The sequence below is a fragment of the Camellia sinensis genome, chromosome 1 (assembly GCF_055761805.1).
Source record: "Camellia sinensis isolate YWXY chromosome 1, ASM5576180v1, whole genome shotgun sequence".
In the NCBI taxonomy this organism is placed as follows: domain Eukaryota; kingdom Viridiplantae; phylum Streptophyta; class Magnoliopsida; order Ericales; family Theaceae; genus Camellia; species Camellia sinensis.
The window spans coordinates 180445364-180517452 of record NC_138961.1 but is presented as its reverse complement, the minus strand read 5'-3'; positions in this window follow the sequence as shown (position 1 = coordinate 180517452).

Here is a 72089-nt window from a genome sequence, read left to right as displayed (position 1 = left end):
TATATATATATATCTAATGCCTACAGTTAATGGTAAGAAGACCTAACCAAAATAAATAAATTGTGAAACACGCAGTTTGGATTGCCAAGCAAGGATTTTCTCTTGCACTCCACTATTTGCAATCAGCTAGCCTAACTTTGTGGAATCAACACTAACACCCGCTATATAACACGTTTGTGAGGCAGTTCAACCAAACAATCAACTCAACAGTGATTCAAACTCACTTGGCAAGCATTCTTTCTTTACCAACTGAATTAACTAAAGTTCAAGCTTGAAATTTTGCTATGATTTTATCATATCAAAATCTATAGATATGGTTGAATAAATCAAAGTGTGGCTCATAAGTCACTACAAAAAGGCAATGACATTTTGTCTGATTTTTATTATTTGTGGAGCATAGGTTTTATGCGTTGAGCTTGGAGATATTATTAGCAATTATTATATTGGATTTTTTATTTGCCGAGCATGAATTTTATGCACATGAAAGTATTATTATCAGTTATTATGTCAGATTTTATTATCTACGGAGCATAGATTTTGTGCATTGTGTTAGATTTTTATTATTTGTGGAACATGAGTGTTTTTTTGATCAACAAAGAAAATGAACTTTATTGATGAAGCAGAAAACTATAACGTTAATGAAGGAAAAAGTGGATGAGTGCAAAAACTATCATAGCGAGCCAAATCAATCCCAACTAGGTTGGCACCAATAAGACCGCCCAATTATATGCTAGCACACCATCAAGTTAGTGAGGAACCAACCACAAGCACCCAAATCAACCTCACCCAAGTAAAAGCTAACCAACCTAATACATACTAGACAACCCAAAACTACCAAACAACAATAAAACAGGACAACAACAAAATATTAGCTATAATAGCCCAATTAAAAAATGAATGCCCACACAAACTAGCAGCAAACCCTATCAGCAAAAAATGGACATCAAAGCAAGAACCTCAGCAACAACAGCCAATTGAAAGGGATGACTGCCTACACAGATCATCCACCACAGAGTATAAACTCCTTTTCACCTAGTAGAACCAGCATCATTACCAAATACAACATCAGTAGCCCATCTTCACCAACACCAACCCAAACCAGCAAGCTACTAACCACAGCAACTACACTTCTGTACTGTACAACAGCAAACATAACTTGTAGCTTTACCACTAGCTCCCAAGCCACACATTAGAGCCCCTGCTGCCCTGAACTCCATCCATTTAGCCAGAAATAGAGCCAAGAATTGCATTTAGTAGCCAATCTGATAAATAATTCTAAATCCAAAAACATCTCTGAACAACACATAACTTAGCAACCTTGACAAGGATCAAGTGGTAGCATCAACTATAAAAGACAGATAGAGCTGTGCAACAGAACAGAATCAATACTGCAGACAAGATATACACTCTATCCCTGCTGCCATAACCAAAATAAAACCAGAAGCAAACTAGACTTTGCACTCTATCCCCTGCTGCCATATGTACTATATCCAAGGAGCCACACAGTAAAATGCCCCCTCCATACCCTTCTAGCCACTTCACCATCAGCTGCCCAAAGTTGCACTTAGTAACAAATCTTCCATAAGTTTGAAATAACATCATGCATAGAGTAATGAAAATTCTTCATAGTAGACTTTGTCCATAATGCCACTCTGACTTTCACCAAATCTTCCGGATTCACAAAATCTGGCTGAGCTTTATTAAACAAGCATTCATTTCTTAATTTCCAAACTGACCACAACACAGCCATAGGACCAATTTTCCAAATCTTCAACACCCACTTTCTAACCTTAAAACCATCCCACCAACTTAGCGAGGATTGCACAGACCCAGGTATAGCCCAACACAAACCCCACCAGCCCACAATCCCAGACCACACTTTCCACATACAACTACAATGCAGTATCAAATGAGTCTGTGTCTCCACCCCAGACTTACAAAATACACAGAGAATGTTTGCATTAGGCTTCAGCACCCCAATCTATTACAGCAGACTTCATCCTCCCTTTCCATGCTAACCATGTCATGAATTGAACTTTTGGGGGAGCAATATTATTCCAAATATTCCTAACCATTCTGATATTAGGCCTTTTACTTGAAGCCATCCAACTCCATAAAGAAGTTACAAAAAAGACTCCAGATGGATTAGCTAGCCATGTACAATAGTCCTCAACTTGATTTCTTAAACTGCGTGCACATGAAGATACACCATCAAGTTAGATAGTTCTCTCAAGCAAAAAGCTGTCTTTTGAACTGGAAATTCCAATCATCACCCCCCTATTTCCTTTGATAAAAATCAAACACTGAATCATTCTTATTAACTGATAAGGAAAAAAAGTCTAGGAAAACCAAAGGATAGACTCTGATTATTACACCACATATCCACCCAAAATTTAGTCCTAAAACTATTCCTAATCACAATCTTAAAATTAGATAAGAAAAACTCCCTCAGGGATGGATTACTTGATGCTAAAGACAGAATATCCTTCCACAAGATAGAAACCCCCTGACTCCACTATCAATGGACCCCACTTACCACCAATCTGACCATACTTACTACACACCACTTGTTTCCACAATGCTTTATCTTCCGAGCCATACTTCCACCACCATTTAATTAACAAGCATTCATTGACCTCACTGAGCTTCCTCACACCAAGCCCACCTTGGCTTTTATTTTTGCACACCTCCTTCCACTTGACAAGGTGCACTTTTCGCTTCACCGCATCACCACCCCGCAGAGAGTTAGATTGAATTCTAACTAGAAGGTTAGCAATACCCACTGGCATCTTAAATATAGACAGAAAATACACTGGCAGTCCTAATAATATAGACTTAATCAAAGTTAATTGACCTGTAAATGATAAACATTTCCTCTTCCATAAAGCTAATTTATTCTTAAACTTATTAACAACTGGTTGCCACATTCTCGTACTCCGTGGATTTGCACCTAAAGGCATACCCAGATAATTCAAAGGCAGTTTTTAAGTTAAGCAATTCAACTTTTTGGCAAATGCCTTCACCAGATTATCCTGCACACCAATTCCACAAACTTTGCTTTTATGAAAATTAATCTTTAACCCAGACATTATTTCAAAACATCGCAAAATTCTTTTACTGCAATGATTTCCTCCCAATTTGCTTTGCAAAATATAATAGTCATCAGCGAACTGAAAGTGAGATAACTTCAATTCCTTATGACCCACAACAGCTCCTTTGATCAGCCCTACTTCTTTTGCTTTCTCCATTAGAAGGTTCAGCCCCTCTGCCACTAAGTTGAAAAGGAAAGGTGATAAAGGATCACCTCGCCTCAGCCCTTTATGAGGAGAGAACTCTGCAGTTGGGGATCCATTAACTAACACAGAAATTCTAGCTGATGATATGCATGTCTTTATCCATCCCACCCACTTGTCACCAAAACCAAAATTAGACATCATGGACCAGAGGAACCCCCGATTTAGGAATAATTTTGCTCCTCTTTGTCTTCTTCCGCCAATCCACTACTTTATTAGCTATTAAAATCCCATAAAATATACATCGTTCACTCAAAAATCCTGATTGAACTTCACTAATAATCATAGGAAGAACCTGCAACAGTCTTCTTGATAAAACTTTTGCAAGAACCTTATACATTGAACTTACCAAGCTTATTGGCCTAAAATCAGTCAACCCAACGGGACAATCCTTTTTCGGATTGAGTGTTATAAATGAACTATTAACACCTTTAGCCAGCTTCCCATTTAAGTGAAATTCCTTCATCACCTGCACCACCTCAGTTTTCATAATAGTTCAACACCTTTGGTAACAAGCTAAGTTGAAGCCATCAGGCCCAGGGGCCTTATTCCCATCACAGTCTTTCACAGCATCCCAAATCTCTTATTTTGAAAAAGTTGCCTCCAACATACTTGCTGATTGTGGGCTAATTTTAGGACACACACCTACTAATTTATGCATGTTCACCCAATCTTTTGAAACAACTTATTGAAAAAATTCACCACTGCTTGTTTGATCAAATCTGGCCGATCCACCAACGTTCCATTCACTTTCACAAAGTCTAGCATATTCTTCCTTTGTCTTCTACTTGCCATAATGTGAAAGAACCTTGTATTCTTATCACCATTTTCAGCCCACAACAATCTGGATTTTTGATGCCACAAACTCTCTTTTTTCCTCTTTAGGTTCCATACTAAACTTTGAACCTCTCTTCTGTGACTTTTTTCAAACTCCTGCAAATCACTAACTTCAGCCTTTAAATCCCATTCATGTAATTCATCCTCAGCTTCTTTCAATTTTTCATCCACTTTTCCAAACACTTCACTATTCCACCTTCTTAGTTGACCTCACAAATGCCCCAACTTCTTCATAATCCTATAACTAGCCCATCCACTTACCTGATAATTATCCCAAGCATTCTTGACTTCAACAACAAAATTAGGATGAGTGCTTCATGCATTGATACACCTAAATGGTTTACGCCCCTAGTCCCTCTCATTAGTCATGATGATCACTGGGCAATGATCAGAGATACTTCTACTCAATCCCCACTGTTTGAAGGAGAACTTCTCAAGCCATCCAGTATCCAAAAGAAATCTATCTAATCTGCTCCACCTCCCTTCCCCCACATCATTACACCAAGTAAATAACCTTCCTAGCATTGGTAAGTCATGTAACTCCATAAGATCAATGAAATCGTTAAAGTCCTTCATTCCTTTATCCCTTCTAATACACCCTTTCCTTTCATTCAAAAACCTGATCTCATTAAAATCACCTCCAATACACCATGGTCTTGTGAAAGCTCCTTTTAGTTTTGACAATGAGTCCCATAAAAGCCTTTGACCAATGACATCTTTTGGCGCATACACATTAACAATAACACACTCAAAACTATGATTAAGTATACCTGCCATTAAAATGAAGCCTCTGTTACTGCAGCACTCCTTAAGCTCAAATACCTCAGGATTCCATAAGCAAAGAAGTCCACCTGCACTTTCTTGAGCACCCACCTCCAGAAAACCCACATCCTCCGTTGGCCATAAAGACTTTATAAACCCATCATCAATATTGCTTCTCTTCATTTCCTGAATTAATACTACCTCAATTTTCCTATCTCTAACAAACTTCTTAATACTCCTCATCTTCCCTGGTCTTCGCAAACCCCTTACACCTGACCCCCTGAGACTACCCATGAACTTAGGCAACCACCTCAGTGTCCTCCACCCTTTCCTTGTCTTTAACTTCAAGTTGAATAATTCTGTTAACAACCTCTTGCTCCTTACCTTGACAATCCAAACTAAGAAGCTTCCCAACTTGAAGAGTAGCTTGAGCTTCATTGCGTAGCTTCCTCCTCCTTTGTGAATTATTACTTTGCGAAAGTGATGCTGCAATTGCCGCCGTAGCAGCTCTAAAAATAGCTCCATTTCGGAAGCTATTACTAGGCAAAACCCCTTTTTGAATCAAATGGCTTCGAGTCTTCTTTATTCTTCTTCTCATATCAGGATCAATCTTCTTGCCCTAATTAACAATCGCATCTCTTCTTGAAATTGGTACAATATCTTTTTCCTTTCCTTGAACCTGGTTTGGTTTTAGTTGAAGTAATAGAGCGCTTTGGGAGTGGGCTGCAGAGTCACTTAAATTCGATCCTTCCCCAATGGGCCCAGTTACTATTACTCCAGACTGAATCCCATTTAACACTACATGGAGATTGATATTAGGCCCAACACGATCTGGCCCACTAATGCTTCTCACAAAGCCATGGCCCTCCACATTTTGAATTTCAACTGTCGCCTCATTTCTTAAGCTAGCCAACACAGTCAGACCTTCCATATTTCCATCTTCATTACCTTGTAGATTTCCCACACCACACTCTGTTTTGTTAACCACTGAATCTTCCAGCCCCTCATTAAATCCACCTATTTGCACTTCCTCACTGTCCACCATGTCCTCTTCATTGATTGCCACCACATCATTCTTTGCCACATCCACATCTTTGTTTGCTACCTCCTTATTACTTGCATTCCTACCATCCTTATCTTCCTTACTTCCATTACCACTTGGTGACTATTATTAACAACCAACACTCTGTGAATTAAATACAATAATCTCATCACTCACCTCCTTTCTGTAATGTTTAGACATATGAAACAACGGACACTCTTCACATACTTGAACTGGATACGTTGTTCCACCACAATCCAATAATACCACAGTATTAATAAGCTCCATTTTGGATGTAAGAACCCTAACCCTACCATATTCAAAGGTACATAGATTGAGAGTGTCATCTTCTATCTGCACCACTCCACCTTATAAACTGCCAATGTCTTTAAATGTATTAGTACTCCACAAATTAAGTGGAACACCCATACAATTAATCCATGCACATCTTTCAGTTGCAATGAACTTCCCGTTTCCCCATTCAGTTATGGAATCACTCTACTGAGTAATCAACTCATCCATACGTGCCCTTTCCTCATACATCTATTGCTTTGAATTAAATGATAATACAACTAACCTACCACCCCCACTTCTGACTCTAGCTCCTTTCATCCTTTCTTGTACCTCAGTTTTAAACTCATTAAAAGACAAAAAGGCTTTAAGACTAAAAGGCTTCAGTTTCTCTGGCTTTAACTACCAACTTCTCATTCCCAAGATCAGTGCCATTTCGCATAGCTTCTGCATAAGATCGCCTCACCCTGAAACTGAACTTCTGTGTTAGGAAATACCCTTTGATTCTTTCTGACCAGCCGATCCTCCCCTCTGTTAAATTCCTTATCCACCTTTCGTTCCCTTTTTTGATAATCTACTTGCTTCACCTTTAATGCCTAATTATCACACCATAGTCCATACGCCTTCTGAATCGCTATATCTTTAAATTCCAATCGTACCTCATAAATCCAAATCGTGTGACAATCGTACCTCACAAATCCAAATCGTGTTCCCATATCTTTTCTTCTCTTTACCGGAATGAAGACGTCCTAAACTACTTCAAACTTACCAAACATGGAAAACAAACTCTTTGGATCCATGGAGTTTGGTAAATCATCCACAAAAATTGTAGACAATCCCTCTGCCAATGATCGATTACCTTGCAAAGCTACTCTTCTTCTTCTTAGCACTGGGTTCCACCCTCTTTTCTCTATATTGATTATCTAATTGATCTGATAAAGTGTGGAACATGAGTGCTATGCATTATTATTTTAGACATGAAGGTACTATTATCAATTATTATGCTACGGAGTATAGGTTTTATGCATTGTGTCAGATTTTTATTATATGTGGAGCATTAACTTTATGCATTATTATTTCGCATTAGAAGGAGATTGTTATTTGGTCAAATATGCTGAAATGAAGTCCGTGCCTTATGGATCACCACTACAACAAAATGGTTCTTTAATGACAATATCATTTTGTCTCCAATAGTGAAATTTTCTTCACAAATTGATCTGCGACGAAATAAATTCATCACCACGTTCGTCGTCTATTGGTCATCGCTAAAAGTACCTGGTGACAAAATTTTATTTTGTCGCCTATTATTGGTATTTGATGATGAAACATTTCGTCTCTAAATGTAAAATATTTTGTCACCTATAATGTCCATTTCGTCACCAGAATTAAATAAAATTTTATTCTATTTTTTTGGGTGACGAAATATTTCATCATTAAAAATAATGATAGAATTTTTAGTGACGAAAATATTCATTACCAAAAGGTGCAAAAAAAGACCCTTCAGTGACAAAATTTTTTTGTCAAGAAATATTTCAATTTAGTGATGAAATACTGAACATGTGTGACGAAATTATTTGTTGGGATTAGAAAGTTTTAGCAACAAATTTTTTTTGTTACCAATAATAAATAAATTTTAAAAATTGTGTAGAGGGCGGGGGGATATTTGCAATTTATATATATATTTCAATACACAATCCATGTGCATTTTAATAATCTATTCAATAAAATATCTAATACAAATCAATATAAAATTAAACTATTCATTTTCATAAAACAACACATGCAAAACACGTCTCATAATATCAAGAAATTAATATATAACATCCAAACTATAACATCTATTCTAGTAAAATTAAAAACTACGACAACACGATCAAAATAACTTGTGCATTTTAATAACCTGTTCAATATAATATGCATTACAGATCATTACAAAAACCTGTTTATTTGCATAAAGCAACAATGTAATCAAAATATCTGTTTGATAGTATCAACAAAAAGATAAGATCCATCAGAATATAATCATAACCCACACAACATAGTCAAAATACGTGTTTGGTAATATCAACAAAAAGTAAAACTACACTGTGATGGATACGTGTCTAGTAATGTCAACAAAAAGCTCTTGCTATGTAGGCTACCAAATTCGTCCATCTCCAATCTGCCAATAAAAAAAAATAAAAAAAAACCAACAACAACAACAACAATAACAACCAAAAGGTTAAGGTAACCATTCACTAAATATGTTAACATGTAACCTAGAAGAGAAAAAATGAAAATTTTGAAGTAAATTTCAAACTAAAATTTACCGTACTTGTTCTGTGAATTTTTACAACTCACATTAGTTCCTCCCAAGGTGTTCATGATGTTTGATGACTATTTCAAGATTTTACTCCCTAATGGCCTATTTTCAAGCCTAAATGTTTTCCAACCAAGAGTCCTATGATTGTTCTGTAAGTTTTCACAACTTATGTTAATCCCTCACAAGGTGTTCATGATAATTTCTAGACTTTTTTGTGCCTATTTAACGATTTTACCCCTCAATGGCTTATTTTCATGCCCAAGTGTTGGAAATTCACAAATTTCAAAGTAGTTTTTAAATTGGGAGTCTCGTGCTTGCTCCATAAGTTTTCACAATTTACATTAGTTCCTCTCGAGGTGTTTATGATGTTTCTTGGGCCTTGTTGTTCATATTTACTATTTTGTCCCTCAATGGTCCATTTTCAAGCTTCAGTGTTGGGAAAATGTATAATTCAAAGTAGTTTTCAAACTAAGAGTCACATGCTAATTCCAAAGTGTCCACAATTTATGTTGGTTCCTCTCAAGGTGTTTGTGATGTTTCTCGAGTCTTTTCGTGCCTATTTCAAGCTTCCCTCCCCTCCCCAAGACCTATTTTCGTGCCTAAGTGTTGGAATAGTGCAAATTTCAAAGTAGTTTTAAAAATGGGAGCCACATGCTTGTTCTGTAAGTTTGCGCGACTTATGTTGCTTCGTCTCAAGGTGGTTGTGATGTTTCTTGGGCCTTTACATGCATATTTCACTATTTTTCTTGGGACCTTTCATACCTAAATGTCAAAGTAGTTTTTTATTCTACCCTAGTTGAAGAAGAAATTTTCTACTAAATTAACATATAAACATAATATAATAACCAAGAAGCTTGTCCATCAAAATCTGAACTTTCTCCACTCTCAAAGTTTGCCATGATATCTTTTTGCCTCAAACACTCTATGACACCTTGTACATTCTTACTTCGTTTCTTCTCTGACTTCTGAAACCTTGTAATTTGTTTATTTTGTTGTGCTATTTGTATCTCAAGGCGTTGAACATATTCATTATTTTCAGCAGGTGCAACAGTAGTCTTCACAGAAGAAAAAGGCCTCATGCTGAGTCAATTCATATAACCTGACCTTGGCTTAAGCACCTTGACCAACAACTCCTTTAGGGTCAAGGGGATCGCACTAGTCTACGAGAGGTGTTCTGCTTGCGTCTATATCATGTTGTCTTGTTAATTTAAAATAAATCGAACAATTATTAGTTATTCTACCCTATAAAGCAAAATAAATAATTTTATCAAAATTAATATGCATTGCCTTGTACATACATAATTAGCTTGGCTCTCCGATGAAATCGATTCATGCGTGTCCGAATTATCGTTGATGGACTTGTAAAATTTGCCAAATTGGGCACTTTTCCATTTGCAATTATTTGATTCATTTGTTTTTGAATGTTATTTCAAATATTTAAATAACAAAGCCTATTAATCCAATAAAATAAAATAGTAGAACGCACCGAGCTATGCACCCTGACTGGGATTAATTTTGATCCACATCTATGTTTTGTTTTCATTTGCATCCTATTATTTACATTAGTTAGCGATTGTTCCTACACGATTGAAGCACTAATAAAAACAAGAAAACTTAACATTAGTAAGAAGAAACTTAATTTTTGACAATTAACATAAAACATTTTACCATGAATTCTTTGCTATTCCACTTCTTGTCAATTAGAGATGCCCACTGATTAAGAGTAACACTTGCAAGTGGGTGGCTTCTCGCGTACTCCTCCCCCCTTGCATCCTTAAGTTGATTGCATTGTTTGTAACTTATAGGTGAGGCCACTCAGTCACCGACCAAACTATGTGTTTAAAGCCCTTGCTGCATCACTCGGATTGCCTTGTAGCTCAAACTGATCCTGTAAAATCAAATCATTTTTTCATAAGTTAAATAACCTAAATTTTGTTCACATACACAATTAGACGTAGTAGCAACCAACTGTGAAACACAATAGCTAGGTTATAGGAGTAACTCCACAATCCTTGTCCACATAACACACATGAAGCACAACACATACACACACACACACACTAACTAGGGCCTGTATGTCGCGTGTTGGGCCACAACCATGTCTGTCATGTGATGCTGTAAGGACAAAGTATTAATTAAGTTAGTAAGCAAAGAAACGCAAGTTAGACCTTAAATTGAATATAAACAACTTTGGAAACTTACCAATGCTACTAGATGCAGTCCACCTCATGCTCAAGTTGCACATTATGAGGTGGTAAGGGTTGGATACTAACCTCCTAACATGGAGCATCCATCCCTTCCTTTGGGGTGAGAGTTAATAGTCCCAAATGAGACTGTAAACGGAGTCCCGGTGGCATCTCTTGTTCCTGAAATAACATAATCAAATAGTAAAGAAGATATTTAACGCAATTAAAATATATTTTAAAAAAGTTATGATGTTTAAGATATGTGAAAAAGATATTTAAATAGGAAAATACATGTTCACACACAAATATAAAATAATGTATATAATACCTCACGCTCAAAGGAACCCAATGACTCATCATCACTGTCATTATCACTCTTTGACAGTTTATACTCATCATCAACATCTACTTCAACCCTAATTCTTTTTTCCTTTGCATTTGCACATTTCGGCTGAACCGCACTCACCAAAGAATTTGTAATATTCTTCACTCTAAGATTGTTCATTATCTCACATTTCTTCTTGATTCGCTTATTTCTTTGTTTCTCATATTCTGTTAGCATCTTAGTTCTCAAATCACCTGGTTTCAACCATTGTTTTTTTGCTTTTGACCATTTTCTACAACTAGATAATATAATTCAACTTTAATTGAAAAATATAGACAATATAATTATGCTCCATTAAATAAAAAGAAGAAGAAAAAAAAGTAACATAAATATATAAAGTAAAAATTACATTAATTAATAACATCTGCTCAAAAACAAAATATAAAATAAAAATTACACATCATAATCCATATCAGGATCCATATCAACATCAAGAATGTCATGCTCTTCATCTCCTTCGTTATCTCTATTCTCTGCCATTATCTCATCTAATGACCCTACTACTGAAATAACACTGAATTCAATATGATCTCTACAATATCAAACAATTGGGTCAATGTCAATGGGAACAACATCAGTAATGGTTTTTTGTTGGAACAAATCATTATTTTTTGAAGGATCTGATAATTCTCCATCACTAGCTTCTGGAACATCAAAGACACCCCTATGTTGCACCATTTACATGACATTCCAAGGTTCACCCAATTTGGTGTCATTTAGATAGAAGACTTGCTTAGCTTGACTAGGGAGGATAAATGGGTCAGATTGGTACCACCGACCTTTCGCGTCAATGCTTGTGCAATATGTATCAAATCATATTGTTCTGTTTCTACCAGTGTTACTAGTGTTGTACCATTTACACTGGAACAAAACAACCTTTTTATCACATATGTAGTCAAATTCCAAAACTGTAACAACCCAGGCATCTATTTGATTAAATAATCATCTAATTACATTGTTATGTGCTAATTAATTATGTATTTGATGAGAAATTGCATGTGAATTAGAAGGATTTGAATTTATATCAGTTGATTGTAGGAAAACCTGTTGAAATTACAACTTTAAACTGAAAATTAAAGGCCTTAGAGGCACCAGAAACCAAAATCAATTAAATATTTGTGATCGACATGATTTTTAGAGCCTAATATGAAGTTTTGTAAAAATCTAATTCAGAATGAATTAATTGGATTTAATTATATATATATATATATATGAGCCTTAGTGGTCGCTTTAGTTTCAAGTGTTTTTCATACGCATTTACATGACATGAACACAAAAGAAATGAAAGGAAGCATATGAATAACCGAATGAATGAATAACAAACGAAATGAATAAGGTTAAAACTGACTAAATGAATGGCACGTAATTTTGAGATGTTGTGCGTGATTATGTGTCTGCAAGTTGACCTATTAAAGTGTATCATCTGACCAAGAACTATGAGTAAAATTACTGTAAAGATATGTTCATATGAAATATATTTGAAATGTTATTTGATATGTCATGTTTCCGAAACGTTATTTGCTCAAGCGAACGAACATTTGATTTTGAATCTACTATGGCATCCAAGGAATGGTCCCAAGTTATGGAGGACAACATATTAATGCGGGTCCATGACATATATGTGATTACGAGATCTTGTTAGCCACCTGACAAAGTGGTACATGTTTAATCGGTATCCGGAATCGATTACTCTAGTCAGAAGACGATATGTTCTGTTCTATTGGATGTACCATTATTATGCTCAGATATGAAAATGATTATAATATGATTTGTTTTACGGATATGATATACTTGGCATTCGTTCACTAACCTCTTTACTTTAATGTTATTTACTGGACTTTAGCTCACTGTGTGTGTGTATATATATATATATAGGTGGCATGAAGAGCAAGCCCAAAAGGAAACCTTTAGCTGAGCCACCTGTAGACCGCCCGAACTCACTCCGCGCGCGAGGATGCGAATTGGGTTCTTAGTTACTACAGTTCGAACTCCTGTCACGATTCTGGATCTAATCTCATAGAGTGCAATATAAGACTGATAAATCATCAAAGAGTCCAAATCCGGCAAAGCGTTTTGGAAAATCGATTTTAATCAAAAAGCGTCAAACATAGACTGCTTTGCCAGATTTCAGAGTCGTCACCTAAATATTTTGTTTTGGGAAATTTAGGAAACCCTGGCTCGTGCCAAAGGCCACGTGTCCGTTATCACCAAAGTTGCCTCAGCTCGGGAACTTGGGTACGAGGGGGGAAGGTCATGAAATGAGCACCCCCGCTCGCCTGATCAAAGATTGACCTCTGCTAACATGATATGTTGTTTTTGAAAATACATGCGTTCTTATTCCGGTTTATTAGCTAGCTTACTATGTGATGCGCACAACACACAAGTATAGACTAATTTGCTCGATTTGGAACAAAACATCTCATGTTTGTTTTTTTGAAAATGGTTTGAAGATGCTACTCGTGAGTAGGCTAAGACGTGGATTTGCCACCCTCAAGTGGGCTTAAAACATGATGATTTTGCCACCCTCAAGTGGGCTTAAAACTTACATTCGATGAATTGTTCCAATTCAAGCAATAAAGCCTTCACCCACCGGCCCACCGGCATTCATGCAGTTATAGCAATTAAGAAAATAGCCTCACGGTAAGCATGCTATCATGGCAGTCACTTACACACATGTAAGGATGCTAAAGCATAAACACTTACAGTGTACTCCGAGCCAAAACCGAAGCTAGTTAGTAATCATGCATGATCCTAGCTATGTTAAGATGCCTAATGCAACACATGCAAAAATGTAACTAAAATAGGCTCGGCTATCTAAGATGGCATATGAATGCAATACTTGATAACATGCTGTGAAACACGTATTCAAGTAAGTATTGAAATACAATGTAGTTTGTATGATGCGTCGAGCCCGGTGCATGCAAGACAAATGAATGATGCACGCATGCAAAGCATAAGGTATGCTAATGGAAATATGCCCTAAACTAACCATCAGAAGCTGATAAGTAAAAGGGGGAAAGAAATGGAGGTTGGAAGACATGCACACACACACGCACGCTTATTACAACGTTATGCCCTCTCGCAGAAGGGTCCGAATGAATAAGCTAAGCTACATCTAAGCTAAGCTAGCAACTAATCTAATAATCTAATTAGACTAATTATTACACAACCAAATCGAATAATAAGCAATCTAATTACTAATTATTATAACACTTTAATTAATTAACAAATTAACTAAACATGACAACTAACTAAACATGTAAACTAGGCTGCCACAGCTCTGCCTTGAACAATGAAGGACGCATGCTCTCGGTTGCCGCCTTGAAACGCCTTCCAGATTGCTCTTGAAAGGCTCTATTTGCAGGGTGTTTTTATGAAGTTTCTGCTCCACCTTACCAAAACCACCCTGAGGAATCCACCAATGCCCTGCCGGCCATAAAGGCTTGCTGCCAGCCACCTGCCGGCCAAGGGTGTACACTGCCGGCCAAGAGTGAAGTAGTGCCGGCCATCTACAAGGCACTGCCGGCCACTAGTGTGCTGCAACACCATTTTGAAACAGAGCACAAGCTAGAGGAAAAGGGATGGACTCCCAAGGGTATGTACGTACTATGCCACTCCATATCACCTCAAAACATCAATAGAGAAGCATCATTGGATCCAAGACCATCAATCAAGCATCGCAATGCATGATAGTCAAAGATCCAATGTGCACAAATTCGATGAATGCATAACAAACAAAACAAGTAAAACACTAAGACCACGACCTGATCATGAGTGATCAAAGGCAATGGAGACAAAGGGGATTGGCTCACTTTTATCACTTTGAGTATGAAGTGGGCCAATCCACCTTGTGTTCAACATAACGTCCGGTCGAACACGATGCAATGCAACACAACACATGTTTATCTTAGCATGAAATGCAAGACTCTAACATGCAAACAATGCATGCATAACATGTTAAGAGACTTAAGCATTGAAAGCAAGTGAAGGACACAACACTAGGACCATGCAATACAATGCTCAATGGACTAAACCAACCTTAAATAGATCTCATGCGTGCCAAAACAGTGGCCAAAATGAGCTGAAATGATAACATGAAAAGCAAGAAAATGCATGTTTATGCATCGGCCTACAAACAAGGCACAAAAGCACAACTCTCAAAAGCTCTCAAGGAGTGAAAGAAGTGAGAACATGACACATGTATATGCTCTGAAATAACATGTTAAGTGATACCAAGACATGTAACTATCACAAGTATAGCATGCTATGAAGCTCAAAACTCAAAACTCAAAACTAGCTAAGGCACTTGCACCATAACCATATCAAGCAAGCCCCAAAGGACCAAGATGACTCAAAACAGTCCTAAGATAGGTCAAAACAATGTTAGAAACATGATGGAGTGTAGTCAAAACAAGCTAGCATGGTAAGCCAAAACACTAAGCATGCAAGGCCAAAGAGTGGGATTACACTACAAATACCAAAACCAAGCAAGAAGTGACCCCACCAACCGAAATTGGAGTTGTAATAAGGAAAAATAAGACCCAAAAAAAAACATTCTAAGATGATAGCCCGAAAGCTTAGGCAAGCATGTATACATATTAGCTCATGATCAAGGTATAAGGCACAACTCTCCAAAAGCATTGAAAGAGTAAAACATGTGAGAGTATGACTACACTACATACACTGAAATCATGTAAGAAACGAGGCCGAAGCATGCAAACATCACATTCCAAGCATGCTAGGGACCTCAAGCACAAAGCTAGTGAAGTCCAACTACACTATAGCTATACAAAGCTAAGCATGCATGACCAAAACCACTTAAAATAGAGCTTAAGCATTGCAAAACATGAGTAAAATCTTGCTAGGGTAGAGTCAAAATAGACTAGAATGATGAGCCAAAATGGCAAGCATGTAAGGCTAAATGGCAAGATTACACTACAAGTGCAAAAAGCATGCAAAAGATGACACAACTAGGCCAAAACAGAGTTATGCCATGCTGGAATAAGGCCAAAAATAAGCTAAGAACAAGCCAACACATGCTAAAAAAACATGCTCAAATGTGAGGCCATCAACACACGCAACCAAGACACAAGGGAAGGGGATGACCCCCTCCTATTTTGGACCTCAAAACACACTTTCCACCACTAAAATTCCTCTGGAATTTAGTGGTTAAAAGGCCAAGAGAAGGTGATCTGAAAGGCCTTAAGAGATGGCACAAAACAAAGTAAAACAAGCCACCAAAGTAGGTAGACCACCCCTAACTCAAACAAGGCCTCAAACAACCATCCTTAACACTTAAAAATAGAACTTTTTATAGTTGAAAGCAAGGCCTAAAATAGCATGCAAAGGGGGCCAAACACTTGATTAAAATAAAGCTTAAAGACGGAAAACACTTACCCTTGAAGCACAACTTTAAGACAACAAGTCTTCTGAGTTAAAACCAGCTTGTTGAGTCCAAACAACCCCCTCAAGTATCTCAGCAACAAGGTAATGGTGTTTTACTAGGTGTTGTAGTGCAATTATATGGAGAAAACACACTTTAAGGCAATATTGAGCACAATATAGAGAGAAAGATAGAGTGAGAATTCTAGAGAGAGAGAGAAATTTCAGCTCTGGAAATTTTGTGAACCCTTGAGAAGGGGGAGGCACCTCCCCCTATATAAGCAATGCAAGCACAAGCTTGCTTAACAAGCTTCAAACTGCCTTCATCCCTCCACACACGTGTATGGAGGATGGCTGAGTGAGCCACAGCTGGCTCAAAATATCTAACATAAATATCTGCTGAAACAAGGTAGCTGCCGGCCATCAGTGGTGGCTGGCAGTGCCTCATTGATGGCCGGCAGGGTCTATTGATGGCCGGCAGGGCCTAACACATGGCCGGCAACCCTCTCTGATGGCCGACATGCCATCAAGTACTTCATAAAGAAACAACCAACTCATGGTCCAAAAAAAGAGACATAATGGAAATAGGGTTTAGAAGGATCAAACCTGGAACATCCCGCCGTGAAGTTCAAGTACTCGACGAGCAATCACACTTATCATTGGATGTACCTACAAGCGTATCCGAGTCTTGAGGACGATCAAAAATGGGGTGTCTACACCACCGTTTAAAGCCTTTGAAGTGTTGTTTCGATGCCTTCGAGTCAAGGCTAGGTCTAGAAGACCGTTGTCAAGTTTTTGATCATGATGTTGATATTTTGATATATGTGTATATGTAGATAAATGTTTTTGTACAAGATGTGATGTATGTAATTCATGGTGGGTAAATTAATGTTATGTGCATGTGTTATGTCATATAGAATCACTGCTCATTGGACTACTTGTTATATATATATATATATTAAGGTTTTGCTAGCCCCGATTATTTTGATTTGTATAGGAAGGCCTTTGGTAATCTCAGATTACTGGCAAGTTACGACGCTAAACCTATAGGGACAGGTTTGGGTCGTGACAGAATGGAATCAGAGCACAAAGTTAATTTATCCACACACGTGTCCAATTGAGAAATAAGAAGTATAGAAAAGAGTTAGGAACATTTACACTGTGTTACAAGTGTGTGAGCTAAGATGTGAATCCATGATCTGTATGAAAACATGAGGATGGAAATTATATATACATGTGTGCTTTTTCTAATTCTCTTCCTGAGTATGACATTTATGAGAATACATGAGTAGCTATGATTATTATTTGAGCATGTGCATGAAAGTTGTATGACCTAGATGGATATGTGGAATGAGCATGAACATAGATCCTATGTTTCATATTACCTTGTTTTATATAGACTAATGGAGAACACAAGAAATGTAGATAAGTCAGAATCTTGTAATGCTAGAATAGATCGGTTAGAAAGAATGGTAGAAGTTTTAAATGAATTGGTGAGACAACAACAAGAGCAAAGGCAACAACCTATACCTCCTCTACCACCTCCGGTTCAAATTGAGCCAAATAATGATGATATAATTGCTCTTATACAGAAATACAAGAAAATGAAGCCACCAGAATTTTTGGGAGGTACTGAACCACTGAAAGTTGAGGATTGGGTACTTGAAACCGAAAAGATCTTTGAAGTATTTCCATGTACTAAAGCACATAAAGTTTTGTTAGCAACATTTACCTTGAAAGAAGAAACAAGGAGATAGTGGATGCTCATCTAGGACGGGAATGGAGACTTGACATGGGATCCATTCAAAGAAATGTTCTCTGAAAAATACTTCCAGCAATGCATTTGAGATAGAAAGGTATCTGAATTTGAACAACTTAAGTAGGGCAAAATGACTATGGCAGAATATGAAGCAAAATTCACTGAATTAGCCCATTATGCACCTCGCATGGTTGACATCGACTACAAGAAGGCAAGAAAATTTGAGGGTGGACTTAATGTTGCAGTCCTTGATCGGGTCAATGTTTTGAAATTGTCAAAGTATGTAGATGTGCTTGATAGAGCCTTGATGTCTGAAGTAAATATTGCTGTATTGAAAATGTCCAAGTCAATATCAACAACTGAATGAGAGAGTAAGAAACAAAAGAAACAGAAAGTTGAAACGACCAGTGACTCAATGACTTCCGTGACTGAAAAATCAAATGCAAAATCTTTTGGCAACACAAGTTGGGGTAGCAACGAGCACAATGGCATACCTACTTGTAAAGAGTGTGGGAAACAACATTGGGGTATTTTTCGCCACTTATCCGAAGCTTGCTTTAGATGTGGATAGAAAGGACACTTAGCTAAATCATGTCCATAATATAGCGATCCCGGGTTTACCCTTGTTGTACAGTGATCCGGACATGTGTCCGTGGATGTTGGTAGTTGTTTATTATCTTGTTTGCATCCTCTTTACTGGTATATTGAGTTATAGGATGTGTTGGGCATGTTTGTTTCAGGTTGGTTGTGTTTGGGAGCCTAGTGTTGCTGCCCAGATTTTTGGACCTTCGCTCTAGCGAGGAGATGGTCGCTCGAGCGAGAGTTGAGTTCATGTCTGGTGGGTCGAGCCAGAGTGGCTTCGCTCGAGCGAGCGATGACGTCTGGTTCTGGACCTGAGAGTTGTATTTCTTGGCTCGAGCGAGCTTTTCTTGGATCGAGCGGTCTGGTTTGTTCTTCGCTCGAGCGAGAGGTCTGTCGCTCGAGCGTGCTTCTGGTTGCAGACCTGAGGGTTTGAGTTGTTGGCTCGAGCGAGCATTATTTCGCTCGAGCGCACTTTTGAGTTTTTGGCTCGAGCGAGAACTTCTTGGCTCGAGCGAGAGTTTTCTGTGTCTGGTCACTCGAGCGACAAAGGCTTCGCTCGAGCGAGCGTGTTTTATATCAGCGGACAGTAGCATTTTTGAACATCACTTTTCACTTTCTTTTTTTTGGATCAAACCCTAGATCCGAGACTCTCTCTCTCTAAACTTACATTCTCTCTAAGAATTGATCTCCCTAGAGTGTGAATCTAGCCTAGGGCTTTTGTTAAAAAGATAGAGTGCGTTGAGAGCTTTGATTTAATCTGAAAAAGTTTGGATTTGGAGCACGTTGATCTTCGAGTCTTCATCTCCTTTTTGGCTTAAACTTCGAGGTAGGGATATCCTACTCCTCTCTATGGATTTTGTCTTTAAATTTTAGTATTTTGAGATGTTGGGGTTGGTTGGGTAATTTTGTGAAAGTTGGGGCTTTTGTGTTATTTTACAAAAGTTGGGGTTTTATTCATAATAAACCTAGATGTATGTTTGGCATAGAGAAATGGAATAAATGTTAAATCATTGATGAAAATGGGACCTAAGGGTTGAAATGTTAATTATGGGAATTGACCTAATTACATTGTTTAATTAATTGGGATAATTAATTGTGAGGAATGAGGAAATGAAATGTTGATTGAATATCCATTTGTGCATTTATTTTCTGTTTAGAAATAACTGCTTTGGGCTATCGGTGGAGGATAGTCGTGATTGTTGTAGACAATGCATGATGATTAGGCAAACGGAAACTAATCAATGGAATGTGTCATGGAACTTGACGGTTGATAGAATACATTAACTGTATGTATTGAGTGATTGTATATAGAACCAATGTGTTTGTATACGTTATGTGTAGAGGAGGAGATGGGGGATGTACTCCGCGGTTTAGGGGAAGATGGGGGATGTACCTCTAAACCGGATAGTTTTGGGAGAAGATAGGGGATGAACTCCGTAGATACAGCTCATATGCTTGTCTAGAAAAGTGAAAATAGAGCTCATATGCTTATCTTTGTGAAGTGTGGATATAGCTTATACGCTTATCTGTGGATATTGTGGTTATACATATCTGTTGTAGAGTGTGGATATAGCTTATTTGCTTATCTGAGAATGTGGATATTGTTGTTATACATATCTGTTGAGAATGTGGGTAGTGCTTATATGCCTATCCGTTGAAAAAAGGGAAAATGAAAGGTAATTTGGACTCATAAGTCGTATGACAAAAATATGTGATTTATGTGAATGTATCAGTGTTGGCCATCTATCAATTGCTAATCTTTTAGTCATTGTTCATGGTTGGTTTAGTGTATTTCTACTGGGCTGTGGCTCACCTTATATGGGAATATCGTTTTTAGGTACAGGTAGCATGCCGCCTCCAAGGACATAGCCTGGGAGGCTAGAGGCGGACATACTTTTGTCGTTTTACTTTTGGATGTATTACATGTAAATTCAGGCCAAGGGCTTAATGTGTATGAGTTAGTACTCTTTTGTTGTAACCAAGTGTTAACTTGGAAAGCTGTAAGCCCTTAGGGCATTTGCTTTGTTGTTAACATGTAATATTTATGTAATGAAACTCTGATAAATGGAAGAATGTGGTTATTTCATATGTCAATGAATGTTTTATTTGATGGGTTTAATGTTATTATTTTGAGGGCGTTACAACTTGGTATCAGAGCGTACCGGGTTCGAATACTTTGGGTACGTGGGAAGTGATTAGTATCACAATGGGTTTGTCTCGCTTGATAGAGACTTAGATGTAGTATTATATGCTATGTGCTTGATTGATAACATGCTTTTGTGACTATGTGGGTATGGGATTTAATTTCTAGGATGTTGATCGGATCCATGGGTTTCTGGGAGTCTGGTTGGAAAAGCACTTGATCAATGCTATTTCTAACCGGAACTCTAGTAACGCCTCGGGACTATCATTATCCGGAAATGAAATTCGTAAGTGCTTATGTGTTTATGTGCTTACATGGAGTGAATTACAGTTGTCCATGCATTAGGACGTGAGTGTTTAGTTTCGGCACATTTGTGAATGTGCTAACGTTCTGTGTTACCTTTATTAGGATGTCAGGACGAGGAAGAGGTGCTAGGCGTGGTAGACCTGCAAGGCAGGAGGTACCGTTACCGGGTGAGATTCCGGCAGTGCAGGAGGGAGTTGGTCAGGCCAATGTGGCCGAGCCAGCGGGTCAGCAGGCCATGGGTGCCTTGGCCAGAGAGATAGCAGGAGCTTTGGGTATTCTTAGAGCTGGGAATCAGGCAGCTGAGGCGGGGCCTTCTTTCTTGAAGAGGGAGTTTTTCCGGTAAATCCGGATGAGTTTATTGGGGATCCGAAGGAGCCACTGAAGGCTGATGAGTGGCTAGAGCAAATGAGTAAGACGTTCGAGATGCTTGGCATCGAGGACGGAGCACTGAAAGTGACCTTGGCATCCTTCCAACTGAAGGGAGATGCGGGTCAATGGTGGAAGTACGAGAAGGCTCGTGTTGGTGGTACTTGGGAGGCGTTTATAAATGCTTTTCAGGAGAGGTTTTTGTCTGCAGCAGCTAGGGAGAAGCTGAGGGATCAGTTTAGCCGGCTTAATCAGCAGGGCTTGTCAGTGGTCGAGTTTGAGGCTACCTTTACTAGTCTGTCCAGGTTCGCACCTGAACTGGTGGCGTATGAGGAACGCCGTTGCTATGAGTTTGAGCGGAAGTTGAGGCGGGGCCTCAAGTTGAGGGTTGGTGGGTCTTACATCCGGGAGTACAGACACCTAGTGGACGCTGCAGCTCATATGGAGCTCATGATGCAGGAGGAGGATGAGGGGCAGAGAGGCTCCAAGAGGAGCCAAGATGGTCAGGGCGATGGCAGGAGGCAGAAAGGTTCTAACCCTCAGCAGTCGCAGGGTGGTGTTGCTAGATCTACCTTTCCAGTGCCGAGTGCAGGCTCCGGGAGAGGTGGTCAGGGGGATTTCACCTGTTACAAGTGTGGCCAGTTGGGTCACAAGGTTTCTGTTTGCCCGCAGAAGGGTGGGGGTCAAAGAGCTGTTTCTTCTTCAGCTAGACCGCAGAGTCAGAGTTTGGGCAGGGGGCAGCCCTTGTCTTGTTATCAGTGTGGACAGCCTGGGCACCTGAAGAGGTTTTGCCCGCAGTTGAGTGCCACTTCGGGAGCGTCTGGTTTCAGGCAGACGCAGGGTTTTCAGCCAGCTCAGTCTGTGCAGGCCTCGAGGGCCAATCCGGGAGCTTCGTCATCCCAGTCTGTGCAGCAGTCTTTTGCTCCGAGAGGTGAGCAGGTAGACCAGGGGCCTACGGGGCGCGTGTATGCTGTTACCGCGCAGGATTTAGTACCGGCTCCATCGGTAGTGAGAGGTACTTTTCTGTTTTGCAACTCGGTTGCAAGTGTGTTGATAGACATGGGTGCATCTCATTCTTTTGTATCAGCTGCATTTGCATCTGTTTTGGAATTGGAGTTAACACAGTTAACATCTCCTATTTGTGTGGTATCGCCTTTGTGTGGTGAGTTGATCCTGAAACAGGGTGTTAGAGGTTGTGATATAGAGGTCGCCGACTATAGGCTTCCTTTTCCGTTTGTTGTCATGTCTATGAAGGGTTTTGATGTTATTTTGGGTATGGACTGGCTATCGTCATACCGGGCTGTTATTGATTGCTACCGCCAGAGGGTCACGTTATGTACCTTGAGCGGGGAGTGGTTCCATTTCTTGGGAGACCGGGTTGGTAGTATTTTGCCATCGGGGTTTGATTCGCGAGGGCGAAGTGAGCTTAGTGGTCTACTTGCCAGCTTTGAGAGTGGTGAGACCTAGATTGTATTGCCGAGGGTGGTTTGTGAATATTCGGATGTCTTTCCCGAAGATCTTGTTAGTTTGCCACCTCACCGAGAGATAGAGTTCTCTTTTGATTTGGTGCCCGGCACGGTGCCGATTTCTATGGCACCTTACCGTTTTTCTCCAGCAGAGTTGGTTGAGTTGAAAGTTCAGCTCCAGGAATTGCTAGATAAGGGCTTTGTTCGCCCTAGTGTTTCGCCGTGGGGAGCACCGGCCTTCTTTGTTAAAAAGAAAGATGGTTCCTTGAGATTGTGTATAGACTACCGGAAGTTGAATCGGGCTACGGTTAAGAATAAGTATCCTATGCCCCGTATAGATGATTTTTTTGACCAGTTGAAGGGTTCCCGTTGTTTCTCTAAGATAGACTTGAGATCGGGTTACCACCAGTTGAGGGTCAGGGAAGAGGATATTCCGAAAATGGCATTCCGTACGCGGTATGGCCATTATGAGTTTCTGGTGATGCCATTTGGGCTTACCAATGCACCGGCAGTCTTTATGGACTTGATGAACCGGATTTTCTGGGAGTTCTTAGACCGATTTGTGGTAGTCTTCGTGGACGACATCCTTATCTATTCGCCTTCAGAGGAGGAGCATGAGGAACACTTGAGAGTGGTGCTTGAGTTGCTTAGAGCCCATAGGCTGTATGCCAAATTTGGGAAGTGTGAGTTCTGGCTGAGGGAAGTCAAATTCTTAGGCCACGTGGTATCCGGGGAAGGGGTGTCTGTTGATACATCCAAGGTTGAGGCAGTGCAGGATTGGGCACAGCCTAAGAGTGTGTTTGAGATCCGCAGTTTTCTGGGATTAGCTGGGTATTACCGTCGGTTTGTGAAAGATTTCTCCAGGCTAGCGTCACCGTTGACTAGACTGACTCGGAAGGGAGTCAAGTTTGTGTGGAGTGAGACTTGTGAAAAGTCGTTCCAAGAGCTGAAAGTTAGATTGACCACCGCTCCAGTGTTGATTATTCCGGAGAGAGGGTTGGGTTATGCGGTTTATTGTGATGCCTCACGAGAGGGTCTGGGTTGTGTGTTGATGCAAGAAGGGAAAGTGGTAGCTTATGGCTCACGTCAGTTGAAAATACACGAGAAGAATTACCCCACACACGACCTAGAGTTAGCGGCTGTGATCTTTGCCTTGAAAATCTGGAGGCACTACCTTTATGGTGAGAGGTTCGAGGTGTTCTCGGACCACAAGAGTTTGAAGTATCTGTTTACACAGAGAGACTTGAATTTGAGGCAGAGGAGGTGGATGGAGTTCATCGAGGATTATGATTTTGAGTTGCACTATCATCCGGGAAAGGCCAATGTTGTGGCCGATGCCCTTAGTAGGAAATCCATTAGTGATGTAGCTAGTATAGCTATTCGGGAATGGGAGATGTTGGGAGCACTTGGCGAGTTTGATTTGCTACTGGGCGAATCTGTTGAGGCTGCAGCCTTGTTTTCTGTTGTTGCGCAGCCTACACTTGTGACTAGAGTGTTAGAGGCACAGAGAGGTGACCTCGAGGTAGAATCCCTCTGAGAGAAGATCTCCAGTGGGAAAGTTGAGAAGGGTTTGACGGTGTATCCCGACCTGAGTGTGAGATACCGAGACCGTTTGTTTGTACTGGAGTCTTGCCGTGAGGAAGTACTCCGAGAGTTTCACCATTCGCACCTTGCGGTGCATCCGGGAGGTACTAAGATGTATCAGGATTTGGGTCGCCAGTTTTGGTGGCGGGGTATGAAGAGAGATGTGGCGGTTTTCGTATCGAAGTGCCTTACTTGCCAGCAAGTGAAGGCCGAGCATCAGAGGCCAGCGGGTTTGTTGCAACCCTTACCTATTGCCGAGTGGAAGTGGGAGCATGTCACTATGGACTTCGTTGTAGGTCTTCCGAGGACTCAGCGGGGTAGTGATGCTATTTGGGTGGTTGTAGACTGGTTGACTAAGTCGGCGCACTTTATTCCTATGCGCGTAAGAGATTCGGTAGATCATCTTGCCGACTTGTATATTCGGGACGTAGTGAGATTGCACGGGGTCCCAGTGACGATCGTCTCAGATAGAGATCCTCGTTTTACTGCTAGGTTGTGGCAGAGTTTGCAGAGTGCCTTGGGCACTAAGTTGACCTTTAGTACGGCTTATCATCCTCAGATTGACGGGCAGTCTGAGCGTACTATTCAGATCCTTGAGGATATGCTTCGGGGTTGTGTCCTTGACTTTAGCGGGACGTGGGAGAGGCACTTGCCCTTGGTAGAGTTTGCCTACAACAACAGTTTTCAGTCTAGCATCGGTATGGCACCGTTTGAGGCCTTGTATGGCCGACCATGTAGGTCTCCAGTTTGTTGGGCCGAGGTGGGTGATGCACCTTTGTTGGGTCCGGAGTTGGTTAGGGAGACGACGGAGAAAGTTGAGCTTATCCGTAGGAGGCTTGTTACAGCCCAGAGTCGACAAAAGAGTTATGCCGACCGTAGGAGGAGGCCTTTGGCGTTTGAGGTAGGTGATCATGTCTTTCTGAAGATATCACCTAGGCGAGGTTTGATGAGGTTTGGGAAGAGTGGGAAGTTATCCCCTCGGTTTATTGGTCCTTTTGAGATCCTTGAGAGGATTGGTGAGGTTGCTTATCGGTTAGCCTTACCGCCGCAGTTGTCCGGAGTGCATGACGTGTTTCATGTGAGTATGCTTCGGAAGTATGAGCCAGATCCATCACATGTGTTGGATTGGACCGATTTAGAGGTAGATGAGGATGCCTCATATGAGGAGAGACCGGTTCAGGTCTTGGATAGGCGGGATCAGGTCCTGCGTGGCAAGACCATTCCTTTGGTGAAAGTCTTGTGGAAACATCACGGAGTGGAGGAAGCCACTTGGGAACGTGAGTTGGAAGTCCGCGAAAAATATCCAGACTTGTTTGTTGATATGTAATCTTGTATAATAATTTTGAACAATTGTTGAACTTAAGAGCTTTTATATATGTCTTAGGTTGTGAAACACTGAAAATGTTTGGTTTATTGGAAGTATGTTTTGGGAACTTGCCTCATATGGAAGTTGAATGTAACATTATATATGTTGAATATGTTGTTTACATATTGTGAAATGCCTCTTGTTAAAGGGATGGGATGACCGGTAATGGGTCGAATTGTTGAATGTTAAAATGTAACATTGTTTAAAATGGAGAAAAACTTGTTTTTGAAAACTTGTGCTTAATTTCGGGGACGAAATTCTTTAAGGGGGGGAGGTTATAGCGATCCCGGGTTTACCCTTGTTGTACAGTGATCCGAACATGTGTCCGTGGATGTTGGTAGTTGTTTATTATCTTGTTTGCATCCTCTTTACTGGTATATTGAGTTATAGGATGTGTTGGGCAGGTTTGTTTCAGGTTGGTTGTGTTTGCGAGCCTAGTGTTGCTGCCCAGATTTTTGGACCTTCGCTCTAGCGAGGAGATGGTCGCTCGAGCGAGAGTTGAGTTCGTGTCTGGTGGGTCGAGCCAGAGTGGCTTCGCTCGAGCGAGCGATGGCGTCTGGTTCTGGACCTGAGAGTTGTATTTCTTGGCTCGAGCGAGCTTTTCTTGGCTCGAGCGGTCTGGTTTGTTCTTCGCTCGAGCGAGAGGTCTGTCGCTCGAGCGTGCTTCTGGTTGCAGACCTGAGGGTTTGAGTTGTTGGCTCGAGCAAGCATTATTTTGCTCGAGCTCACTTTTGAGTTTTTGGCTCGAGCGAGAACTTCTTGGCTCGAGCGAGAGTTTTCTATGTCTGGTCACTCGAGCGACAAAGGCTTCGCTCGAGCGAGCGTGTTTTATATCAGCGGACAGTAGCGTTTTTGAACATCACTTTTCACTTTCTTTTTTTTGGATCAAACCCTAGATCCGAGACTCTCTCTCTCTAAACTTACATTCTCTCTAAGAATTGATCTCCCTAGAGTGTGAATCTAGCCTAGGGCTTTTGTTAAAAAGATAGAGTGCGTTGAGAGCTTTGATTTAATCTGAAAAAGTTTGGATTTGGAGCACGTTGATCTTCGAGTCTTCATCTCCTTTTTGGCTTAAACTTCGAGGTAGGGATATCCTACTCCTCTCTATGGATTTTGTCTTTAAATTTTAGGGGTTGGTTGGGTAATTTTGTGAAAGTTGGGGCTTTTGTGTTATTTTACAAAAGTTGGGGTTTTATTCATAATAAACCTAGATGTATGTTTGGCATAGAGAAATGGAATAAATGTTAAATCATTGATGAAAATGGGACCTAAGGGTTGAAATGTTAATTATGGGAATTGACCTAATTACATTGTTTAATTAATTGGGATAATTAATTGTGAGGAATGAGGAAATGAAATGTTGATTGAATATCCATTTGTGCATTTATTTTCTGTTTAGAAATAACTGCTTTGGGCTATCGGTGGAGGATAGTCGTGATTGTTGTAGACAATGCATGATGATTAGGCAAACGGAAACTAATCAATGGAATGTGTCATGGAACTTGACGGTTGATAGAATACATTAACTGTATGTATTGAGTGATTGTATATAGAACCAATGTGTTTGTATACGTTATGTGTAGAGGAGGAGATGGGGGGATGTACTCCGCGGTTTAGGGGAAGATGGAGGATGTACCTCTAAACCGGATAGTGTTGGGAGAAGATAGGGGATGAACTCCGTAGATACAGCTCATATGCTTGTCTAGAGAAGTGAAGATAGAGCTCATATGCTTATCTTTGTGAAGTGTGGATATAGCTTATACGCTTATCTGTGGATATTGTGGTTATACATATCTGTTGTAGAGTGTAGATATAGCTTATTTGCTTATCTGAGAATGTGGATATTGTTGTTATACATATCTGTTGAGAATGTGGGTAGTGCTTATATGCCTATCCGTTGAAAAAAGGGAAAATGAAAGGTAATTTGGACTCATAAGTCGTATGACAAAAATATGTGATTTATGTGAATGTATCAGTGTTGGCCATCTATCAATTGCTAATCTTTTAGTCATTGTTCATGGTTGGTTTAGTGTATTTCTACTGGGCTGTGGCTCACCCTATATGGGAATATCGTTTTCAGGTACAGGTAGCATGCCGCCTCCAAGGACATAGCCTGGGAAGCTAGAGGCGGACATACTTTTGTCGTTTTACTTTTGGATGTATTACATGTAAATTCAGGCCAAGGGCATAATGTGTATGAGTTAGTATTCTTTTGTTGTAACCAAGTGTTAACTTGGAAAGCTGTAAGCCCTTAGGGCATTTGCTTTGTTGTTAACATGTAATACTTATGTAATGAAACTCTGATAAATGGAAGAATGTGGTTATTTCATATGTTAATGAATGTTTTATTTGATGGGTTTAATGTTATTATTTTGAGGGCGTTGCACATAAGCTCACCTAAATAGTGGTAAACCCGTTCCTAGTGGAGTTAGATCAGCAATGATACCGAGAACAACTATAACATCTACTCCTGAGGAGAGCACTTTGAAGCAAGGAAGGGTTTACACCCTAGTCCTAGAGAGTACCTAGAATATTGAGACCACTGACGTAGGTATTATCTTAATTATATGCACAATGTTTAACGTACACTTTTTGATTCGATATAAATAGTGAACATGCTAATTGACCTTATTGAGTTGATGAGATTATATTGAACTGTAGTTAACGAATGCTCTTGAAACTTATGAACTTGTATAGATTATATGAGATGCTTTGAAACGCTATGAATTTGACAAATCACCTGTGCTATGGAAACTGTTTGGACTTATGAATTTTGCGAAGTTACTGGGTTATGCTGAAAACGACTGGATATGGGAACATGATGTGATTGACTACTATGGACACCCCATTTTTGACCGCCCTTAAGACTTGAGCGCCTCTGGTCGACCACTCGATGATGAAAGTTATGCTGTATAAACATTCAATTTCTTCAGCAAGAAGAGATTCTAAATCCCTATCTTATATCCTATTTTGGACCAAAACTATTTTGGACCTTAAAACCCTCTTTTTCAAAATATTTTTCCAAATGTTTCTACAATGTTCTGAGGCTCGCATTTCGTTTAAAATATTACATTTTTTCGATAAACCGAGTAAGGACAAAGTGGAAATAAATGAAAGGGAGGTGAACCCTATGAAAAAAATCTTTAAAACATGTTATTTATAGGTTTGGAGTTGGAGGAAATAGGAGGGGAGGGAAGAAAACTAGTTGGGGAAGAAGTCTGGCATCAATCCGTTAGGATAAAAATGAGCTGCCTTCACTAAAATAGGCATATCTCTTTGCACACTTAGAATTTAGATGTTAGTCCACACCATTGAAAAGTAGACTTCTGGGGCTTTAATTTGGACTCAAGAATGACCTAAAACCAAGTCCGGATGAGGGAGATATGTAACGTATGGGGCCTGAACGGAAGAACCTAACAACAAGAATCTATTCCATTGAGCTACCACTAACATGCCAGGACCATAAACATCTTATTAGGTAAATAAAACACAGAAAACATACACCCGAGCTTCAGTCACATACACATACATACTTAGACCCAGCCCCATAATTGGGCGTATAACAAAATATTAGCGAAGAAGGGGTTATATACATTCAACAATAGGCAGACAATCAAAGCATAGCTAGAAACCTAGCAACACTTTACAAAACGCACGGGCTTCATTTAAGTGCCTGGACACACTGAGGTTGACAAGAGAGAGACGGGCCTTAAGGGTTAGGACTGGCCTCCCGGTTGATTACCTACAGAAACAGACAAAATACAGAGTGAGCGAGTCTCAATGAATAATAGTATTTAAACAATCAATGACTAACTGTAGAGGCATATGATTAACTACTTTATGTAATTATTCCCAGAACGGCCATGGGCCCAGTTTTCATAAATCGGCCACAGGCCTAACAGATACAGAACGGCCATAGGCCTCACAGATTTCACAGAACGGCCATAGGCCCAGTCTTTAAACAGAATGCCTTTAAGCCCTTGAACAGAATGGCATTGAGCCCTTAAACAGAGTGGCATTAAGCCCTTAAAGCAGAACGACCTCAGCCTTGTTCATGCATGTATGAACCCAAGAGGTGTCTTGCACGGATTCTAGAGGTGACTCACACTGTAGCACTTAGTTCCGTACAGTACTTTGTTTCATACCAGAAAATACAAAACGGCCAGAGGCCCAGATATCGTCAGAGCAGACTAGTTTCAGAATCTTACAGAGTTCCAGAGTCATATGAAAGTATCCACATCCTTTCCATCATTCATTCACATTCTTTCAATTATTCACATAAGTTACATAATTAACACACGATAACAGAATGTTGACGGTAACTATTGGCAATAAGTAAAGCGTATTTTATAGATTGACACAATTGTCTTGCGTATAACAAAATAATAACAATAACTATTAATAGGGGGCACGTATATCAATACAATACGCTTAATAAGGACAGAACGATTCACATTCTAACGTGGGTCAAATAATGATGTTAGACCTTTACACTTCTATTATAGGTTCTGAACGACCTTAGGTCCATGTATAGCACAACAAAATAATCTCAGATTTATTAGTGGCAAAACAGAATGATCTTAGGTTCACACAAATTTCATCGTTCAAGGATGAACATAAGTTCCATTTATTTATGAAGAAACGACATAGTTTGCTTATAGATAACAGAGGGTTAATATTCGTTATTGACAGAACAAAATGATTTCAAAGTCATACCGATGTATGCAAATCTTTCAACGTTCACATAAGGTCACACTGATCTCCAACTGACATAAATGTTAGTGTATTCACTTACGAGGAACAGAGCGTTAGTAACAATAGTCATTCCGGTAAGTAAAATGTACATATGCCGTACTATTACTCACAGTGCCATAATGGAGCACTTGACCCTTCCAGGTTATGACCTACACACATGCATAATTTATACATTAGTTCTTTTTCTTTCTTAATTCATTTTACTTCAAACGAATTTACAGGCATCTTAAGGACATCAAACACAGATTTCAAAAATACCAGAGGGTTGAGCACGTGAAACAAAGAAAATAAAATTTTGCAGCATGGGCCGCATGTGCGGCTGTGAGCCCCGCACGTGCGGCAAGGCTTCTTGCACTTACGGCCATAACCCCCACACGTGCGGCGATTATGCACAGATTGCAGTTCGAAATTCCTGCAAAACTCAATTTTTGGTGAGTACTCTTGAGACTCAAAATAGATCTCTTAATTGTTAAAACATGGGTCAAAAATCATGTAAATGGAAGCTACAACATAGATCAATCTAAGTACAATTTGGATCTTTAATCTTAACTCACAAACACAACTCAATGTCATAATATTTCCATCTTCACACACGCATAGACATATACACATGTGGTCATTTATCTACATAACTAAGCTCAAGCATATCAATTGAAGAATGAGATGTGATTCCCACTAGATAATCCAATAAAATCCCAAATCAACCAAACTCAATAAACATTATTAATCGTTTAACACATACTTGTTCTATATTATAAACCCTAACTTGCATAACATAAAGGAATTCCTACTCAATTAGCAAAGAGAGGGGCCAATTGGGATGAATTATACGTACCTTAAGTTAGAATCTTTATAAACCCCTTTTTAATTTCTCAATCTTCCTCCTTGATGAACACCTTCACAAACCCTCCTTCTCTCTAATTCTCTCTCTCTCAGGAGATATTTTGTATAAGGCTCTAAGTCGAATTGTTAAAGAGCATGACACACACACACACACATATATATATATATATATATATATAAGTGAATAAGACGAAATTTAATTAATTTAATTATTCCAAATTGAAATTTCATAGAAAATCATATTATGACTTAAAAATCATATTGATCTCAAATGTAAAATCAATTTCGGATTATCAAGCCTCTAAGGCTCTCAATTTCTGATCCAAACATTTTAATTGTGACAAATACTCTCTTATTAAACAGATATAGGCCTCAAATCACAATATCCATTAACTTAAACTTAATTTCACATGATATTTCACATTAAGCATTTAAATGCACAGAATAAGAGACTGAAAGTATACCAGAAACATATGCGAGGGTCGGGTTATTACATCCCCAAAGGCCCACAAACCCACTAGTGGCCTGCTGGCCACTAACAGTAGGCGACTACCCCTTTTTCATGGCCTGCCGGCCACTTGTGTCAAAAACTAGATATTTTTGCTAGCTGTCTCCACAGATGCATGCACCACTCCAGCTGTCTCTATATGGATATTTTCGAGATATCAACCTCTGTTTCTATATATACTTGACCTTCTCTCATGTTTTAAGGTTAGAAAAAATTCCCAAAACTCAAATTCTTGAAAATCTCTCTCTTTCTCTCTCTTTTTCTCTCTCTCTCTCTCTCTCTACACTTCCTAAGCCAAAAATTTAGCTCTTCTTGTTGAGGTTCTTGAGCTCAAATCTTAGCCCTTGAGAGTGAGAACTTGTGGGTTTGTTAATAAAAGAGTTACCTTGCTTCAAGAGGTATAATTTTGGGTATCTTTACACTACTTCTACCCTATATTTTGTTGTTATTTTTGAACTATTTTAACACTATTTTTATGGGCTGAAGCTTGTGGTTTAAGACCATTAAAGGTAGAGGGGTTAATCACCATTCTTTAAACCTTGTCTCCTAAGCCTTTGCATTTGTGTTACCCATCTATTCCTCAACATTTTTTGAGCTTTTTACCATTGATTTTTAGAGATTTTCAAAGGCTAAAAATGTGGTTTTGAAGTCCCAAAAATGGAGGGGTTAGCCACCCCTCCTTTGGCTTGTTTATTAGCTTAAATTCTCTATTATTTTAGCTTACTCATTTAGTTGTTTTTACCTCAATTCCAGCACTGTTTTAACTTAATTTAGGATTATTTTTATGTGTTAGTTTCATTTATGCTTTGTATAGCATGCTTGTAGTGTAATGGTCCTTATAGGTTTGGTGGCTTAGGCCTTAGCCACTAACATTTTTGAGTTGATAGCATTTATTTCAAGCTTTCCATACTTGTGTTCACGCAAAATCATCTCTGCACTACTCTTATTTATTGGCTTATTCCTTGCTTTGAGAGTCATTTCAAACCGATTGTTTGTTTAAGCTTGAGATAGAGATTGTTGTGCTTAATGGTGTAATCTCTTCGGAGGTTCATTACCAACGGCATGATATCTCTCTCATGCCCAAACAACCCTTTGATTGATACTTCTTTCCATTAGTGGGCTTAATGTTCAATTTAGACTAAAATGATTAATGAATGGAAAGGTAATTAAAAGAGACAATAAAATTGGAATAAAATGGAGCAAGATAATAAAATGGTTTGGGATTCAATCAGACGTTAATTGAACCCGTTGAGTCTTGAAGCATTTCATATTAACGAGTGATGACAATGGTTCAAGTTTCAACGTCAACCGCTTCCCTTGATCAATATAACGATAGGGAGGAGGTTCATGAGTCTTTAATTATCCATTTATTGAAATTGTATCCCTTGGTTCATAAGTCATCACGCAATGAATTTGCGTCGATTAATGGCTTGCAAACCGAGCCTACTCCTCCTTTGAGCTATTTGATAATAAGGAGAGGCAAGGTGGACAAACATCCCTTGAGAATGCTCTGTTTGTGCTCTATTTGTGCTCTATTTGTTTTCTGTTGCAATAGGAGAAATCCAACATTAGTGGCCGGCAGGCCACCTTTACTGGGCAGCAGGCCTTTACTTCTGGCCTGCCGCCCACTTTTTCTAACAAGGAAGTGTGTTGTTTCCTGCAGAACAGAGCATAAACCGAGGGAAAAAATCAGTGCAATCTCCTGACTGTAAAACAGAAGCATTCCGGTAACAAAACGAAGAGCATTTTCGGGTGGAAATCCACATCTATGCAGAAACCATCCCTCGATTCTCAGGATCCGTTAAATAATGTTGTAATAGTAGTATTTTGTACTTCAAGTAGCAGACTTGTAACTAATTAGTTAGTTTAGTTAGAATAGCTAGTTAGTTTTGTGTTGTACTTAATTAATTAGCTAAGAGTAGGTAGTTAATTTGTGGTGTTGTAATAATTAGCTAGCATAGTTAATTTGTTTCATTTGGATTGTAATAAATTAGTTAATTCGTACTAATTAGCTAGGGCATTCATTCGGACCCTCTTGTGTGAGGGCCAATGTGTAATGGTGTGAATGTCTTCCAAGCCCATGTCTTTCTCCCTTTTATTTACTTGCTTATGATGGATAGAATACAACACCATGTTTCATTTAGCATGTCTCATGTTTGCATCCATTTGTCTTGCATGAATCGAGGTTCAGCTTGACATTCTAACAAGCATTGTTGTTTATTACTTTGTTGAATACATGTTTTAAAACCGCATGTTATCAAATTGATTCACATATTATATTAGTAGCCGAGCCTATTAATTACATATTGCATTAATTAGGGACATGCATGTTTTTTAATTATTTTGCTTGTTTTGGCTCGCCTCAGAGTACTAGGTGAGCATTTTATTGCTTTAGTATATTGCATGAGTATGATTGTTGCCATGTCTAGCATGCTTGCCATGAAGCTAATTGCTTAAGTGATAAATTGTTTGAATGCCTATGGATGAAGGCTAATTGCTTGAATTGAAATAATTTGGATAATGTGCATACGAGATCACTTTTTCAAGTGGTACATATTTCAAAACAATTTTCAAAAACATACATGAAATCAAATGTTCCAATTTTTTGAAAATTACTCTATACTTGTATGCAACACATAGTAAAGTTAATCTCATAATCGGAACAAGAGCACATAATGTAAATAAGAATCACATCATGATTAGTAGAGGCCGATCTTTGATCGGGCGAGTGGGGTGCTTAATTCATGACCTTCCCCTCTCATACCTAAGTTCCCGAGCCGAGACACTTTGGTGATGATGGATAAGTGGCCTTTGGCACGAATCTTGGGTTTCCTAAATTTCTCAAAAATATTTAGGTAGCGACTCTGTTATCTGGTGCACTTAAGTCAAAAATGATTTTCCAAAAGATTTGCCAGATTTGGACTCTTTTGTGCTTATCTATTTCACATTGCACTTGTGAGATCAGATTCAGAATCACGGGAGTCCGAACTGTAGGGCTATCGTATCCAAAGGAGCATGAAAAGTCAAGCTACAGTTTCTGGCGACTCTGATGGGGACTTTAGAGAACTTGACTAGAACTTCAAGATGTGAAATTTTATCTACACTTATATGTTCTTTGCATTGCATTTGCGTTGGTGCGCTTAAGTCACTGTGTTTGCCATCTGCTATTCCTGGATGGTTTGCAAGAGGCTTGCCCAAAAGCTTACAAAAAGGCTGACCAGTCATGGGTTCTGCCATGTTGGGAACACAACCCTTGGACCTGGACTACCGTTGTACCTCTTGATCCTCATTTCACTTCTCAGTGTTAGGTGTGGGAGGTTTATTTGGTAGTCTTGCTAAGTTACCCCTTTGACCATTTGGCCTAGCTACATATAGTAAAGCCATAGAAACTGTTCCAAACTAGGACAAGATGCTCTCCCATATGTAGGATGATGTGATACCACTTGTTTGAATAGTAAAGCCGTAGATCACTCTAAAGCTAGGACATGGAAAGCCTAACCTCTCATAAGGGTATTTTGAATGCTTTTGTGCAAAATGTGAAATCTTTGGCAATGTGTGATGTAATCCTGGGAGAGTCTTAATCTTGAGGCGATTCCTTTCAACCTTGAGGATCATATCAAAATCATAATTTGGGTTGAAATCTAGGGGTTTGTGTTTGATATGGGTGAATTTTCAGCAAAACCAGAACTAGGGCTAAAAAAAAAAAAAAAAAAAAAAATTGTATCTTGCTTTGCTTTCACTGGCATACCCGGTATCCCGATCTGATGTGGCATTTGTTTTTAATGCTAGGTTTGATTGAGCCAAAGAATAAGTTGTACCCAACTCAGCAAAGACCTAGTCCATCCAATTCTAGAAAAAAAAAACCTACTTAACAAAAGCCCAGTCTATCTGATTCCCAAAAGAAAAGATCCATCTAATACCAAAAGACCTATTCTAAAAAGCCCAATCTAGTCAAACTCATTTACACTAATCCAATTCAAATACATCAAAGTATAACCGGGTTGAAATCCTTGTTAGTCAGCCCTCAGCTTACATCCATTTATTTCCCCGATTGCCAACTCAGCAGACCCGTGATGACATAGAGTCCAGAAGAAGTTGTGTCCATGATAGTGGCGTTAAGCTGGGGAATTGCCATGCAGGATAAGACCAATGTTGAAATGTAATGCCCATCTGGGGCATCTACTACACATCTAGTCCTAGGCCCCCAGCCGAACTTTGACCCACCTCCACCAGCTGAAGATTTGCAAGGTCCGAATCCCCAAAAAGGGTTGGCTCAAGCTCGAGTTTTCAGACCCCTAGTGCAGCCTAATGGGGGGCTTTATCCCCTTGATATTAATGATCTCGACCCAACCTTGTTAAAAATTGTTAACCTTAAGAAGCAATTCAAAAAAGCACAGGGATTTAACTCCATTCTCAACATTGAGGATGGGTACACCAAGGCTGTCGTAAGGCTCCCAGATAGATTCAAAATGCCTTAGACTAACCGTTTTAACGGGTTTGGAGATCCTATGGTACATATCCGGCTTTTCTTAGATGTCCTGAAACTGATGGGTCTGACTAAGCCTTAGAAACTCTCTATGTATGGAAGAACCTTGTTGGGCATTGTAGCCACTTGGTATACCTGGTTAAAGGATTAAGTGAAGCAGAATTGGGAAGAGTTGGCTAAGGCGTTTGTCAATCAGTATTCTTACAATACCCAAATTGAAATGACGACTCAAGTGCTTGAAATAACCCACCAAAATCCTAAAGAACCTTTTGTGGAATTTGTTACAAGGTGTAGAGCAAAGACAACACAAATGATAGATCGACCTTCTGAGAGGGACCAAGTGCGGATAGTGGTGTAAAACCTTGAGCCTGATATGTTACAAAAGTTAATAGTCGCTTCACTATTTACTTTCAAAAATTTGCATGAATTAGGGGTTCAGGAGTGCATTCAACAAAGGGATTATTCCCAGAACAAGTGAACCAACAAAGAGGGTGTTTTCCGGGAGTACCAATGCTAGCAGTAGCACTATTCCCAAACCCACCGAAATCAATACCGTCGCTATTGCCAACCCTTTTGCAAATACCAACCCACAAACAACTGGCCCAACCTGAGCTCAAGGTAGAACTTTCACCCCCCTCCATATGAGACTAATCAGCACACTAAAAGTCCTGATCGAAAGAGGGTATCTTAAACCCCTTGATCCCCAACCTCTTCCTAACCCACTCTCTGTTAGACATAACCCCACCAAATACTGCGTATACCATTAGCAGCATGTTCATGGCACCAATCGTTGCTACCGCCTTCGTCACGAGGTTCAGAATCTTATCAACAACTAGACAATAGCCCCACCTCAAGAACCCAATGTTACTACCAACCCATTTCCCATCCATGACCAAGTACCTTCTCCTTACCTTAACCTCATCCACATGCTCCCATCTACCTTCAACCCCAGTATATACATCACCCCAGCCCATCTGCCTAAGCCAAAGGTGTTTATTGTTGAAAGTGCTAATTTGTGCATGATGGATGCACCCACTCCAATTCGAGTATGCTAAGAACGCCTAATGGAAGAACCCACTACTGCTGAGATGTTGGGAATGATTGAAGACCTTCAAGGAACGGTGGCAAATTTAACATTTAGGGTTTCGATCCCATCAAAAAGCTCCCCAATCTTGGGGCGAGCTGCTATTGGCAAGGGCCAACTCAAATCTATATCAAGTCTGAGTGATGACAGATTAATAACAAATGGGCCTCGCTTCAATAAAGCCATCCATTTCCTTGGTCAAACTGAAGCGAGTAGCAAGAACAAGGTCAGGACAAGTATTGGTCCCTATGCATATCTTCGGTGGGTAATTGAGACTCTTAAGATTAAAGGGTTGAACAAGCAGCAAGTGTTCGCAGTTGTTACGAAGACTGTGGATGACACTTTTATCGCTCAGGTTGAGAGCATTTTGAATCAAGGGTCAAGCCATGGAAATGGATGCTTTACCAGAAATACCATCTTGATTCCAATCCTAAGCCCATTAATACCCGGCCTGTCATGCCCCAAAAATAATCCCACATAACTATTACATCAACCCACTTCTAAAATGAGATATTAACCAAAATCATTTACATGGTTCCAAATGCTTATGAAAGCATTCACACATGCCATTATACGTTTATTTACAAACTAGTACATGAACCGATAGTATGTAAAAGAAATCATTAAATCACAACAAATAAGGCCCTCAAGGGCTTACAAGTTCCAAGGCAATAGTCTCGGTTACACATAATGGTCTCTCGAACCCAAACACATTAGCTCTTGGCTTACAACAAATATCACAAAAAAATAAGAGTCAAACTACTCTTCTTCAAACATCTCCACGCCCTTAGCTTGGCGGGGTCACCACATCCTTACCTGCACCAATTCCCATAGGGGTAAGCATAAAGCCCAGTAGAGATTCCTCACAAAGTATATATAGTAATGCCAATTCCATCAACGTTAAAAAAAAAAAAAAATTCATATGTAATGCCATGCAAGTGCCAATATTGAAGGAAAGTTTTATTTCAATGCACTATTTCAAAATCACCATGTTCTCAATAATATTCAATGCACTATTTTGAAATCACCATGTTCTCAATAGTGTTATGCAATCTCATCAATTTCAAACTTTCAATATTTAAATCAACAGGGGCGGTAAATACGACACTGGTAATCCCTAGGCTGGTGTCTGCAAGTAGACTCTACGAGTACTACCAAATTGTCATTTTTACCGGTATTAACCGGAAGGCTCGACACCTATCCGCCCGGCTTTCGAGTCTTTCACCCTAGACAATCAGGCCAACTTATCAAATTCATGTACACCCCATATCCGGACTTACCAACGTATTTACCCCATACACATTTCCATTAGTTCTCATCACAATAACATTTTTCGCCATGATGTAAATCTCTTCAATTTAGATTCATAATGCACAATGATAAATGAAGTAACATGCAATGCAATAATCTTTTCCATACCTCATAACATTGCTCCATTTTGAATATCTCTACAACAATACCAACATTTACATTCTCATATTCTCCTTTCAATGTTCATCCACAAAATTAACATGTGTCATCAACATGTTAGCACAATTCTCTTTTCACATGTCCTAACAAATTAGTCTCTCCATGACTACAAGTGACATATTTCAAATATAAATCCCCGATGTTTACAATTTTTCCACCATTTATGATATCCAACAATTTATCACACACAAGCTTGCTTATTCAAGTATTAGCAATAATATTTAAATAGCACTTCCTTCTCATACATCAAGAAAATTGACATCTTGTTAAACATTGATGAAACACCTCTCATTTATCCTTTTGACACAAGAAAATAAGTAGTTTCAAAGACATTTTCCATTTTACCAAAAATCCCCAATTTCTAGGGTTTTCATCATTAACAAACTATCATCATTTTCTAAGAGGAACTCCATCACACCATTTTTCATGAGTTTAATAGAAGAAAACCCTCAAGATAAAAGAAAAAGGTTGAGATATAAACCCACATTCAAAACTCTCTCTACATTTTGAATCAAAATCAATAAAATCAACATAAACTCAAGAACACTTTAAATCAACAACAAATAGCAAAACTAGTATATATAACTTAAGAAATCCCTACCTCAAGCTTGTTGATGAAAGCAGAGATGAAACCCTAGCCTCAAAGATGAGAGAAATTTCGGATCTCCACCACCCAAGTGAAGCCCTAACCTTGAATCTTCAAGATTTGAAGGAAAGAGATGGGGATCTTGGCCCAAAAATTTGTAAAATCAAAGTTTTTTGAGGCTTAAGGAAGTTTTCTAGAGAGAAGGGAGAGAAATATAGGGTTTAGAGTGAGAGAGATATGTGTATAATGAGTGAGACATTTGGACCAAAACGTTATAAGAAAACAGGGCACGGACTGCCCAGTTGGCCGCTCGTGCGGCCTTCTCCACCGCTCGAGTGCCCCACCTTGACCACTCGTGCGGTCCATTTTCTCTGCTCGTGCGCTCTAGGCAAAATTGAATTTTCTAGGTCTAAGCCTCCACCGCTCGAGCGCCCTAGCCCACCGTTCGAGCAGCCCAGCCCCGCACGTGCAGCCTAGGGCCCCGCACGTACGGCCCAAGCCCAGCCACCCAAAAATTCTACTTCACTTTCGGCACTCCAGACTCACCCGCTCATCCTCCAGAACAAGCGAAAATTAACACCGAAAAGAAAAATACTAGAACTCCAAACAAAGGAACCATCCCGAACATTTCAAATCTAATGAAGGCAAATAGAGGACGAAGCGGAGAAGGAAAGAAAGAGAAATGGAAGGAACCCGGCCGTCACACAGCCAAAACCTACCGATCCCTTTGCTATATTTCTAAACCTAGTGCTTCCTACTCCTAAAAACGAACCTTCGCCCAACTCCATATGAGCCCAACCTGTGCGTTGAAGGTATTGACGGAGAAAGGGTTATCTCAAACTGCTTAATCTTCTACCTCTCCCTAATCCTCTCCCACCTAAACACGACTCTACCCAATATTGCACATTCCATCAGCAGTACGGTCACCATATTGACCGTTGATTTCGCCATGACCATGAAATTCGAGACTTGATTGACAATGAGGTCATCACCCTACTTGAAAATCGCAAAGCTGTCAATAACCCTCTCCCTGACTACAATAGATTGCCACTCCATAACATAAAACCCACCCACGGCTTGCCCACAACCAACCAGTACCCTAGCCAGCACATCATACCCGCCAATGAGCCCAAACCCATTGTGTTCATTCCTGAATCTTCTGATTCCGATCTGAGCAAAAGGAACAAAATCTTTGAAGAGATGGAAAATTTACTTGATCTTGGTAAGTTCAAGCTTGATGAAGCAGTGGACTCTCTACAGATGCCAGCATTGGTGGTTGGAATGATGAACCTCAGTCTCAACTAAGGGAATTATCGAAAAACACTTGGAAAGGAACTTCTAAACTAGGGGCATGGTGTGAAAAAGCAATTGTTTCGATCAAGAAGATGTGTGGGGACAACGTAATCGTGAGGTTCAATCTGTGAGACCCGATTTGAAAGTCGAAAATCAATCCTTCGGGGTGTGGATGTTAGTATTGCTAAATTAAAGGCAAGTCTGGACTTTCCTATGGGCTACTTGAAGTTGTTTTTGAAATTTTGCAGATGGACTTGGAGAATCCACTATAAAAAAAACCATGGGCTAAAGGCCACTAAACAATCCACTATAAAGATAATGAAATTACCCAAGAGTACAAGCAATTACCCAACTCACACTAGCAATGTATTCCACTCCTTGTGATGCTTCCACCTACGCCTTCGTCTCAGGATTGAATAGTATGGTGTTGAATCCACAACACCTTAGTTGAATCCACAACTATGAACTGCTTTAAACTCCTTCAAAGCATCAAAACTCAACTTTTCAAAATCCACCGATGAACTCTTTTGATTGGTTAAATAATGACAAGCTCCTTGATGCATACAAATCAGTCCAAATAAGATAGCAATCTCATAATGACATCACGGAAAACTAAAAAAAAAAAAAAAAAAACACCCTAGTAGCTAGCTCAAGTGTTCTCGAGGCTGCAAAGTCGGATGTGAGAGAGGCAACCCTAAAGAACAGCATAAGATGGCTTATATAATAGTTCTAGGTTGCACAGACCGCTCAAGCGGTGAGCCTAGAATATGCACGCACATAAGTGCCTTCACTCAAGCCACCAAGTGTGCGCTTGAGCGAAGAAAGTGAGTTCTCAGAAGTTTTGCAGATGGCCTAAAGTACTCAGAGCAAGGATTCTTCACTCGAGCAACGACTTGGTCGCTTTAGCGGTGAGCCTAGAACGCGCGCACACAAGTGTCTTCTCTCGAGCCATCAAGTGGTCACTTAATCACGGAAAGCTAGCTCTCAGAAGTTTTACAAAGGGTCTAAAGTAATGAGAGAAAGGATTCGTCGCTCGAGCGACAACATGGTCGTTTGAGAAATCCAAGAGAAAACAGGGGACAAACTTTACAATTGAAAGTGATTGTCCGCGGAATTGACAACACAAGGGACCTAACAATGACCCTTCGTTCTCCACCAATATATGTCACAAAATGCAAGCCAACAGTGTATTGTCCACAACAAAGCTGCGTGCATTCGGAAAGTCTCATTGGTGGAGGCATTGTAAGTTAGAGCACCATTTGTCCACAACTCATTCAACTCATCCACCAATGGTTGTATGTAGACGTCAATATTAATCTAGCTACGATTCTCTAGGAATAAGTAATGACATCCTTAAAATGGATCTTTCATAACTAACCAAGGCAGCATGTTGTATGGAATGAGTATGACGAGCCACAAACTGTAAGAGTTATTCATGTTTCCCGAAAGGTTTGAACCCATCAATGGCCAAGCCTAGCTTGACAATTCGAGGCTGCAAGGCAAACTCAGGATGTTGTGCATCGAATTCCTTCCATTCATCACTATCAGCGAGATGCCTCAATACCTCGTCGTCCACTCGTTTGTCTTTGTACCATCTCATGTCCTCAGCCCTCTTCCTTGACATATACAATCGTTTCAACCTTAGTATCAAAGAAAAGTATCACAATACTTTATGGGGGATCTTCTTACCCCTTCCACGATTGATCTTGTATATAGATGTCTTACAAGTTGGATATTTATCTAGTGTTGCATTCTCCTTCCAAGATAATACACAATCATTTATGCAAGCATCAATGAGCTCATATGACAAGCCCATGTCATGTAGTATTTTCTTGGCTTCATGAATTGACTTTGGAACCAAATTTTTTTTCGGTAAAAGTTAAGTTAAAAACTCTAGCATCATGTCAACTGACTTATTGCTCCAATGATTTGGTACTTTCATATTAAGCACCTTGGTCACAAACTTTAACAAAGTATAATTTGTACAATCCGAGAACACCTCACGCTTGGCATTAATTAGCAACTTATCAAAAGTTCTTACTTCCTCTTCCTGGGTTGTATCAGTCGATTTCCATCTTATTCGATCTTTCGCTAAGGCATCAATATCACCTAAAATTTCATCACCATCGACTCACATCTCATCATCATGATAAGCCTCGTTTGAAACACGAGGTTCCTCATACTGGTTAGTGTAAGTTTGCATAATCCCATATTAGAGCAAATGAATTTCCACATTTCTAATTTTGTCGACAAACATTCACACACTTTATACACGGGCACAAAATATTACCATTTTGGTCAAAAAAAACCCCATTGCAAGTTGAAGAAATAACTTGACCCCATTATTATATATAGTTTACTCATCTTTCCATCAGTCACCTAGGGCAATCCAACTGTTATCCATGTCTGATCACAAATAAAAGACTAGGAATAATAAAGTACAATATAGACTTATGTATTTATGAACTGTTTAAATTGAAAAATTCAATATGAGCTTCACCAAATATATCTACAGATCTTTAATAAAGATTCTTGTACAATTTCTAAGGTTATATGCAACCAAGGAACAAAAACTAACAAAAATGGTCATTAATAATTTTAACACATCTTTAACCAAAAAATAATAATAATAAAAAAAAGATCATTAAAAATCAACAAAAATCACCACACATGTCTATGCATCTTTAATATTTTTTATTTTTTTATTTTTAAAAGAAATCAACAAAAAGTGAAATTTAATTCAATTGTAAAGATTGGATATAGTATCCATACAAACTAATGTGTACACAAGGTAAGTACCAATATTTCAACAAGACTAACCACATAAAAACAAAAAAAACAAAACAAAAATATTAGATGAATCAAAACTAAACACCAACTCTCCTATAGATCATTAACCACTTGACCCATCATTATATTTGTTTTATAATGTTGGAAATTAGGTCAGGGTTTAGAAGTCAGACTCAATTGGGTCGCCCATGATGGCATGACCCGATTAGGAGAGATCCAAATTCAGTGATAGATTATATATCAAGATATGGGATAATCTTGATATGGGATAATTGTCACTATAATATATGATAATTATTTATTAGATATTATAGATATGGGATAAATATTATTTGGTATAATATATCTATAACATGGATCTCCTAACTCTCCTATATAAATAGACAATGGGTTCTGTATTTTGATATAACAAAAAACATACATTTTCTCTTCTCATAAACCATTATGCCTTTGTACTGTGATTGGTATGGGTAAAACTCTAGTAGTTTTACTCCATTGCTGTGGAGATTATTCAAGAGTACGTGATTCACCTTCTAAGCTAGATTCATTGTGCAATCTGTTTACCAACAAGGTTTGTCTGAATTCATATTATTTTTCGCTGTGTATATAGTATTATATTTCCATCATTAGTATCAGAGCCATTATTAAGGTGTTTTTGTGCTATGGAGTATCCATGAAATTAGTATTTTATACTAATATATGTATATATATTATTTTTATTTGCACAAAATACTGATGTTTGGTCAAAATAATTTTATCAGTTTTTTTATTCTATTTATATTTTTTATTAACATTCACAAGTATATAATATCCTCAAAATTACATTAATAGATTATAAATCATTATTGATAATTTTATTTTTCAAAGTTATCGAATATTAATGAAAGTAAGGCATGTGAAATCGGTATTAAAAAAAATGATAATAACACAGCACGAGATTGTTGCACTGCGTACACTGACATCAGTGCTAACACAAGCGCCAACACATGCATTGATACACGTGCCTAAGGCATGTGTGGGATTAGTATTGATAAGGCTCTGTGTGATGATCTGTGTATTGACCTACTTGTTCCTTTTGTTTAACTTCAATCTTGCCTTGTTAGTGTTTCTAGTCTCACTTAGTGCCTTGTTAATCTTTTGGATTTGTGGTGATTCGGAGACTCCCCTCAAAGTCTCTATCCACACTTGTTCCGGTGATGGATTCCTCTTGTTTCGGAAGTGTGAGGTCGGCCCGGTGTGTCGGGAGATGAACAAGGAAAATTTCTGGGCAGGTTGGCTAGCTGCACGTGCGGGGGCCTTGGGCCATACGTACAGGAGGCTAGGCCGCACGTGCGCAATTCAGGGGAGTGGGAGAGCTGCACACTGACTAAAAGACACGTGCAGAGTGAGGTCCGGGAGAGGAGCACCGCACGTGCGGAAGTGGAGGCCGCACGTGCTGGGAAAGACGCTCCGTACGAGCGGGAAGGGGCACCATACGTGTGGCAGACTAGGCAGCCCGAATCTCTATTTTTTTTGTCTTTTTGGCCGAATATGTATCTCATTCTAGGCATTTCTCTCTCACTCTAAACCTTATTTTTCTCCTCCTTCTCTCTAAAAACCCTCACCAAAACACTAAAACACTTTGATTCTTGTAATCCTTGGGTTTATATTCTTACAATCTAGAAGATCTAGGGCAAGAGCTTCACTTGGTATGGTAGAAATCAAAGCTCTACCTCATCCTTGAAGTTTAGGGTTTCATCTCCATTCCTTCATCAAACATTGAGGTAGGGATTTCTTGAGCTATATATACATGTTTTGCATTGTTGTTGTTGATTTAAAAGTTTCCTTGAAGTATTTGTGTTGATTTTGATTTTGTGATCTAAAATGTAGAGAGTTTTTAAAGTGGGTTTAAATCTCAAAATATTTTTACTAATCCTAGTGGGTTTACCTATTTATTAAACTCAAGAAAGATGGTTTGATAGGGTTTCTTCAAGGGGATGGGAAATGTTTGGTTTTGATGAAAACCCTAAGAATTTGGGGATTTTGGAAAATAAGGAAAATGCCTATAAAATTCTTTGTTTTCTTGTGTCAAAAGAATGAATGAGAGTAACTTCATCATATGTGTAGTAAAATAGCCATCTACTTGCTACATGAGAAATGAGATGGTGTTTTAACATTATTACTAAATATTTGAACATGTATCGTTGTGAGGTGACAAATGGTTGTGCACCATGAAATGTGTGAATTGTAAAATCTTAGAGATTAATGTTGAAAACATCACATGTAGCCTTGAAAAGGCTAACTTGTTATGAATTAAGCATGATGAAAGATTGTCGTTGCTATAAATTTATGGCATGGTTATTTTGTGAAATAACATTGAGGAGAAGAATGAGAAACGTAATTAATTGATATTGTTGTAGAGATATTTGAAAATGGAGTAAGGCTATGAGGTATGGGAAAAATCCTTGCATTGCATGCACATTCAAATTATCCTTATTATGCATTGTGAGTTTAGATTGAAAATATTTACTTCATGAAAGAAAGAGGTGTTATAATAAGAACTATGGAAATGTGGTATGGGGTAAATATGTTGGTAAGTCCGGATAGGGGTGTAGTTGAACTTGTTAAGTTGGCCTGAGTGTCTATGGTGAAAGACCAGAAAACTGCGCGGACAGGTGTCAAGCCTTTTAGTTAATACCAGTAAAAATGACAATTTGGTAGTGCCTGTTGAGCCTACTTGTAGACACCAACCTAGGGATTACCTGAGTCGTATTTACCGCCCTTATTGATTTGAATTGGAGGTTTTAAAAATTGTTGAGATTACAAACTTTCATTGAGAAACATGGTGATCACCAAGAAGAACATGAAATGAAATTTTCTTTAAAAGGGCTTTGCATGGCATTGACATTTGCTTTTCACATTGAGAGTTGGCCTAACTATAAATACTTCGTAAGAAATTCTCTACTGGGCTTTATGCTCACCCCTATGGGACTTTGATGCAGGTAAAGATGTGGCAATTCCGCCAAACTGAGGGCATGGATATGTTTTGGTAAAGAGTAGATTGCTCTTATTTTTGTTGTGAAGATTTGTAAGCCTAGGGCTAAACGTCTACGGGTCCGAGAGACCATTTTCTGTAACCGGGCTATTGCCTTGGAAGATGTAAGCCCTTAAGGGCATTTTATTGTTTTGAGACTAAATGCTTCACATGCTATAGATTCATGTGTTCTTTTATCATTGAATGTATATCCGGCATGTGAAACTTTTGTGTAAACTCATTTATTAACTATGTAAAAATAAAAGGATTATTGTCATTATTTAGTGAATGTTAATTAATGTGGGTAGTTTATGTTGAATTATTTCGGGGTGTTACAACTTGGTATCAGAGCTACCAAGTTTGAATACTTGGGTTCGCGAGAGGTGGTTGTTTTACCATAATGGGTTCATTTCGCATGATTAGAAAGTGTTTTGTCTTTCGTGATTATATGATAACATGCTTATATAATTATATGGGTATGGGATTGGACTTTTGGGATATTATTTGCGCCTATTAGATTCCTTGAGGTCTTATTAGAAGGGTACTTGATCAATACTCATTCTACTAAGAATTCTTGATTTTTCATGGGATGAATCTCATCACCAAAGGATAATTCAAGTGTTTATGTGACTAAGTGCATATGTGGAGTGAATTGAATTGTTGTTGTGATAGAATATGCATGATTGATATAGTCTAACACGTGAGCCAAGTTGCGAGCACATTTGGAATTATGTGCTAAGTTTGTTTATCTTGTTTCTCAATTAGGATGTCAAGAAGGGTTCAAACTCGTGGTAGTAGAGGTGGAAGGCGTGGTTGGGGTCACCAGGGTGTACATGAGTTGCCGATCCAAGAGGTTCCGGTGCAAGAAGAAGGTTTAGGCCAAGCTAACATGGCCGAGCAAGTTGGGCAAGTGGAAGTATTGAGGCAAGCGAGTCAATCCGCAATGGGGGCTCTAGCTCAAGAAATGGCGGGGGCATTGAGGGGTTCTATGAACATACTTAGGGTGGAGACCCAAGCTAGGGAGAACACTGTAGAGACACGAGCGAGCTTCCTGACGAGGGAGTTCATGCAGGCCAAGCCTGATGAGTTCCATGGTGGCCTCGAGCCAAAGAAGGTGGATGAATGGCTCGAACAAACTTTGAAGACTTTCGAGATGCTTCACCTTGAGGATAGTGAGCTTAGGGTGACTCTTGTGAGTTACTAGTTCAAAGGGGATGTGGGCAATGGTGGAAGTATGCCAAGGGCCGTATAGAGCCGACGTGGGAGGCATTTATGGTGGTCTTCCAAGATAAGTATTTACCTCCCACCGCTAGGGAGAGGTTGAGGCAAGAGTTCCAAGACCTTAAATAACTCAACATGTCCGTGGCCGAGTTCGAAGCAGCTTTTTCTAGTTTGTCCCGGTTTGCACCGGAGTTGGTAGCAATGTGTGGACACGCCCTTGGGCTTTATGCCACCATAGTTCGGACTCCCTTTTGTGTCACGGTTCTTAGTCTGAACCAAAGAGTCCAAATCCGGCAAATTGTTTTGAGAAAATAGATTTTTAGAAAAGAAGTGTCAAATATGGACTGCTTTGCCAAATACAGAGTCGCCACCTAAATATTTTTTAATGGGAGAATTTAGGAAACCCTAACTCGTTTGCCCAAGGCCACGTGTCCGTCATTACCAAAGTTTTCTCAGCTCAGAAACTTGGGTACGATTGGGGAATGTCAGCTATGAGCACCCCCTCTCGCCCGATCCGAAGATCGGCCTCTACTAGCCATGATATCCAATTTTGAAAACGTTATGTGTTCTTATTCTGGTTAATTAGCTAGAATTACTATGTGATGCGCACAGCAAAACAAGTATAGACTAGATCGCCTAATTTGGAACAAAGCATTGCATATCCATTCGTTTGGAAAATGTTTTGAAATTTGCTACTTGCGAGTAGGCTAAAACACGGATTTTGATGAGTTGTTCCAACTCAAGCAATCCAACCTTCACCCACAGGCATTCAGATAGTTCATATCACATAAGCATCTAGCCACATGGTAAGCATGCTGTCATGTTAACATTCACACTCATGCGAGATGCTAAAGCACAAAATACTTACAGTGTACTCCAAACCAAAACAAAGAACTTGTTAGCAATCAATGTATGATCCAAGTCCATGTTAAGTGCCTAATGCAACGCATACAAAATGCAATTAGGATAGGCTCGGCTAATCCTAGGATGGCATGTGAAATGCAACCATTTGATGCACATATTCAAGTTGGATTTGAAATACTGATGGAGTTAGCATGATGCGCCGAGCCCAGTGCATACAACACTGATGAATGATGCACGCATGTATAGCATAAGGTATGCTAAATTAAATATGCCCTAATACTAACCATCAAAGTAGGTAAGTAAAAGGGAGAAAGAAGTGGGGGTTGGAAAACATGCACACACACACTCACACTTGTTACAAATTCGCCCTCGCTCGGAGGGACCAAAAGAATAATACAATTAATTAACCTACAAGCTAATTAATTATTACAGACAAATTAAACTAGTTAAGCAAATTAACTAATCTAATAAAACAGTAAACAGCCTCGGGAAGAGGGCCCAATGTAATGCATGCTCGGTTCCGTTCGGAAGTCCACTGCCATGCACAAGCTGCCTCTGTTTTTACTGTTTGGCACCTCTGAAAATTGCACAAACTCCAAGGTTGCTTCTCTAAGTGCCGTGGAACACCACCAGCCATGAGGAATGGTCACCGGCCATGGGGAATGGTCATCAACCACCTGTGGAGATATCGGCCACAAATTGTTGGTCGGTCGGCACTGTATGTAGCCGACCGGCCAAAACTTCCTGCAGAACCTGTTTTGACAGCAGCAGAGGGCAAAACAAGGCATGGCAATGCATTTCAAGCAAATGTGTGCACCAACACATCCCTTATTATGTTTGTGAGTTAAAGGGACATGGTTCTCGATTCTCGAACCACCAATCGCGCATTTCAATACATGATGGCCCAAGAAACCAAGTATGCACTTTGATTTCAAATGAGATGCACATCAAACAAACAAGTGAGGCTCAACCTCTATCACACTCAATTCAAGAGGCAAAGCAGGCATGCCAATGCAATACAACCTAGGCATGTTAACTAAGTATGCAACATGGGCATGCAATGCACAATGCATACTAGGCATACAACCTATGCAAGCAAGCATGCAAGGCATGAGGCAATGCAAACCAACAAGTGTGCAAGATGCAATGTGGATGTTCAAGCATGCAACAACACATGGGGCAAACATGTTAAACAACCTAAACATGTAACAACACACAAGTATGCAACAACACACAAGGTGAGCATGAAATAACATGCGAATAATGGACTTAAACTAATTTGGGCAGCTCTATACTAAGCCCAAAATAGTGGCCAATTGCTAAGAGAATGAAGACCAAATAACATGCAAGCATGCATGCACATAAGGACCAACACTTAGGCATTGAAGAGCAACTCTCAAGCACACTTAACAGGATGAAAACATGGACAAATGGCATGCATTATAAGCTCTGAAAATCAAGTCATGAAAGGTGCCAAACCAACTAGACAAGACAAACAAGGCATGCAAGCAAAGCCAAAATTAAAGGCAAGCCAAAGGTGTATTGAACTACACTTAGCAAAATCGAACATGGCATGAATTAAGCAACCAAAATCAGAGTTTTAGCACATTAAGACAAAGCCAATAACACATCTAGATGGCATCTAAATGGCTTAAACATGCAAGCATGCACAAGGGCCTAAACAAGGGGCATAAGACAACAACCTTTTAACACATTAAAGGGGCATCAAATGCAAGCATGCAAGCATGTCATGAGGACTGAAATGACATGTTAAATGGTTCCAAACCACTGGAATAATGCAAGTAATGCATGCTCATGGTTCATACACTTGAGGCTTACAAGCCAAGAATGCAAAGAGGCTAAACAAAGCATGGCAAGCATGGCTAAGACAACCTACATCAGACCTTAAGCATTGCAAAACGAGCCTAAATCTTCACAAAGCTTGGCCAAAACAAGCAAGCATGGTAATCTACATGCTAAGTACATGTTAAGGCAACTGATGGCATTACAAGACATGTATTCTAAACAAGCATGGTGTGCCTAAACCAACATAAAACAGTGCTATAGCATGGCAAAATAACACTAAATAGCAGCTAAGATATGGCCAACATGAACCTAAATAAGATGCTCACTCAAGAGGCTAAAATGGCCCTTTTCAAGGACAACAAGGAGAGGGGGTGGCCCTCTCCTTCGTAGGACCTCAAGGCACCATCCTCACCACTGAAATCCCTCAAGATTTCAGTGGTGAGGAGGCCCAAACAAGGTGGTCGCGAAGCTCAACCAAAATGGCACAAAATGGGTCCAAACAAGCCCTAAGAGGGGTCAAACAATCCCGAAACTTAAAACACTCTTAAACAACTATTTAGAGCAGGCAAAAACAAGACTTTTATATGTTATACACAAAGTCTAAAAACAGTTTTAAGATAGGTAAAAAAGCTATGCAAAAATGGGGAATAAAGGGTGAAGTTCTTACCCTTGATGAGCCTCTTCAAAAATGGAAGACCAACAGCTTCCTTAGGCTCAAACCAGTCCAAAACCTCCAAGAACAAGCCCCTTATGCCTCAGCAACTAAGGTATGCTGTAATGGTAGGTGTTTGTGTGAAAAACTAAGGCCAAACACACACAAAACACTCAAGAGAGGGAGAGATATAAAGATAGAGTATGAACAAACCCTAACCCTAAAACTCAAAGCTCTGAAAAATTTGGTAACCCTAATGGAGGGAGAAGAGGCTCCCTCTTATAGACAATCCCTCTTGTAAAGCTTTCCAAACAAGCTAGTCAAGAGGGAGATCCCTCCATACACGTGTATGGTGGGGAGCAAAGTGTATGCCAGCTAGCACAGCTGGCATAAAAATATCTGCAAAAGCAGATGAATAGTGGTCGGCCAGCCAAAAATGCAATTTGACCAAAATAGATGGCTGGTCGACCATCTAAAGTGCCGGTCGGCCAAACTTTGGCCGATGGCAACAAAACATAGCCGGTGGCCTCAAGCCATGGCCGGTGGAGTGTGGGGATGGCCAACAAGCCATTCCCTGCCCTCCAAAGCAAAAACACAAGTGTTTGGTGCAAAACCAAACACAAAACAGTCGAGTCGAGAGATCCTGAGGCAAGGCGCATAGCCGAGACCTCCGGGAACTCAAGACGAACACAAACAAGGATGATCACCGAGTGTTCAAACGGTGACGTCCAAGTCTTGGGGACGGTCAAAAATAGGGTGTCTACAGTGGAGTGAGTGTCAAAGCCCAGAGACGACCCATTTTTGACAAGGCCGAAGACTTAGACAAAGCATGCAAGACAATAAAGATATGCACCCGAGGCAGGGGCAAAATGCAACTGATAATGCAAGAAGCCGAGCATAACTTATGATCATGCAAAGAAAGCTGTAACGAAGCATAACATGCAACAGTTTTAAGCTAGCATACAACAATCCAACTACACTACAATGCAGAAAGAATGTAAGAGAATTAGGCAATTCTCGATACGTCTCACTCGGAGAATACAATACCTGCGCGGTTCGTCTGGTTGCACCAGCTTCAAATGAACCGTACATACAATATCGTGCCTATAAAAGAAAGCAACTTAACAGGTACAATATTGTTAGCAACATGCATGACAATGCAAAATGAATGCAAAAATGCTATGCAGTATATACAAAACTATGTATAAACAATGCAAACGATAATGCAATGCAATTGAATCATAATCGAACCACGAGCGGTACAAAACCACACAAATGTCAAAGAGATGATGGAGATGCAAAGTCTGTCTACCATAGAAAAGGTGCCGCAACCCTCAAACCAACATACCAGCGTGGAATAGGCGCGCACACATGTAGAACTATGAGTGATGTAGACGGACACAAGAACAAGTAATTGGGTGGAATGACATAATTGGGGAAGTGACCCGCTGAGGAAAGACCATGACCTTAATGCTGGATGCGAAAATTACACTACAATGTAATATATACAATGGATATAGCGCGCGGGCCAAACCAAATCTTGCCTAGGAAAGGCATGTACACATACAAGCCATGTCTAACACAGAAAAGGTGCTGCAACCCTCAAACCACAATATCAGCAGTGGAATAGGCGCGTACACATGCAGAACTGTGCTTCAACGCGAAAAGTATGGACACATACCAAACCAAGCTCAACATGGAAAGGCGCAAGCCATAGATGGATGTGATGCGGCAAATGCATGCAAGCTACAATGTAACATATACAAATATGCAATGGAATGGAATATTTACAATGGATAAGGCCTGCGGCCCAAGCCGTATCTTGCCTAGGAAAAGCATGGACACAAATAAGCCACGTTTAACACAGAAAAGGTGCCGCAACCCTCAAACCACAATATTAGCAGTGGAATAGGCGCGTACACATGCAGAACTATGCTTCGACGTGAAAAGTATGGGTACATACCAGACCAAGCTCAACATGGAAAGGCGCAAACCATAGATGGGGGTGATGTAGTGAATGCATGCAAGCTACAATGCAATATTTACAAATATGCGATGGAATGAAATATATACAGTAAAATGCATGACATATGCAATATTTATAGTGATGCATGACATATGCACTATTTACAGTGAAATGCATGACATATGCATGTTTGTTTTTTGTTTTGTTATTTGAATGCATGACAATGCATGATGAAGGGAAAATGCATGATAATGCATTTTTTTTTTTTGTGTTTTTATTTTTGAAATGCAAATGATGCATGTTGTTTTTGTTGTTTTTCTTTTTTTTGAAATGCAAATGCATGTTGTTTTTGGCTTTCCTTTCGAAATGCAAATGATGCATGTTTTTTTTTGAAATGCATGTTGTCTGGAATGCGCGACAACGCGAGTTGCTTGAAATGCATGAAAATGCATGATTTCGAAATGCACGACAATGCGCGGCTTGAGATGCATAAAAAAATGCATGATTTTGTTTTTTTTTTTTAAATGCATGAGAATGCATGATTTCGAAATGCGCGACAATGTGCGACTTTTGAGATGCATGACAATGCAAATGAGGAAGATGCATAACAACACATGTAAAGTGCGTATAGCAACGCGTGACGAGGATCATGCATGACAATGTAGACGCCAAAGGTTTCGCACCTTCGAAGGATTTAAGGTCTCCTAGACCGAGTGTATTTAAGGTCTCACCAGACCGGGCGCATTTAAAGTCTCGCCAGACCATGAGAGGTGCATAACAATGCAAGTGAAAAGTGCGTGACAACGCGTGTGATGTGTGCATGACAATGCAACCTAAGGTGAAGTCCAAACATGCTGAAATCATGTGACAAAAGGGGGCAGGGAGAAACATAGGGACATATCCCGGTGTTTCGGAGTGGTTCAAGCATTGGAACGTGTTCCAAATGCTCTTAACCAGAGAGGAAGAAACATAGGGACGTATCCCGGTGTTTCGGAATGGTTCAAGCATTGGAACGTGTTTCAAATGCTCTTAACCAAAGAGGGAGAAACATAGGGACGTATCCCGGTGTTTAGGGATGTATCCTGATGTTTAGGGACATATCCCGATGTTAGGGACGTATCCCGGTGTTTAGGAAAGAGAGGGAAACATTGGGACGTATCCCGATGTTTCGAAAAGAGAGAGAAATGTAGGGATGTATCACGGTGTTTCAGAGTGGTTCAAGCATTGGAACGTGTTCCAAATGCTCTTAACCAGAGAGGAAGAAACATAGGGACGTATCCTGGTGTTTCGGAATGGTTCAAGCATTGGAACGTGTTCCAAATGCTCTTAACCAGAGAGGAATAAACATAGGGACGTATCCCGGTGTTTCGGAATGGTTCAAGCATTGGAACGTGTTCCAAATGCTCTTAACCAGAAAGGGCGAAACATAGGGATGTATCCCGGTGTTCAGGGACGTATCCCGATGTTTAGAGACGTATCCCAGTGTTTAGGGACGTATCCCAGTGTTTAGGAAAGAGAGGGAAACATTGGGACGTATCCCGGTGTTTCGGAAAGAGAGAGAAACATAGGGACGTATCCCGGTGTTTCGGAAAGAATGGAGAAACATAGGGACGTATCCCGGTGTTTCGGAAAGAAGGGAAACGTAGGGACGTATCCCGGTGTTTCGAAAAGGTAGGAGAAACATAGGGACGTATCCCGGTGTTTCGTAAAGAGAGAGAAACGTAGGGACGTATCCCAGTGTTTCGAAAAGGTATAAGCATTGGAACGTATTCCAAATACTCTAAACCAAAGGGGGAGAAACATAGAGACGTATTCCGGTGTTTCGGAAAGAGAGAGAAACATAAGGACATATCCCGGTGTTTTGGAAAGGTATAGAAACATAGGGACGTATCTCGGTGTTTCGGAAAGAGAGAGAAACGTAGGGACATATCCTAGTGTTTCGAAAAAGTATAAGCATTGGAACGTATTCCAAATACTCTAAACCAAAGGGGGAGAAACATAGGGATGTATCCTGGTGTTTCGGAAAGAGAGAGAAACATAAGGACGTATCCCGGTGTTTTGGAAAGGTATAGAAACACAGGGACGTATCCCGGTGTTTTGGAAAGGAAGGAGAAACATAGGGACATATCCCGGTGTTTCGAAAAAGGAGAGAAACGTAGGGACGTATCCCAGTGTTTCGAAAAAGTATAAGCATTGGAACGTATTCCAAATACTCTAAACCAAAGAGGGAGAAACATAGGGACGTATCCCGGTGTTTCGAAAAGAGAGAGAAACATAAGGACGTATCCCGGTGTTTCGGAAAGGTATAAAAACATAGGGATGTATCTCGGTGTTTCGGAAAGGAAGGAGAAACATAAGGACGTATCCCGGTGTTTCGGAAAAGGGATAAAAACATAGGGACGTATCCCGGTGTTTCGGAAGGAAGGAGAAACATAGGGACGTATCCCGGTGTTTAGGAAAGGTGTAAAAGGGCGTGCATAACAATGCGATTGAAACGTGCATAATAATGCAAGTGAAAAGTGCGTGACTACGCAAGTGAAGAGGTGCATAACAATGCAATACAGGTGCACAAGGCAGTGCGATGTAAATTAAATGCACAAAACAGTGCGATGCAATGCACTAACAAGCACAGGTAAGGTGCGCAAGAAAGCGCGAACAATGCAATGCACTAACAAGTGCAGGTAAGGTGCCCAAGAGAAGTGAGATAAAATGCATTTTCTATGCAAGTATGGGGGCATTAATCATGTACTCTGGTGCCTCCAATTTACCTTTCAGAGGACTTGGCAATACGCTCAGCTCAAAAGGGGACACCCTGTCTATATTGGTGAGAGATAACATCCGCAGTTGCTTTAATTGCAATTCTGACTTGAAGCAGGCTTAAGCTTGGGGTTGAGATACACTCATACTCTAGAGAAATGGTGAGGCCTGAGAAGGTACACCTGGAATGCAGTCTCAGAATTTGCCGAAGTTGAAGCGCACTAAGATGCTCCAAATTTTTCTTCTTTTCTTTTGCTTTGCAGTCTGGAACCCACATAGCTTCAAATAGGTCCTTGTTTTACTGTTCACACTTATCGGGGGTGGACCCTGCAGTTTTATGAAAGAACAAATACTGTTTTGCACAAATGTGGAGAATGGCATAGCACTCTGAGCACAAGATGATTTTTTTGGAATTGAGAAATGAGTTCTTAACCGGGTATTGAGCCGACGACTGGCCACAACCAAAACGACTCGACAAAGGAAAAACAAAGGTAAACAACCTAAACACATCGAGTAACACTCGAAACGACTCAAAGCAAGAATTGAGACAAAACAAAAGACACGACACACAAACGCATTACAAAGATGAGAGACCTCTAAGTACGCGAGGAGCCAGTTTTTTTCCGGGTATTATTTCCCACCCTTTTTCTCATTTGTGATTCTCACATCACTCGGCCCTCAGGCTCTGTTTTTCTGAGAAAGCCCTTTTTCTCTCAGCACACATCTCTCTATTCTTCAATCTCTCATTTTTTATCCCTCCCTTGGGTGGTTGATGGATAAGCTGGAAATTGTCAGCTCTTGCCTCTGGTATTCTACCAGATTCTCATTCTTGTTCACAACAGTGAGTTTCTCCCACAGAGGGGCTACGCTACAACTGGGTGTGTAGCAAATCTGCAGCTAACATCGGTTGATGATGCTCTGCTGGGGAGTTTGGACGTAATCAGATCTGTCCAGATAAGGGAGTGGAATATCTTGTCCCATTCCGGTTCGTGCTTCGCACTTGGCTTGATACCTCGCTGCTCGGAGGATGAGAGAACTTTCAACCCTTTTGCTGTTAACTTCAGTGGTGCCCTTTTTTTGGCAGATATAGTGCCCTTATGGCAAATAGCTGACGACGGGGAAAAGACAGAACACCTGACTCAACTGTGCCCTTATTTCATCATTTTGACCATTTTTTGTTTTTGGCTTTCTACTAAAACAATTTTGACCAAAATGAGAGTTAGATTAACATGCTTGTTCAATTTTCTGATTTAAAATCATGCAAGTCAGGCTATGAGCACTGAAAATTTTCCCTTTTTGGGTCCAAGAAAAGGTCCACTCTTGGAAAAGATGGAATAATTTTTTAGAGATCAGTCAACCTCAGTAAAAATTCTCAAAAATTGTTTTTGCAAAAAGCCACTGCTCAACGAGCACGAAACTTACTCTTGAGATGCATAACCTCAGATCTCAAGGAAAATTGCCCCTTGTTTGAGGAGAGCTGCATGGCAACGGAAAGTTGCCCCTTGTTTGAATAGCACTGCAGCGCATTGGCAACGGAAAGTTGCCCCTTGTTTGAATAGCACTGCAGCGCATTGGCAACGGAAAGTTTCCCCTTGTTTGGATAGTACCACAGCGCGTTGTAATCAGTCTTTACAATGAAGGTCACAACCAAACTCTCGGATACAGAGAAGGCAAAGATGATCAAAACCATCACATGGACACACTCGATTTAGAAGTGTTTGTGGCTGGACTTCGGAATGAAGCTGCCTACGTATCCCTAACATGGGAATCAAGCCTTACGTAGTTCAGGTTAAGGTACACTCTGGTATTAACCTCTCCTTTTACGCTTTAACTTTTGCCAAGGCCGCCTTTCCGGGTTTTCAACCTTGCGAGCTTTGTTTTTCTTTTCTTTTCAATTCTTTTCATTTTTTTTTATCTTTTCTTTTTCCTTTTCGTTTTTCATCTTTTCTTCATTCTTTGCATTTTTTCTCTTTTTCTCTTTTTTTTTTTCTTCTCCTTTTTTCTTCTTGCTCTAACTTTTGCCTGGGTCGCCTTTCCGGGTTTTCGGCCCAGCGAGCCCCTCAAGGGTAAAAGTGTAGCTTTGTCCATGTCAAATGGTTTTGAGATCCCGAAGTCATCTGAATCCAGGAGAATGGCTGCTGTTCACTGACGATGCAGGAGTCCATCCAATGGGGGGCTGAATTTGCCCCTAGTGTTGTGGATCGAAACTCAGTTTTTCTTCAGCAATACTCTCTTCTTTCCTCCCTCTGGGATTTGGCATTCTTGCCGACCTTTTTTGATTTGTGGAATTATCCATCTTCAGCTCTTCGAGCACATTTGAAATTCTTTGCCCCTGGTTCCAGGGGTGCTTCTGATCTAGCTTTGCAAGCTTCTTTTGATGACATCTGGTCTTCTTGATCTGACTTTCTTGCCTCTTGTTCGAGGGTTGCTTTGAATCTGGCCACACAGGCCTCACGTTGTAGTTGACCATTGAACATTCTGAATTTAAGTCCAAGGTTTGACAATGATTGGTCGAGTCTTGAGGCTGAGAGTGATCCTAGGTTGCACAATCTCAAGAGCGATTCTACACAGGTCTTCGCAGGATCACACAAAACATTTTTTTTGAAATCTTTTAAGAAAGCGACAAATCGCTCGGGCTAAAAACAGTGCGGAACCAATCTGGATCAAGTCAAGATTCTTCTCAGTACTCACATTAACAAGCATGATCTTGATCATTAAGGGCTTAGCATGCCTCTCTTTCTCTCAATTGATCAAATTTTGCAAAACCCGAGAAATTCCTTCCTCTTCGTTTTTATCACAATGTTTCGAAAAAAGTTTTGGAAAACTTAGGTCGATGCAATGAGTTCGAGGCACAGAAAAGGCACAGCTTCTAGTCAAATACTGCCATCTCATTTAGAATTTCTAGCACAACTGGCACACGGCAGAAGCAAACACAAGAGTGTGAAAATCACTGTTGTTCCATTCAGATCTATTGGCATAAATGGCTCCAAGGCAGAAACAGACTCAAAAGAAAGCAAAAAGACGAACACAAAACAAGCAAGTGATGTCCGAGGTAACACCCCCGAAATCACCCGACTCTAACAAAACAAGACTGGCTCAATATGAAAAGACTAATTCTATACAACGAGACAGACTCTAAACGACATAGCAAAACTGACTCAATACCCGAGTCAGAAAGTAGAAAAACCAACATTAACAAATGCTCAAAACAGTGCGTGCCATACGCCACATCTGGAGTAAACTGAGTGCCACCCACAGATGGTTCATCCACTGATCACATCACATTATCCCCCACAAGTTCACTGATCAAGTGTCGATAGACTTTGCAGGACCTGGTGCGGGAATGACCTCGTTGTCAATCAGATTTTGTATCTCATGACGAAGACGAACGCAACTGTCAGTGTCATGACCGATTTGTTGATGGAAAGCACAGTACTTATCCGGGTCATGCTTTGCAGGGAGAGGGTTGGGTAGAGGCCGTTGTTCTAACGGTTTCAAATGTCCTTTCCTGAGTAAGACCCCTAGGGCTTTAGACAAAGGCATATAGAGTGAGGTGAAAACCCTCTTGCCTCAGGGTAGATAGTCCGAAGTTCGGGGGTTTGGATTGGATGCACCAACAAAGGGGGTGGCTGTTCTTGGTGTGGTGGTAGCGACCATGTCCATTTCGGAAGATCTTGCAGCTGCATCACCACTGGTGGTCGCATTCGAACTGCGGTTGAATGCCCTCTTGGGCTGTTCCCTGTCATTGTCAATCATGCCCTGTTTTAAAGCATCATCAATCTGTACTCCCATCTCATGCAAATCTGAAAAAGTGGGGAAAGGGAGAACGATCATCTTCTGCATGAGCTTGGGTTGGAGGTTGCGCACAACCATCCGAATCTGATCCTTGTCGGTTGGCCTAATGGTCATCATTGAGGCCTTGGCCCTCCACCGAGTTACAAAATCGGAGAAACCCTCATTTGGCTCCTGCCTAGTCGTCTCGAGATCACGGGTTGTAATCTCGATTTGTGTATTGTAGGAGTATTGATTGACGAAAGTCTCGGCCATCTCATCCCAATTCCTCTTAACATCGTCTTCCAATTTTGCATACCAGATGGCTGCTACACCCAACAGGGTCCGGCCAAATAAAGAAAACTTTTGTAGTCTGGTGAGGCCCATCAGCCTTAGAATGTCTGAAAACAACCGTAGATGCACCATGGGATCCCCAGATCCGTCAAAGCGGTCAACTTGTGGCATCTTGAATCTGTCTGGCAGCATCACAGCTGCGTCGGTATACCCGTCCTCAATGTCCGGAATGGACTTCACACCTTGAGATTTCTTGAACAGCTTTTCAAGCTTGCTCACTTTTAATGTCGTGGGGTCCACCTCAAACTCGAAGGGAGAATCCGGTTGATTGGTAGGAGTGGGTGCCTTGGATAGTTGAGGTAGAATCGGGGGCGGAGCCGGCCCCGTTGGGATGCCTGTATCCTCCTGGACATTCTGAACATTCACCGTCTCCCCAGGTATTGGGACTCTTGGTGGCGGAGGAGCTTGGTGCGAAGCAGATGCCCCGGCCTATTGCTGTAGCCTGGTGATTGTCTCTGCCTGTTAGGCTATGACTACGGTCTGTTGCTTAGCGAATTCAGCTTGACGAACAGCGTCTTGCTGCATGGCTTTCATACTATCTTGGAGTTGGCGCACCATCTCTTCCAGACCCGACATATTGTCCTGATCTAACTGAGCAACCGGTATATCTGTGTCTGCAGTAGGCTCAGAAATCTCAACCCAACTATTCAAAGATCACTGATCTGGTAGTTGTTGTACTGGTGGTCTGTGCCTGACTAGCCTTCTGGCCCTGATTATCCTTGAACTGAGTCTTTGACCTGACAAAGTCTATCAACACGGATCCAATATACCCGGGGGATATTGGAGCCCTCTGAAGCTATAGTTCCACGACTACCTTGCAAAAGAGAAAACAGACAGTATCTCAACTTGATTTCACCAGAACAGGTATACACATAGCTGAACGACTGCGCCCTCTACTGAATTCTGTCCAGAATTCTGTCCAGAATTCTGCCTGTAAACTGATACCCTCAGGTAAAACTGATTCCCCGAATATCGGTGCCCTCAGGCCTAATACCCAGACTTGCAAACTGATGCATGCATTCCTGTAGAGACACGCTCTAAAAGAACATAACAAGTAAGTGAGAACCAAAACACCCCTATGTTGGGGTAGGGTTTCCCTATCCTATTTTGTCAGGAGCTAGGGTTTCACTACGCACGCAGCGGTTTCGCACAACCTATAATCGGGTAAACAACCTGTCCTAGTTTGGAATGGTCACTATGGATTTTGAATATGCACTAGGTCGAATGGTCAAAAGGGTGCCCCGGTAAAAATCGGGGTTTGTGTTCCATACTGGCAGAGCTCGCAACTGGTCAGCCTTATGGTCATGCCTTGACAAGGCAAGCCTTCGGCAAACCATTCAGGAATAGCAGATGGCCAACACGGTGTCCTAGGCACACCAATGCACATTCAATGCAAAGAAACACATAAGTGTAGTCAAAACAAGATATCATGAGTTCGAGTCAATTTCTCTATAATCCCCAGTAGAGTCGCCAGAAACTATGGACGCACCCTTGGGCTTTATGCCACCACAGTTCGGACTCCCTTTTGTGTCACGGTTCTTAGTCTGAACCAAAGAGTCCAAATCCGGCAAATCATTTTGAGAAAACAGATTTTTAGAAAAGAAGTGCCAAACATGGACTGCTTTGCCAGATACAAAGTCGCCACCTAAATATTTTTTAATGGGGGAATTTAGGAAACCCTGACTCGTTTGCCTAAGGCCACATGTCCGTCATTACCAAAGTTGCCTCGGCTCGAGAACTTGGGTACGATTGGGGAAGGTTAGCTATGATCACCCCCTCTCGCCCGATCCGAAGATCGGCCTCTACTAACCATGATATCCAATTTTGAAAACGTTATGTGTTCTTATTCTGGTTAATTAGCTAGAATTACTATGTGATGTGCATAGCAAAACAAGTATAGACTATATCGCCTAATTTGGAACAAAGCATCGCATATCCGTTCGTTTGGAAAATGTTTTGAAATTTGCTACTCGCGAGTAGGCTAAAACACGGATTTTGATGAGTTGTTCCAACTCAATCAATCCAACCTTCACCCACAGGCATTCAGGCAGTTCATATCACATAAGCATCTAGCCACATGGTAAGCATGCTGTCATGTTAACATTCACACTCGTGTGAGATGCTAAAGCACAAAATAGTTACAGTGTACTCCATGCCAAAACAAAGAACTCGTTAGCAATCAATGTATGATCCAAGTCCATGTTAAGTGCCTAATGCAATGCATACAGAATGCAATTAGGATAGGCTCGGCTAATCCTAGGATGGCATGTGAAATGCAACCATTTGATGCACATATTCAAGTTGGATTTGAAATACTGATGTAGTTAGCATGATGCGCCGAGCCCAGTGCATGCAACACTGATGAATGATGCACGCATGTATAGCATAAGGTATACTAAATTAAATATGCCCTAATACTAACCATCAAAGCAGGTAAGTAAAAGGGAGAAAGGAGTGGGGGTTGGAAAACATGCACACACGCACCCACACTTGTTACAAATTCGCCCTTGCTCGGAGGGACCAAAAGAATAATACAATTAATTAACCTACAAGCTAATTAATTATTACAGACAAATTAAACTAGTTAAGCAAATTAGCTAATCTAATAAAACAGTAAACAACCTTGGGAAGAGGGCCCAATGTAATGCATGCTCGGTTCTGTTCGAAAGTCCACTGCCATGCACAAGTTGCCTTTGTTTTTACTGTTTGGCACCTCTAAAAATTACACAAACTCCAAGGTTGCTTCTCTGAGTGCTGTGGAACACCACCGGCCATGAGGAATGGTCACCGGCCATGGGGAATGGTCATCAACCACCTGTGGAGATATCGGCCACAAATTGTTGGTCGGTCGGCACTGTATGTAGCCGACCGGCCAAAACTTCCTGCAGAACCTGTTTTGACAACAGCAGAGGGCAAAACAAGGCATGGCAATGCATTTCAAGCAAATGTGTGCACCAACACATCCCTTATCATGCTTGTGACTTAAAGGGACATGGTTCTCGATTCTCGGACCACCAATTGCGCATTTCAATGCGTGATGGCCCAAGAAACCAAGTATGCACTTTGATTTCAAATGAGATGCACATCAAACAAACAAGTGAGGCTCAACCTCTATCATACTCAATTCAAGAGGCAAAGCATGCATGCCAATGCAATGCAACCTAGGCATGTTAACTAACTATGCAACATAGGCATGCAATGCACAATGCATACTAGGCATACAACCTATGCAAGGCATGAGGCAATGCAAACCAACAAGTGTGCAAGATGCAATGTGGATGTTCAAGCATGCAACAACACATGGGGCAAACATGTTAAACAACCTAAACATGTAACAACACACAAGTATGCAACAACACACAAGGTGAGCATGCAACAACATGCGAATAATGGACTTAAACTAATTTGGGCAGCTCTATACTAAGCCCAAAACAGTAGCCAATTGCTAAGAGAATGAGGACCAAATAACATACAAGCATGCATGCACATAAGGACCAACACTTAGGCATTGAAGAGCAACTCTCAAGCACACTTAAGAGGATGAAAACATGGACAAATGGCATGCATTATAAGCTCTGAAAATCAAGTCATGAAAGGTGCCAAACCAACTAGACAAGACAAACAAGGTATGCAAGCAAAGCCAAAATTCAAGGCAGGCCAAAGGTGTATTGAACTACACTTAGCAAAATTGAACATGGCATGAATTAAGCAACAAAAATCAGAGTTTTAGCATATTAAGACAAAGCCAATAACACATCTAGATGGCATCTAAATGGCTTAAACATGCAAGCATGCACAAGGGCCTAAACAAGGGGCATAAGACAACAACCTTTTAACACATTAAAGGGGCATCAAATACAAGCATGCAAGCATGTCATGAGGACTGAAATGACATGTTAAATGGTTCCAAACCACTGTAATAATGCAAGTAATGCATGCTCATGGTTCATACACTTGAGGCTTACAAGCCAAGAATGCAAAGAGGCTAAACAAAGCATGGCAAGCATGGCTAAGACAACCTACATCAGACCTTAAGCATGCCAAAACGAGCCTAAAAGCTTCACAATGCTTGGCCAAAACAAGCAAGCATGGTAATCTACATGCTAAGTACATGTTAAGGCAAATGATGGCATTACAAGACATGTATGCTAAACAAGCATGGTGTGTCTAAGCCAACATAAAAAAGTGCTATAGCATGGCAAAATAACACTAAATAGCAGCTAAGATATAGCCAACATGAACCTAAATAAGATGCTCACTCAAGAGGCTAAAATGGCCCTTTTCAAGGACAACAAGGAGAGGGGGTGGCCCTCTCCTTCGTAGGACCTCAAGGCACCATCCTCACCACTGAAATCCCTCAAGATTTCAGTGGTGAGGAGGCCCAAACAAGGTGGTCCCGGAGCTCAACCAAAATGGCACAAAATGGGGCCAAACAAGCCCTAAGAGGGGTCAAACAACCCCGAAGCTCAAAACACTCTTAAACAACTATTTAGAGCAGGCAAAAACAAGACTTTTATATGTTATACACAAAGTATAAAAACAGTTGCGAGATAGGTAAAAAAGCTATGCAAAAATGGAAAATAAAGGGTGAAGTTCTTACCCTTGATGACCCTCTTCAAAAATGGAAGACCAGCAGCTTCCTTAGGCTCAAACCAGTCCAAAACCTCCAAGAACAAGCCCCTTATGCCTCAGCAACTAAGGTATGGTGTAATGGTAGGTGTTTGTGTGCAAAACTAAGACCAAACACACACAAAACACTCAAGCGATGAAGAGATATAGAGATAGAGTATGAACAAACCCTAACCCTAAAACTCAAAGCTCTGAAAAATTTTGTAACCCTAATAGAGGGAGAAGAGGCTCCCTCTTATAGACAATCTCTCTTGTAAAGCTTTCCAAACAAGCTAGTCAAGAGGGAGATCCCTCCATACACGTGTATGGAGGGGAGCAAAGTGTATGCCAGCTAGCACAGCTGGCATAAAAATATCTGCAAAAGCAGATGAATAGTGGTCGGCTAGCCAAAAATGCAATTTGACCAAAATAAATGGCCGATCGACCATCTAGAGTGCCGGTCAGCCAAATATTTGGCCGATGGCAACAAAACACAGCCGGTGGCCTCAAGCCATGGCCGGTGGAGTGTGGGGATGTCCAACAAGCCATTTCCTGCCCTCCAAAGCAAAAACACAAGTGTTTGGTGCAAAACCAAACACAAAACAGTCGAGTCGAGAGATCTTGAGGCAAGGTGCGTAGACGAGACCTCCGGGAACTCAAGACGAACACAAACAAGGATGATCACCCAGTGTTCGAACGATAACGTCCAAGTCTTGAGGACGGTAAAAAATGGAGTGTCTACACAATGGAAGAACGTCGTTGCATTGAGTTTGAGAAGCTTAGAACCAAGATCTTGTTCAAGGTTGCCGGGAACATGATCCGGAATTATGACCGTCTTGTGGAGGCGGTCGCACATGTGGAGATTACCGTGGAGGCCAAGGACGAGAGACTTAGGAATTCGAGGTCTAAGGGCCAAGTATCACAAGGAGACTATGGGCCCAACAAGAATAGTAGAAACACCTTTTGATCCCAGTCTTAGCACAACAGTCTAGATCCACTTTCCCCTTGCCTAGTGCGGGCTTGGGAAAGAGTGCGCCGAGTGGGTTTTCTTTCTTTAAGTATGGCCAACTGGGTCACAAGGCCTTTGCGTGTCTGCAGAAGGGAGGAGGACAGCACATGTTGCCACCACCACCTAACCGTTCCCAGAGTTAGTCTCAGAGTAGGGGTCAAGGGCCTACTTTCTATCAGTGCGGTCAGTCAGGGCATATGAAGAGAGCATGCCCACAGTTGGGAGGCGCATCTGGCGCATCAGGGTAAAGGAAAACTCAGAGCCACCAGCAGGCTCACTCAGCTCAGACTTCATGAGTTCATCAGAGAGCTGCTTCGGCTCAGTCAGTACAGCAGGCCTATGCTCCGAGGAATAAACAGGTTGATCAGAGGCCACCGGGGCGCCTATATGCTGTTAGCGCGCCAGAGCAGTTGCCAGGATCCTCAATTGTGAGAGGTATTTTTATTATGTGTAATTCTTTGGCCAGTGTATCGATGGATACAGGTGCGTCTCATTTATTCATGTTTGTTACATTCTCATCTGCATTGGGGGCTAGAGGTGGCACAGTTAGCGTCTTCACTCAGAGTAGAGTCACCAGTTGGGGGTACAGTTGACTTAGATCGAGGTTGTCATGGTTGTGGGTGTAGACTCCCATTTTTTTTTGTGTTGCTAAACATGTCAAGTTTTGATGTCATTCTAGGAATGGATTGGTTGTCTTCGTATCGGGCAGTGATTGACTATTTTCATTAGAGAGTCACAGTGTGCACCTTGAGTAGTGATTGTTTTTACTTTCTGGGAGATAGGGTTGATCGGGTCTTATCGCCAGTGTTTGATCCTCGTAGTAGGAATGAGCTTAGTGGTCTTCTTGCTACTCTTTTAGATAGTGAAAGTGATGGGACTCGAGTTGAGTTGCCAAGGGTAGTTTGTGAATACCCGGACGTGTTTCCTGAGGACCTTACTAGTTTGCCACCCTACTAGAAGATTGAGTTCACCATTGACTTAGTGCCTGGAACGACACCAATTTCTATGGCGTCGTATAGATTTGCACCCGCGGAGTTGCATGAGTTGAAGATTCAACTCCAAGAGCTTCTAGACAAGGGCTTCATTTGCCTTAGTACGTCACCTTGGGAAGCGCCGGCTCTCTTTGCGAAGAAGAAGGATGGGTCGTTGCGGCTGTGTATCGATTACCGCGAGTTGAACCGAGTTACCGTTAAGAACAAATACCTTTTACCCAGAATAGATGACTTATTTGATTAACTTAGAGGGTCTTGTTGCTTTTCAAAGATAGATTTGAGGTCAGGGTATCATCAGTTGAGAGTCCAGGAGGAGGACATCCAAAGAACGGCCTTTCGTACGCTTTATGGCCACTATGAGTTCCTTGTAATGCCTTTTGGGTTGACTAATGCGTCGGCTTCCTTTACGGATTTGATGAACCGAATATTTAGAGAGTACGTGGATCACTTTGTGGTCGTCTTTGTGGACGACATTCTAATTTATTCAACTTCTGAGGAGGAACATGACGCTCACTTGAGGATAGTGCTCGGCTTGCTTAGAAAACGTCAGTTGTATGCCAAATTTGAGAAGCGTGAGTTTTGGCTCACCGAGGTGAAGTTTTTGGGTCATGTAGTGTCAAGAAAGGGAGTAACTGTAGATTCTTCAAAGATAGATTCTGTACAAGATTGGGAGCAACCTAAGAATGTTTTCGAGATCCGAAGTTCTTGGGATTGGCAGGGTATTATCGGCGTTTTGTGAGGGATTTCTCTAGACTAGCTGCGCCTTTGACTAGGTTAACTAGAAAGGGGGTTAAGTTTGTGTGGAGTGAGGCTTGTGAAAAGTCTTTCCAAGAGCTTAAAACTAGACTGACTACGGCACCCGTGTTGATCATTCCGGAGAGAGGCTTGGGTTACACCATTTATTGTGATGCATCTTGGGATGGGCTTGGTTGTATTTTGATGCAAGAGGGAAATGTTGTAGCGTATGGTTCACGGCAATTGAAAACTCATGAGAAGAATTACCCGACCCACGACCTAGAACTAGCAGCGGTAGTGTTTGCCTTGAAAATTTGGAGGCATTACTTATAATGCGAGAATTTTGAATTTTTCTCCGATCATAAGAGCCTAAAGTATCTGTTTTTCCAAAAAGACTTAAATTTACGTCAACGGAGGTGGATGGAGTTTTTAGAAGATTATGATTCCAAGTTACACTATCATCCAGGGAAAACCAAGGGGTCCTAGATTTCAAGGGGTCTTGGGAGAGGCATTTACCATTGATCGAGTTTGCCTATAACAATAGTTATCAAGCTAGTATCAAGATGGCATCGTTTGAGGCCTTGTATGGCCGACCTTGTAGATCACCAGTTTGTTGGGCCGAGGTGGGTGATGCACCGTTGTTGGGTCTGAAAATTGTTAGGGAGACAATCGAGAAAGTTACTCTCATTCGGAAGAGGTTAGCTATGGCCCGAAGCCGACAGAAAAGTTATGCCGATAAGAGAAGACGACCCTTATCTTTCGAAGTAGGTGATCATGTTTTCCTTAAGATCTCACCTAGGCGGGGTTTAATGAGGTTTGGCAAGAGTGAAAAGTTGTCTTTGAGGCTTCACACTTGCTTTGCATTGTCACGCATTTTCAAGTACATTAATACGTGTTTTGTTAATAACATCGTACCTGTCAAGTTGTTTTCTTTGCAGGTACGATATTGTATGTACGGTTCATTTAAGGCTGGTGCAACCAGACGAACCGGATGGGTATGGTATACTCCGAGTGAGCCATATCGAGAATTTCCCCAGCAGATGGTCTAGGAGACCTTAAATCCTTGGAAGGTGCAAGACCTTTGATGGTCTAGGAGACCCTAAATCCTCTGAAGGTGCAAGTCCTTCGGTGTTTGTCGTGCCCGAACGACTTTTGATAAGTTGCATTATACATGTATTTCAAGCGACTCGTGTCGTCGCATACTCAAGTTCACGTGCATCTTAAAAGCCACGCGTTGTTGCGCACTTTGAAATCATTCATGCATCATTTGCATTTCAAAAAACAAACAAAAAAATATAATTGCATTGTCATGCATCATCGTAAATAGTTGCATTGTCATGCATCATTAGAATATAGTGCATATTGCATTATAATTTGCATGCATTCACTGCATCACCTCTGCCTATGGCTTGCGCCTTTCCATGTTAAGCTTGGTCTGGTATGTGCCCATACTTTTCACGTCGAAACATAGTTCAATGGACCGTTCTATGTTAGACGAGGCTTGTACGTGTACATGCCTTTCCTAGGCAAGATTTGGCTTGGTCCGCAGGCCATACCCGTTATATTGCATTTCCATTCCATTGCATATTTGTAGATATTGCATTGTAGCTTACATGCATTCATTGCATCACCTTCCGTTTACGGCTTGCGCCTTTCCATGTTGAGCTTGGTCTGGTATGTGCCCATACTTCTCGTGTCAAAGCATAGTTCAGTGGACCGTTCTATGTTAGACGTGGCTTGTATGCGTACATGCTTTGCCTAGGCAAGATTTGGTTTGGCCCGCGTGCCATATCCATTTCCCCAGCATTTTCATTTTATATTATATTGTAATGTAATTTTTGTATCCAGCATTAGGATCGTAGTCCTTTCCCCAGCAGGTCGTTTCCCCACTAATGTCATCCCCCCCCCCCAATACTTGTTCTTGTGTCTGTCTACATTACTCATAGTTCAGTTGACCGTTCTATGGTAGACAGACTTGTTACCTCCATCAATCTATTTGACATAGGTATGGTTTTGAACAGCTCATGATTGGATCATGATTCAATTGCTTTGCACATAGTTTGCATTGTTTCAATTGCATTGCATTTTCATTTGCATTTCTTATACATAGTTTTGTATATATTGCATATCATTTTGCATTCATTTTGCATGTTATGCATGTTGCTAACGATATTGTACCTATTAAGTTTGCTTTCTTTTCAGGCACGATATTGTATGTACGGTTCATTTGAGGCTGGTGCAACCAGACGAACCGCACAGGTATTGTATCCTCCGAGTGAGACGTATCGAGAATTGCATAATTCTCTTACATCCTGTCTGCATTTGTAATGTAGTTGCATTGGTGTATGCTAGCTTAAAACTGTCGCATGTATGCTTCATTATAGCTTTTCTTTGCATGATCATAAGTTATGCTCGGCTTCGTGCATTGTCTTGCATTTTGCCCCTGCCTTCGGGCGCATACCTTGTTTGTCTTGCATGTTTGCCTGAGTCTTCGGCCTTGTCAAAAATGGGTTGTCTCTGGGCTTTGACATTCACTCCCGTCATTTTTATGACTTTCGAGTTCTGTCAAAGAGGGGCAACTGTAGACACCCCATTTTTGACCATCCTCAAGACTTGGACGTCACCGTTTGAACACCCGGTGATCATCCATGTTTGTGTTCGTTTGGAGTTCCCGGAGGTCTCGGCTATGCGCCTTGCCTCAGGATCTCCGAACTCGACTGTTTAGTGTTTGGTTTTGCACCAAACACTTGTGTTTTGCCTTGGAGGGGCAGGGAATGCCTTGTGAGGCATCCCCACACATCACCGGCCATGGCCAGAGGCCACCGGCTGGTGTTTTGTTGCCATCGGCAATGTATATTGCTGGTCGGCACTCTTTGTTGCCGGTCGGCAGTCCATTTTGTCAAAATGGCCATTTTGTCAAAATGGCAATTTTGAGCAGCCGACTACTGTTCATCTACTTTTGCAGATATTTTAATACAACTGTTTTGCATTTGGCTCCCCTCCATACACGTGTATGGAGGGATCTCTCCCTTTAGAAGCTTGTCTTGTCAGCTTTACAAGACAAAAAGCTCTATAAGAGGAGCCCTCCTCTCTTGGCTTTAGAGTTAGACATTTTAGACAGCCATATTAGGGTTTGAGTTCTAGGGTTAGGGTTTTGTACATATCCTATCTCTATATCTCTCTCTTGTGTGTCTATAAGTGTGTTTGTGTCTTACTATTGCACACAAACACATAGTGTTACACCTTTTCTTGGTTCTTGAAGGACCAGAGGTTTGTTCTTGAAGCTTTGGAGCTGTTTTGAGCTCAAGGAAGGGGCCGGTCCACCATTTGTGAAGAAGGTCTTCAAGGGTAAGAAGTTTGTCCCTTTATTCCCCATTTTTGCATTGTATTTTTACCTACCTTGCAATTGTTTTTTTGTTTAGTATATAACATAAAAAAGTTCTGTTTTTAGGCCCTCTAAATAGTTTGTTTAGAGTGTTTTGTGGTTTGAGGTTGTTTGACCCCTCTTAAGCCTTGTAAGGCTCCATTTTGTGCTATTTTGTGTGAGCTCCGAGACCTTGGTGTTTGGGCCTCCTCACCACTAAAATCTTGAGGGATTTCAGAGGTGAGGATGGTGTCTTGAGGTCCCAAGAAGGAGAGGGTCACCCCCTCTCCTTGTTGTCCTTGAAAAAGACCATTTTTGGCCTCTTGAGGGAGCATCTAGCTTAGGCTCTTGTTGACCATGTCTTAGCTGATTTTTGTGCCTATTATGTCATAATATGCCTCTGTTTTTAGTTGGTTTTGGTACACCATGCATGCCAAGCATACCTACCTTGTAATGCCATGTTTAGGCCTTAACATGCCTTAGGTTGTAAACCATTGTTCTAGCATGTTTTAGGCCTAGCTTTGTGAAGCTTTTGTGCTTATTTTTCCATGTTTGAGGTCTGCCCTTAGTCACTTTGGTCAGCCATGACATGTTTAGTATAGCCCTTTTGTATTTTGGCTTGTTGGCCTTAAGTATGTGAGGGTATAACTTGCATTACTCGCTTTGTTTCAGTGGTTTGGCACCATTTGTAGCATCATTTCAGTCCCTTTAGCATGCTTGTATGCTTGCCTTGGATGCCTCTTTGATGCCTTATGAGCTTGTGTTGTATGCTCCTTGAAAGTGCATTTGTGCATGCTTTTGAATTCAAGCCATTTAGATGCCATCTAAGTGGTCTTTTTGGTTTTGTTTTATGTACTAAAACTCTGTTTTGGTCATTAAATCCATGCCATGTTTGATCTTGCTAAGTGTGGTCAAATACCCCTTTTAGCTTGCCTTGAATCTTGGACCATTGTCACATGCTTAGCCTATCTTGTTTGCTTGGTTTGGCACCATGTTCTTGCATGATTTTCAGAGCTTAATGCATGACATTAGTCCATGTTTGCATCCTCTTAAGTGTGCTTGAGAATTGCTTTTAAATGCTTGAAGTATTGGACACCCATTGCTTGCATG